Source organism: Ranitomeya imitator, chromosome 7, assembly GCF_032444005.1.
Source record: "Ranitomeya imitator isolate aRanImi1 chromosome 7, aRanImi1.pri, whole genome shotgun sequence".
NCBI classification, from domain to species: Eukaryota; Metazoa; Chordata; class Amphibia; order Anura; family Dendrobatidae; genus Ranitomeya; species Ranitomeya imitator.
Genome location: NC_091288.1, coordinates 224,205,995 through 224,277,586, shown reverse-complemented (window position 1 = coordinate 224,277,586; position 71,592 = coordinate 224,205,995). Strand labels below are relative to the sequence as shown.

Below are 71,592 nucleotides of genomic sequence, written 5' to 3'. Positions count from 1 at the left end.
TTCCCTCTACTCCTCTCTATTAGGACATTACTTCCCTTTACTCCTCTATCTATGGGGACATTACTTCCTTCTACTCCTCTATCTATGGGGACATTACTTCCTTCTACTCCTCTATCTATGGGGACATTACTTCCCTCTACGTCTCTATCTTTGTGGACATTACTTCCCTCTACTCCTCTATCTATGAGGACATTACTTCCCTCTACTTCTCTATCTATGAGGACATTACTTCCCTCTACTCCTCTATCTATGGGGACATTACTTCCCTCTACTCCTCTATCTATTAGGACATTACTTCCCTCTGCTCCTCTATCTATGTGGACATTACTTCCCTCTGCTCCTCTATCTATGAGGACATTACTTCCCTCTACTCCTCTATCTATTAGGACATTACTTCCCTCTACTCATCTATCTATGGGGACATTACTTCCCTCTACTCTTCTATCTAGGAGGACATTACTTCCCTCTACTCCTCTATCTATTAGGACATTACTTCCCTCTTCTCTATCTATGAGGACATTACTTCCCTCTACTCCTCTATCTATTAGGACATTACTTCCCTCTTCTCTATCTATGAGGACATTACTTCCCTCTACTCTTCTATCTATGAGGACATTACCTCCCTCTACTCTTCTATCTAGGAGGACATTACTTCCCTCTACTCTTCTATCTAGGAGGACATTACTTCCCTCTACTCCTCTATCTATTAGGACATTACTTCCCTTTACTCCTCTATCTATGAGGACATTACTTCCCTCTACTCCTCTATCTATTAGGACATTACTTCCCTCTACTCTATCTATGGGGACATTACTTCCCTCTGCTCCTCTATCTATGGGGACATTACTTCCCTCTATCTATGGGGATACTACTTCCCTCTACTGCTCTATCTATGGGGACATTACTTCCCTCTACTCCTCTATCAATGGGGATATTACTTCCCTCTACTCCTCTATGAGGACATTACTTCCCTCTACTCCTCTATCTATGGGGACACTACTTCCCTTTACTCCTCTATCTATGAGGACATTACTTCCCTCTACTCCTCTATCTATGGGGAGATTACGTCCCTCTACTCCTCTATCTATGAGGACATTACTTCCCTCTACTCTATCTATGATGACATGACTTCCCTCTATTCCTCCATCTATGAGGACATTACTTCCCTCTACTCCTCTATCTATTAGGACATTACTTCCCTCTACTCATCTATCTATGGGGACATTACTTCCCTCTACTCTTCTATCTAGGAGGACATTACTTCCCTCTACTCCTCTATCTATTAGGACATTACTTCCCTTTACTCCTCTATCTATGAGGACATTACTTCCCTCTACTCCTCTATCTATTAGGACATTACTTCCCTCTACTCATCTATCTATGGGGACATTACTTCCCTCTGCTCCTCTATCTATGGGGACATTACTTCCCTCTATCTATGGGGATACTACTTCCCTCTACTGCTCTATCTATGGGGACATTACTTCCCTCTACTCCTCTATCTATGGGGATATTACTTCCCTCTACTCCTCTATGAGGACATTACTTCCCTCTACTCCTCTATCTATGGGGACACTACTTCCCTTTACTCCTCTATCTATGAGGACATTACTTCCCTCTACTCCTCTATCTATGGGGAGATTACGTCCCTCTACTCCTCTATCTATGAGGACATTACTTCCCTCTACTCTTCTATCTATAAGGACATTACTTCCCTCTACTCTATCTATGATGACATGACTTCCCTCTATTCCTCCATCTATGAGGACATTACTTCCCTCTACTCCTCTCTATTAGGACATTACTTCCCTTTACTCCTCTATCTATGGGGACATTACTTCCTTCTACTCCTCTATCTATGGGGACATTACTTCCTTCTACTCCTCTATCTATGGGGACATTACTTCCCTCTACGTCTCTATCTTTGTGGACATTACTTCCCTCTACTCCTCTATCTATGAGGACATTACTTCCCTCTACTTCTCTATCTATGAGGACATTACTTCCCTCTACTCCTCTATCTATGGGGACATTACTTCCCTCTACTCCTCTATCTATTAGGACATTACTTCCCTCTGCTCCTCTATCTATGTGGACATTACTTCCCTCTGCTCCTCTATCTATGAGGACATTACTTCCCTCTACTCCTCTATCTATTAGGACATTACTTCCCTCTACTCATCTATCTATGGGGACATTACTTCCCTCTACTCTTCTATCTAGGAGGACATTACTTCCCTCTACTCCTCTATCTATTAGGACATTACTTCCCTCTTCTCTATCTATGAGGACATTACTTCCCTCTACTCCTCTATCTATTAGGACATTACTTCCCTCTTCTCTATCTATGAGGACATTACTTCCCTCTACTCTTCTATCTATGAGGACATTACCTCCCTCTACTCTTCTATCTAGGAGGACATTACTTCCCTCTACTCTTCTATCTAGGAGGACATTACTTCCCTCTACTCCTCTATCTATTAGGACATTACTTCCCTTTACTCCTCTATCTATGAGGACATTACTTCCCTCTACTCCTCTATCTATTAGGACATTACTTCCCTCTACTCTATCTATGGGGACATTACTTCCCTCTGCTCCTCTATCTATGGGGACATTACTTCCCTCTATCTATGGGGATACTACTTCCCTCTACTGCTCTATCTATGGGGACATTACTTCCCTCTACTCCTCTATCAATGGGGATATTACTTCCCTCTACTCCTCTATGAGGACATTACTTCCCTCTACTCCTCTATCTATGGGGACACTACTTCCCTTTACTCCTCTATCTATGAGGACATTACTTCCCTCTACTCCTCTATCTATGGGGAGATTACGTCCCTCTACTCCTCTATCTATGAGGACATTACTTCCCTCTACTCTATCTATGATGACATGACTTCCCTCTATTCCTCCATCTATGAGGACATTACTTCCCTCTACTCCTCTATCTATTAGGACATTACTTCCCTCTACTCATCTATCTATGGGGACATTACTTCCCTCTACTCTTCTATCTAGGAGGACATTACTTCCCTCTACTCCTCTATCTATTAGGACATTACTTCCCTTTACTCCTCTATCTATGAGGACATTACTTCCCTCTACTCCTCTATCTATTAGGACATTACTTCCCTCTACTCATCTATCTATGGGGACATTACTTCCCTCTGCTCCTCTATCTATGGGGACATTACTTCCCTCTATCTATGGGGATACTACTTCCCTCTACTGCTCTATCTATGGGGACATTACTTCCCTCTACTCCTCTATCTATGGGGACATTACTTCCCTCTACTCCTCTATCAATGGGGATATTACTTCCCTCTACTCCTCTATGAGGACATTACTTCCCTCTACTCCTCTATCTATGGGGACACTACTTCCCTTTACTCCTCTATCTATGAGGACATTACTTCCCTCTACTCCTCTATCTATGAGGACATTACTTCCCTCTACTTCTCTATCTATGAGGACATTACTTCCCTCTACTCCTCTATCTATGAGGACATTACTTCCCTCCACTTCTCTATCTATGGGGACATTACTTCCCTCTTCTCTATCTATGAGGACATTACTTCCCTCTACTCTTCTATCTATGAGGACATTACTTCCCTCTACTCCTCTATCTATGGGGACATTACTTCCCTCTACTCCTCTATCTATTAGGACATTACTTCCCTCTGCTCCTCTATCTATGTGGACATTACTTCCCTCTGCTCCTCTATCTATGAGGACATTACTTCCCTCTACTCCTCTATCTATTAGGACATTACTTCCCTCTACTCATCTATCTATGGGGACATTACTTCCCTCTACTCTTCTATCTAGGAGGACATTACTTCCCTCTACTCCTCTATCTATTAGGACATTACTTCCCTCTTCTCTATCTATGAGGACATTACTTCCCTCTACTCCTCTATCTATTAGGACATTACTTCCCTCTTCTCTATCTATGAGGACATTACTTCCCTCTACTCTTCTATCTATGAGGACATTACCTCCCTCTACTCTTCTATCTAGGAGGACATTACTTCCCTCTACTCTTCTATCTAGGAGGACATTACTTCCCTCTACTCCTCTATCTATTAGGACATTACTTCCCTTTACTCCTCTATCTATGAGGACATTACTTCCCTCTACTCCTCTATCTATTAGGACATTACTTCCCTCTACTCTATCTATGGGGACATTACTTCCCTCTGCTCCTCTATCTATGGGGACATTACTTCCCTCTATCTATGGGGATACTACTTCCCTCTACTGCTCTATCTATGGGGACATTACTTCCCTCTACTCCTCTATCAATGGGGATATTACTTCCCTCTACTCCTCTATGAGGACATTACTTCCCTCTACTCCTCTATCTATGGGGACACTACTTCCCTTTACTCCTCTATCTATGAGGACATTACTTCCCTCTACTCCTCTATCTATGGGGAGATTACGTCCCTCTACTCCTCTATCTATGAGGACATTACTTCCCTCTACTCTATCTATGATGACATGACTTCCCTCTATTCCTCCATCTATGAGGACATTACTTCCCTCTACTCCTCTATCTATTAGGACATTACTTCCCTCTACTCATCTATCTATGGGGACATTACTTCCCTCTACTCTTCTATCTAGGAGGACATTACTTCCCTCTACTCCTCTATCTATTAGGACATTACTTCCCTTTACTCCTCTATCTATGAGGACATTACTTCCCTCTACTCCTCTATCTATTAGGACATTACTTCCCTCTACTCATCTATCTATGGGGACATTACTTCCCTCTGCTCCTCTATCTATGGGGACATTACTTCCCTCTATCTATGGGGATACTACTTCCCTCTACTGCTCTATCTATGGGGACATTACTTCCCTCTACTCCTCTATCTATGGGGATATTACTTCCCTCTACTCCTCTATGAGGACATTACTTCCCTCTACTCCTCTATCTATGGGGACACTACTTCCCTTTACTCCTCTATCTATGAGGACATTACTTCCCTCTACTCCTCTATCTATGGGGAGATTACGTCCCTCTACTCCTCTATCTATGAGGACATTACTTCCCTCTACTCTTCTATCTATAAGGACATTACTTCCCTCTACTCTATCTATGATGACATGACTTCCCTCTATTCCTCCATCTATGAGGACATTACTTCCCTCTACTCCTCTCTATTAGGACATTACTTCCCTTTACTCCTCTATCTATGGGGACATTACTTCCTTCTACTCCTCTATCTATGGGGACATTACTTCCTTCTACTCCTCTATCTATGGGGACATTACTTCCCTCTACGTCTCTATCTTTGTGGACATTACTTCCCTCTACTCCTCTATCTATGAGGACATTACTTCCCTCTACTTCTCTATCTATGAGGACATTACTTCCCTCTACTCCTCTATCTATGGGGACATTACTTCCCTCTACTCCTCTATCTATTAGGACATTACTTCCCTCTGCTCCTCTATCTATGTGGACATTACTTCCCTCTGCTCCTCTATCTATGAGGACATTACTTCCCTCTACTCCTCTATCTATTAGGACATTACTTCCTTCTACTCATCTATCTATGGGGACATTACTTCCCTCTACTCTTCTATCTAGGAGGACATTACTTCCCTCTACTCCTCTATCTATTAGGACATTACTTCCCTCTTCTCTATCTATGAGGACATTACTTCCCTCTACTCCTCTATCTATTAGGACATTACTTCCCTCTTCTCTATCTATGAGGACATTACTTCCCTCTACTCTTCTATCTATGAGGACATTACCTCCCTCTACTCTTCTATCTAGGAGGACATTACTTCCCTCTACTCTTCTATCTAGGAGGACATTACTTCCCTCTACTCCTCTATCTATTAGGACATTACTTCCCTTTACTCCTCTATCTATGAGGACATTACTTCCCTCTACTCTATCTATGATGACATGACTTCCCTCTATTCCTCCATCTATGAGGACATTACTTCCCTCTACTCCTCTATCTATTAGGACATTACTTCCCTCTACTCATCTATCTATGGGGACATTACTTCCCTCTACTCTTCTATCTAGGAGGACATTACTTCCCTCTACTCCTCTATCTATTAGGACATTACTTCCCTTTACTCCTCTATCTATGAGGACATTACTTCCCTCTACTCCTCTATCTATTAGGACATTACTTCCCTCTACTCATCTATCTATGGGGACATTACTTCCCTCTGCTCCTCTATCTATGGGGACATTACTTCCCTCTATCTATGGGGATACTACTTCCCTCTACTGCTCTATCTATGGGGACATTACTTCCCTCTACTCCTCTATCTATGGGGATATTACTTCCCTCTACTCCTCTATGAGGACATTACTTCCCTCTACTCCTCTATCTATGGGGACACTACTTCCCTTTACTCCTCTATCTATGAGGACATTACTTCCCTCTACTCCTCTATCTATGGGGAGATTACGTCCCTCTACTCCTCTATCTATGAGGACATTACTTCCCTCTACTCTTCTATCTATAAGGACATTACTTCCCTCTACTCTATCTATGATGACATGACTTCCCTCTATTCCTCCATCTATGAGGACATTACTTCCCTCTACTCCTCTCTATTAGGACATTACTTCCCTTTACTCCTCTATCTATGGGGACATTACTTCCTTCTACTCCTCTATCTATGGGGACATTACTTCCTTCTACTCCTCTATCTATGGGGACATTACTTCCCTCTACGTCTCTATCTTTGTGGACATTACTTCCCTCTACTCCTCTATCTATGAGGACATTACTTCCCTCTACTTCTCTATCTATGAGGACATTACTTCCCTCTACTCCTCTATCTATGAGGACATTACTTCCCTCTACTTCTCTATCTATGAGGACATTACTTCCCTCTACTCCTCTATCTATGAGGACATTACTTCCCTCTACTCCTCTATCTATGGGGACATTACTTCCTTCTACTCCTCTATCTATGGGGACATTACTTCCTTCTACTCCTCTATCTATGGGGACATTACTTCCCTCTACGTCTCTATCTTTGTGGACATTACTTCCCTCTACTCCTCTATCTATGAGGACATTACCTCCCTCTACTTCTCTATTTATGGGGACACTACTTACCTCTACTCTTCTATGTATGTGGACATTACCTCCCTCTACTCCTCTATAAGGACATTACTTCCCTTTACTCTGTCTATGATGACATGACTGCCCTCTACTCCTCTATCTATGGGAACATTACTTCCCTCTACTTCTCCATCTATGTGGACATTACTTCCCTCTTTTCCTCTATCTATGAGGACATTACTTCCCTCTACTCCTCTATCTATGGGGATATTACTTCCTTCTACTCCTTTTTCTATGGGGAAATTACTTCCCTCTATTTCTCTATCTATGGGGACATTACTTCCCTTTACTCCTCTATCTATGAGGACATTACTTCCTTCTACTCCTCTATCTATGGGGACATTACTTCCTTCTACTCCTTTTTCTATGGGGAAATTACTTCCCTCTACGTCTCTATCTTTGTGGACATTACCTCCCTCTACTCTTCTATGTATGGGGACATTACTTCCCTCCACTCCTCTATCTATGGGGACATTACCTCCCTCTACTCCTCTATAAGGACATTACTTCCCTTTACTCTGTCTATGATGACATGACTTCCCTCTACTCCTCTATCTATGGGAACATTACTTCCCTCTATTTCTCTATCTATGTGGACATTACTTCCCTCTTTTCCTCTATCTATGAGGACATTAATTCCCTCTACTCCTCTATCTATGTGGACGTTACTTCCCTCTTCTCCTCTATCTATTAGAACATTACTTCCCTCTACTCCTCTATCTATGGGAACGTTACTTCCCTCTACTCATCTATCTATGAGGACATTACTTCCCTCTACTTCTCTATCTATGGGGACATTACTGCCCTCTACTCTTCTATCTATGGGGACATTACTTCCCTCTACTTCTCTATCTATGGGGACATTACTTCCCTCTACTCTTCTATCTATGGGGACATTACTTCCCTCTTCTCCTCTATCTATGAGGACATTACTTCCCTCTACTCTATCTATGGGGACATTACTTCCCTCTACTCCTCTGTCTATGGGGACACTACTTCCCTCTACTCTATCTATGGAGACATTACTTCCCTCTACTCCTCTATCTATGTGGACATTACTTCCCTCTACATCTCTATCTATGTGGACATTACTTCCCTCTACTCTTCTATCTATGGGGACATTACTCCCTCTTCTCCTCTGTCTATGGGGACATTACTTCCCTCTACTCCTCTATCTATGGCAACATTACTTCCCTCTACTCCTCTATCTATTAGGACATTACTTCCCTCTACTCCTCTGTCTATGGGGACACTACTTCCCTCTACTCCTCTATCTATGAGGACATTACTTCCCTCTACTCCTCTATCTATGAGGACATTACTTCCCTCTACTCTTCTATCTATGAGGACATTACTTCCCTCTACTCCTCTATCTATGAGGACGTTACTTCCCTCTGCTCCTCTATCTATGGGGACATTACTTCCCTCTACTCTTCTATCTATGTGTTGTGAATGCTGTTATCGAACTCCCTCCTGTGGTCATGAATGGTACTTCGGCGAGTTCTGTCCATGGACTCCCTCTGGTGGCTGTGAGTGGAGCTGCTGCTTCTGAGGTTCCTTCCACAGGTGACGTAAGTTTATTCTTTGGCTGGCTGCTCTATTTAACTCCACTCAGATCGTTACTCCATGCCAGCTGTCAATGTTCTTGTACTGGTTCAGTTCGCTCTTGGATCTTTCTGGTGACCTGTCTACTACAGCAGAAGCTAAGTCCCTGCTAGTTAATTATTTGTTCATTGTTTCCTTGTCAAGTTGGCTATCATGATTTTGCCTTGCTAGCTGGAAGCTCTGGGATGCAGAGTGGCACCTCCGCACCGTGAGTCGGTGCGGAGGTCTTTTTGCACACTCTGCGTGGTCTTTTGTAGTTTTTTGTGCTGACCGCAAAGATACCTTTCCTATCCTCAGTCTGTTTAGTAAGTCTGGCCTCCCTTTGCTGAAACCTGTTTCATTTCTGTGTTTGTGACTTTCATTTTTACTCACAGTCAATATATGTGGGGGGCTGCCTTTTCCTTTGGGGAATTTCTCTGAGGCAAGGTAGGCTTTATTTTCTATCTCTAGGGCTAGTTAGCTCTTAGGCTGTGAAGAGGCGTCTAGGTAGAGTTAGGTACGCTCCCCGGCTATTTCTAGTTGTGTGATAGGATTAGGGTTGCGTTCAGCAGAGCTCCCACTTCCCAGAGCTTGTCATGTGTGAGTTTAACCATCAGGTCGTTCCGGGTGCTCCTAACCACCAGGTCCATAACAGTACAGGTGGCCCAAAGTATTAATGCATCTCAATAGAGGGATAAGAGAAGTTCTGAGACCATTTTTTTTTCTCTGCAGTGTGTTTTGTCTTTCTTTTCCCCTTAACCTCTGGGTGGTTCAGGACACAGGTGTAGATATGGACATTCAAGGTCTGTCCTCTTGTGTGGATCATCTCACTGCAAGGGTACAAAACATTCAAGATTTTGTGGTTCAGAATCCGATGTTAGAGCCTAGAATTCCTATTCCTGACATTTTCTGGGGATAGATTTAAGTTCCTGAATTTCAAAAATAATTGTAAACTGTTTCTAGCTTTGAAACCCCGCTCCTCTGGTGACCCCATTCAACAAGTAAAAATCATTATTTCTTTGTTGCGTGGTGATCCTCAAGACTGGGCATTTTCCCTTGCGCCAGGAGATCCTGCATTGCATGATGTAGATGCGTTTTTTCTGGCGCTTGGATTGCTTTATGATGAACCAAATTCAGTGGATCAGGCAGAGAAAATCTTGCTGGCTTTGTGTCAGGGTCAGGATGAAGCGGAGGTATATTGTCAGAAGTTTAGAAAGTGGTCTGTGCTTACTCAGTGGAATGAGTGTGCCCTGGCGGCAATTTTCAGAAAGGGTCTTTCTGAAGCCCTTAAGGATGTCATGGTGGGATTTCCCACGCCTGCTGGTCTGAATGAGTCTATGTCCTTGGCCATTCAGATCGATCGGCGCTTGCGTGAGCGCAAAGCTGTGCACCATTTGGCGGTATTCTCTGAGCATAGGCCTGAGCCTATGCAATGTGATAGGACTTTGACCAGAGCTGAACGGCAAGAACACAGACGTCAGAATGGGCTGTGTTTTTACTGTGGTGACTCCACTCATGCTATCTCCGATTGTCCTAAGCGCACTAAGCGGTTCGCTAGGTCTGCCACCATTGGTACGGTACAGTCAAAATTTCTTCTGTCCGTTACCTTGATCTGCTCTTTGTCATCGTATTCTGTTATGGCATTTGTGGACTCAGGCGCTGCCCTGAATTTGATGGACTTGGAGTTTGCCAGGCGCTGTGGTTTTTTCTTGGAGCCCTTGCAGTATCCTATTCCATTGAGAGGAATTGATGCTACGCCTTTGGCCAAGAATAAGCCTCAGTACTGGACTCAATTGACAATGTGCATGGCTCCTGCACATCAGGAGGATATTCACTTTTTGGTGTTGCATAATCTGCATGATGTGGTCGTTTTGGGGTTGCCATGGCTACAGGTCCATAATCCAGTATTGGATTGGAAATCTATGTCTGTGTCCGGCTGGAGTTGTCAGGGGGTACATGGTGATGTTCCATTGCTGTCAATTTCGCCTTCCACTCCTTCTGAAGTCCCTGAGTTTTTGTCAGATTACCGGGATGTATTTGATGAGCCCAAATCCAGTGCCCTACCTCCTCATAGGGATTGCGATTGTGCTATTAATTTGATTCCTGGTAGTAAGTTTCCTAAGGGCCGTCTGTTTAATTTATCTGTGCCAGAACACGCCGCTATGCGGAGTTATGTAAAGGAATCCTTGGGGAAGGGTCTTATATGCCCGTCGTCGTCACCATTGGGAGCAGGGTTCTTTTTTGTGGCCAAGAAGGATGGTTCTTTGAGACCTTGTATTGATTACCGCCTTTTTAATAAGATCACAGTCAAATTTCAGTACCCTTTGCCGCTGCTGTCTGATTTGTTTGCTCGGATTAAGGGGGCTAGTTGTTTCACCAAGATAGATCTTCGAGGGGCGTATAATCTTGTGCGAATTAAACAGGGCGATGAATGGAAAACAGCATTTAATACGCCCGAGGGCCATTTTGAGTACCTGGTTATGCCATTCGGGCTTTCTAATGCTCCATCAGTATTTCAGTCCTTTATGCATGACATCTTCCGAGAGTACCTGGATAGATTCATGATTGTATATTTGGATGATATTTTGGTCTTTTCGGATGATTGGGAGTCTCATGTGAAGCAGGTCAGAATGGTGTTCCAGGTCCTTCGTGCGAATTCCTTGTTTGTGAAGGGGTCAAAATGTCTCTTTGGAGTTCAGAAGGTTTCATTTTTGGGTTTCATTTTTTCCCCTTCTACTATCGAGATGGACCCTGTTAAAGTTCAGGCCATTTATGATTGGACTCAGCCGACATCTGTGAAGAGCCTGCAGAAGTTCCTGGGCTTTGCTAATTTTTACCGTCGCTTCATCGCTAATTTTTCTAGTGTTGATAAACCGTTGACTGATTTGACCAAGAAGGGTGCTGATGTGGTCAATTGGTCCTCTGCGGCTGTAGAGGCTTTTCAGGAGTTGAAGCGTCGTTTTTCTTCTGCCTCTGTGTTGTGCCAGCCAGATGTTTTGCTCCCGTTTCAGGTCGAGGTTGATGCTTCTGAGATTGGAGCAGGGACTGTTTTGTCGCAAAGAAATTCTGATGGCTCGGTGATGAAACCATGTGCCTTCTTTTCTAGAAAATTCTCGCCTGCTGAGCGCAATTATGATGTTGGCAATCGAGAGTTGTTGGCCATGAAGTGGGCATTCGAGGAGTGGCAACATTGGCTTGAAGGAGCCAAACATCGCGTGGTGGTCTTGACGGATCACAAGAATTTGACTTATCTCGAGTCTGCCAAACGGTTGAATCCTAGACAGGCTCGTTGGTCGCTGTTTTTCTCCGGTTTTGATTTTGTGGTTTCGTACCTTCCGGGCTCTAAGAATGTGAAGGCTGATGCCCTGTCAAGGAGTTTTGTGCCTGACTCTCCGGGTGTTCTTGAGCCGGCGGGTATTCTCAAGGAGGGGGTAATTTTGTCTGCCATCTCCCCTGATTTGCGGCGGGTGCTGCAGAAGTTTCAGGCTGATAGACCTGACCGTTGTCCAGCGGAGAAACTGTTTGTCCCTGATAGATGGACTAGTAGAGTTATCTCTGAGGTTCATTGTTCGGTGTTGGCTGGTCATCCTGGAATCTTTGGTACCAGAGATTTGGTGGCTAGATCCTTTTGGTGGCCTTCTTTGTCACGGGATGTGCGTTCTTTTGTGCAGTCCTGTGGGACTTGTGCTCGGGCTAAGCCCTGCTGTTCTCGTGCCAGTGGGTTGCTTTTGCCCTTGCCGGTCCCGAAGAGGCCCTGGACGCATATTTCCATGGATTTTATTTCAGATCTCCCTGCCTCTCACAGGATGTCGGTCATTTGGGTGGTTTGTGATCACTTCTCTATGATGGTCCATTTGATACCCTTGTCTAAATTGCCTTCCTCCTCTGATTTGGTGCCATTGTTTTTCCAGCATGTGGTTCGTTTGCATGGCATTCCGGAGAACATCGTCTCGGACAGAGGTTCCCAGTTTGTTTTGAGGTTTTGGCGGTCCTTTTGTGCTAAGATGGGCATTGATTTGTCTTTTTCTTCGGCTTTCCACCCTCAGACAAATGGCCAAACCGAACGAACTAATCAGACTTTGGAAACATATCTGAGATGCTTTGTTTCTGCTGATCAGGATGATTGGGTGTCCTTCTTGCCTTTGGCTGAGTTCGCCCTTAATAATCGGGCCAGCTCGGCTACTTTGGTTTCGCCTTTTTTTTGTAATTCTGGTTTCCATTCTCGTTTCTCTTCGGGGCAGGTTGAGCCTTCGGACTGTCCTGGTGTGGATACTGTGGTGGACAGGTTGCAGCAGATTTGGACTCATGTGGTGGACAATTTGACATTGTCCCAGGAGAAGGCTCAACGTTTCGCTAACCGCCGGCGCTGTGTTGGTCCCCGACTTCGTGTTGGGGATTTGGTTTGGTTGTCGTCTCGTTATGTTCCTATGAAGGTTTCCTCTCCTAAGTTTAAGCCTCTTTTCATTGGTCCGTATAAGATTTCTGAGGTTCTCAATCCTGTGTCATTTCGTTTGGCCCTTCCAGCTTCTTTTGCCATCTATAATGTGTTCCATAGGTCGTTATTGCGGAGATACGTGGCGCCTATGGTTCCCTCTGTTGATCCTCCTGCCCCGGTGTTGGTCGAGGGGGAATTGGAGTATGTGGTGGAGAAGATTTTGGATTCTCGTATTTCGAGACGGAAACTCCAGTACCTGGTCAAGTGGAAGGGTTATGGTCAGGAAGATAATTCCTGGGTTTTTGCCTCTGATGTTCATGCTGCCGATCTAGTTCGTGCCTTTCATTTGGCTCGTCCTGATCGGCCTGGGGGCTCTGGTGAGGGTTCGGTGACCCCTCTTCAAGGGGGGGGTACTGTTGTGAATTCTGTTATCGAACTCCCTCCTGTGGTCATGAATGGTACTTCGGCGAGTTCTGTCCATGGACTCCCTCTGGTGGCTGTGAGTGGAGCTGCTGCTTCTGAGGTTCCTTCCACAGGTGACGTAAGTTTATTCTCTGGCTGGCTGCTCTATTTAACTCCACTCAGATCGTTACTCCATGCCAGCTGTCAATGTTCTTGTACTGGTTCAGTTCGCTCTTGGATTTTTCTGGTGACCTGTCTACTCCAGCAGAAGCTAAGTCCCTGCTAGTTATTTATTTGTTCATTGTTTCCTTATCCAGCTGGTTATCATGATTTTGCCTTGCTAGCTGGAAGCTCTGGGATGCAGAGTGGCACCTCCGCACTCTGCGTGGTCTTTTGTAGTTTTTTGTGCGGTCAGCAAAGATACCTTTCCTATCCTCAGTCTGTTTAGTAAGTCTGGCCTCCCTTTGCTGAAACCTGTTTCATTTCTGTGTTTGTGACTTTCATCTTTACTAACAGTCAATATATGTGGGGGGCTGCTTTTTCCCTTGGGGAATTTCTCTGAGGCAAGGTAGGCTTTATTTTCTATCTCTAGGGCTAGTTAGCTCTTAGGCGAGGAAGAGGCGTCTAGATAGAGTTAGGTACACTCCACGGCTATTTCTAGTTGTGTGATAGGATTAGGGTTGCGGTCAGCAGAGCTACCACTTCCCAGAGCTTGTCCTGTGTGAGTTTAACCATCAGGTCGCTCCGGGTGCTCCTAACCACCAGGTCCATAACATCTATGGCAACATTACTTCCCTCTACTCCTCTATCTATGAGGACATTACTTCACTCTACATCTCTATATTTGGACACATTACTTCCCTCTACTTCTCTATCTATGGGGACATTACTTCCCTCTACTCTTCTATCTATGGGGACATTACTTCCCTCTTCTCCTCTATCTATGAGGACATTACTTCCCTCTACTCCTCTATCTAGGAGGACATTACTTCCCTATACTCTTCTATCTATGAGGACATTACTTCCCTCTACTCTTCTATCTATGGGGACATTACTTCCCTCTACTCCTCTATCTATTAGGACATTACTTCCCTCTACTCATCTATCTATTAGGACATTACTTCCCTCTACTTCTCTATCTATGGGGACATTACTTCCCTCTACTCTTCTATCTATGGGGAAATTACTTCCCTCTACTCCTCTATCTATGGGGACATTACTTCCCTCTACTCCTCTATCTATGGGGACATTACTTCCCTCTACTCCTCTATCTATGGGGACATTACTTCCCTCTACTCCTCTATCTATGGATACATTACTTCTCTCATTTCTTTTATCTATTGGAACAGTACTTCCCTCTATTTCTCTGTCTATAAAGACATTTTGTCCCTCTACTCCTAATGCTCCATTTCTGGTACAGTTTTAGCTCTTCAAGTAGAGACTAAAGGGTTAATTGTGTTCCGTCATAGAATCATACAATGTTAGAGTTGGAATGGACCTCTAACGTCATCATGTCTATCCTCCTGCTCATTTCAGGATTCACTAAACCATCTCAGACAGATGTCTGTCCAGCTTGTGCTTGAAGACTTCCATTGAAGGAGAACTCACCACCTTTCGTGGGAGCCTGTTCCACTCTTTGATCACCATCACTGTCAAAAAAGTTTTATCTAATCTGTATCTTCTCCCTTTCATTTTCATCCCATTGCTTCTCGTGTTTCCATGTACAAATGAGAATAATGGTGATCCCTCTACACTGCGACAGCCCTTCAGATATTTGTAGACAGCTATTAAGTCTCCTCTCAGTCTTCTTTTTTGCAGCTAAACATTCCCAGATCCTGTAACCGTTCCTTGTAGGACATACTCTGCAGTCCGCTCACCATCCTGGTCGCTCTTCTCTGAAATTGCTCCAGTTTTTCAATGTCTTTTTTTGCAATGTGGTGCCCAGAACTGAACACAGTATCCAGATGAGGCCTGACCAAGGAGGAGTAGAGGGGGTAACTACTTCACTTGATCTAGACTCTCACTGGATCTATTCTTCTCTTAATATGTCCTAGAAATGTGGATTCTTTTATTCCTGCTATGGCACCGTGAAGATCAGTTGATGTTACATTTGCTTTCTTAGAGAATACAAATTTAAAATAGGAATTTAAAAGTTCATCCTTCTCAACATCATTTTTGTACACTTCACCCTTTTCTTCCTGTAAAAATTCTTTAATATCTTTGACTTTTCTCTTGGTTTTGACATACCCCCAAAATCCTTTCTAATTGCTTTTGCTCTCCTTGCAAGCCTCACTTCATTACTGGCTTTAGCTCCTCTAACTCTTTCCCTGCATTCCCAGCAGACAGCATTATATTCTTCTTCTTTAGATATGTCCCCTCAGTCCATTGAACCCCTTTCCGACGTTGGGCGTATTAGTATGGGTCACCGATGGGTCGGCATGACAACCAGAGTTCTGAAGCAGATCTCTGTGGTTGTCATTGCCAGACTGCTATGAGCACCGTCCGGTGGTCAGCACTCATAGCAAATGAGCATTTCTGCTTCACACGGGCGATCTGATCATTGCCTGTGTGTAGCAGAGGCGATCATAGTACTGCAGCTTCTAGTCTCCCATAGAAGCATGCAAAAAGTAAAAAAAAAATTTGTTTAAATATTGAAAAATAAAAAAAATAAAAGTTCAAATCACCCCCCCCCCCCATTTGCCCCATTCAAAATAAAACAATAAAAAAATCAAATATACACATATTTGGCTTCACCACGTTCAGAATAACCCGGTCTATCACTATAAAAAAATTAACCAGATCGCTAAACGGCATAATGGAAAAAAATTCAAAATGCCTGAATTACGTTTTTTTGTTCACTGCTACATTGCAATAAAATACAATATTGGGTGATAAAAAGCTCTTATCTACATCAAAATTGTATCAATAAAAACGTCAGCTCGGCGCGCAAAAATAAGCCCCCACCCGACCCCAGATCACAAAAAATGTAGATGCTACAGGTCTCGGAAAATGGCACACGTTAGGATTTCTTGCAGAAATTTCCTGACAAAAAACAGACATTTCTGCCAGAAATCCACATGCATTTTTTTCGCGTTTTTTATGTTTTTTGTGCATTTTTTGTGCGTTTTTTCCCAATTCATTAAATAGCGGGAAAAATGCGAAAATCCGCAAAATTAATGAACATGCTACTTTTTTTACCACAATGCCTTTTTTTCGCGGAAAAAAACGCATCATGTGCACAAAAATTGCAGAATGCATTCTAGATGATAGGATGCAAATGTATGCGTTTTTAATGCATTTTTAAAGCATTTTTATTGTGGAAAAAAAGCAAAAAAAAACGCAAAAAAACCTGAACGTGTGCACATACCTTTAGCATTAAGTGAACATGGTAAGAAAAAAAAAAAATAGTTGAATTGCACTTTTGTTTGCAATTTCACCACAATTGGATTTTTTTTTGCTGTTTTCTAGTACATGATATGTTAAAACCAATGGTGTCGTTCAAAATTACAACTCGTCCAGCAAGAAACAAGCCCTCACATGGCCAAATTGACTGAAAAATAAAAAAGTTAAGGCTCTGGGAAGAAGGGGAGCAAAAAAACAGAAAATCAAAAACTGAAATACTCCTGGTCGTTAAGGGGTTGATATATATTTCTTTTTTCCTTTTTAGCAAGTGATAAGTTCTGTGTTCATCCGCCCTGGTCCTCCTTTTAGGGTTTGCTACTGACTGTGAGGTGAGAATTTCTTTTAGTAAAATCTTTTGTCCTTTTTAGATGTTTCTGTCCTTTAGAACATCCGGCCATTGGACCTTTCCTACCCTCTTTCTGAGTCCATTACAATCTGCCTTTCTGAAGTACAACCTTAAAGTCTGAACACTCGCTAGCTTTCTTCGTCTTGTAATCCAAAATTAGAGAATAGCATGATCGCTGCCTCCTAAATTCCTAGCCACATTTATTTCCTCAACCATTTAATCCCTGTTGGTAAGAATTAGGTCCAAGATTGCAGATCCTCTTATTTGCTCTTCTAAATTTTGAAAGATTAAGTTGTCAGGAGGAGAAAATAAGAATTTTCAGAACCCAGGAATTTTGCCTGAGAGAGATTCCCAAAAAATATCTGGATAGATAAAATCTCCCATGATCACTATGTCGCACTTTTTTAGAACAAAGACATCTGATGTAAAAAGAGTTTATCCATATCTTCAGTCTGTCCAAGTGGCCTATAGTAAACGCCTACAATAGTGTCCTTTCTGTTCTGCTCTCCTTGAATTCTTACCCAAACAGCTTCTACAGAGCTACCAGTCTCTGATGCTTGGATCTCTATGGAGATATACATTTTCCTAACATATAATGCAACACCTCCACCCTTCTTCTTAATTTTGTTTCTAATAAATAAATTGTAGCCTTCAAGGTTTGTATTCCAATCATCTATATCATTCCACCAAGTTTCAGTGATGCCTATAACATCATATCTCTCTTCCTGTGTTAGCAGCTCCAATTCTCCTTGTTTCCCATGCTCTGTGCATTTGTATAAACATATTTTAGTTCGTAGTCAGTTTCTCTTGCTCCTCTATATTCATTCAGAGTTTGTTGTTTTTGTTATTTATTTCCACTTCAAATATTAGGTTCGCAAAAGAATTCATTAGCTGCATATTTCTTCCTGGCCGTATATTTCCCATCCCATATTGCTCATCATCAGGTAGAGGTCTCACAAGTTTATCATCCTGAAGAATATTTGGGATTACCATGAGCTGCAGAGAGGATCGGATTCTCAGGTACAAACTTCATACGCCAAAGTCCTCTTGAGGTGCAAGAGTGGTGAAGAATAGTCCCATCCTCCTATGGATAACAAAACGACCTGGTCACCGGAGTTGTCTTCCTTTTTCTAGGATCTTGATCGACTCTTCTATATCATTGAATACATCACTGATCAGCCTAAGATAGTTGCGGTGGAGGAGCCTGGGAAAGCTGAGAGATGAGGCTTGACGAAGGGTGATGGTTACACAGCATTGTCAGAAGCAAATTGTGAACATGGGCATTTATTGTGCACAGTCCAGCCTTGTAGACTGTCATTGTAGGTGTAAAGCAGATGACCGGATACAATACGCAGATGGACATGAAGCAGGAACAATCAGTAGTTATAGAAACAGAGTAATCACAAGTAAACTACACAGTATGGAACATATAATGAGTTTTAGAGTTCACTTTAAACATCAGGGATTATGCTTGTGTCCCTCTGACAGGGGTGATACGCCAGTCCCTGTTGGAGATACTGTGTTAGCTCCTCCTGAAGGAATGACCATAGCTGGGGTCGCCGGTTCTTCACGCTATGCCCCAAGTCCTCCTGATAAAGTTTACCAAAGCTCGTTGGCCCTCCTTCGTTCCAACCAACCCCCACACTATCTATTGTCCATGCTCAGGCCGACCCCTTCACCATACATCAATGCTGGAAGTGGTGGCCTGGCTCACTCATGTCTTCATTTCACCACCACATGATGTGTCCTCCACTGGATGAAGTCTCCTCACGGATCCTTGGTGCTTGACCAATGGCAGTTGTCTCTTGGGTCTCGAGGGAAGAGAGCTGGACTCCAGATCTTGAGTGATGAAGTCTGGGTTCTGGATCTTGACCGGCACAGGTCTGTGATTCGGGCCTTGACTGGCTCTGTCTGGGCTCTGGGTTTTGACCGGTGTAGATCGGATACTTGAGCCTTGACAAGTGTAGTCGGGGCTCTGGATCTGATTTGGTGTCGTCTGGGTCCTGTTTGCAAGAGGACAGCAGCCCGCTGGCACTCTCTCCCTGCTGAGGCCTGTCACTCCAGCTGCAGCATCTACTCCTGTGCACGTCTGGACCCCTCTCTCGGCGCAAAAACCCGCTCTGGTTTGGTGTGCAGACCTTTTATACTGACAAACTCTGTCATCAATGGCACCTGACTGCGTGTTACATTCAAACTCATCCTCCCCGCAACTCATCTTCTTTTGGTTAGTTCCGCACCATCCTATATGATCTGTAGGTGTCTGCCTACTTCCAACAACAATGCCAGCGTTTTTCAGGCTTTCTCCTCCTGCATAAGCTCTGCTGCACTATCTCAAGAGCTGTAGCCAGGCTCTGATGTACTTTTATGAATCCCTGTCTAAATAGTAAATGCTGTGACCAAGAACAGGTGTGCAGTTGATAAACTCTTGGTCTTTCCTTTCTTGACCCTAATGCGCAGTTTCTTCACTGCTCTCACCTACATAAATGAGCTAAACAATGTTAACATAAAAAATCATGATTGTCTGTCCCCACAAAAAGTCTGTGCTCGACAGTCTACAGCCTTGTGAACTCAAAAACATGTAAGAAAGCAAATTCATAAACTGAAAGGTGTCACAAGAAAGATTCTCATGAAACCTGAGGGCAACGTTTGCGGATCTGGAGAGTTTCCTCCACGCTCTAAACTTGGACAAAGGTCACTGGTTCTAATTCTTCCACCAGCTCTGAAAATGTCTCTGCACACCAAGTGCTATTCTCCTCCTTGTAGTTTTTTCTTTTAAGAGTCTTCCTCGTAAATAAATTTTATTACCGCTATATATAATAAAGAGTCTAATGACTGGGAGTCACTGGCTAACCATGAGAGCAACCAACTGTAATTTGCATGGAATAGCTGTAAAAATGTTCACTGTTATAGTAAAAGTCTATGGAACTGATGGAGTACTGCGCTGGGCTATTTCTACTAGTCCATTGAAAGAAAATGCTATCATGTATTCTGTACCTCTCCAACAACGGCAAACACTGGCCTTCTGATGAATATAGAACTGTGAATTCCTTATATGCTAACATCTTGAGATTGGTGAGGCACATTCTCTAAATGTAGGGCTCTAGAGTAGCCATGTAGACTCTCCTGACTCTCTCCAGACCCCTATGTCCTCTCCTGATTCCTCTGATCTCCTTTTTCGGTCCTCCTTCATCTCTAGAATACATTATCATTCTCTAGGACTCCACAGTCCCTTCCTGACTCCTCAGTCCCCTCCAAACTTCTCTGTTCTCCTCTAGATTCTGCTATCATCCTCTTCCCCTTTTAAGCTCCTTTGGGCACTATAAAACCCCTTTTATCCAATCCCCCAACCCTGCTAGACATCTCCGTCCTCTAGATTCCTTTGTCCTCCTCTACACCCTCTTCCCTCCAAACATTTCCCTCTTCTCTATATTATTCCTCTAGACTCAACTGTCCCCTCTGGACCCCTCTGTTCACCTTCAGACTTCTTTGTCCCCTCCCCGACAGTCCTCAGTCCTACTTCAGTCTCTTCTCTGCCTTTCAGACTCCTTTGTGTTCGGTCTTCCTCTAGACCCCATTCCCTCCGGACTCCTGGGTCATCCAGACTCTTCTATCCCCTCGAGGCTCCTCTGCTCCCACCAGAGTCCTTAGTCCTTTCCAGATTCCACCATTCCTTCTCGACTGCTATCTCCTCCTCTGGACTCATCTGTCCCCTCAACACTTCTCTATTATCTCCAGTCTCTTCCCTCCATTCCAAACTCCTCTGTTCTCCGCTAGATACATTTCTTCCTGACTTTTCCCTTCAGCTACACTTCTTTGTCCTCTCCATGCCCCTCTATCTTCTGTTTTCTTTCTTTCTGTTTCTTTCCAACACTTCTCAGCCCCTTCATACTTATTTGCCCCCTCCAAACTCCTTGGTTTCCTCCAGGCTCCTCTGTCTGGGTCTGCCTGGAGCTGTAAATCCTAGCAGAGCTTTCTAGATACTGTAACATCAAGGACAATAAACTGGGAACAAAGTAAACAGATAATATGTGGGAGGGTGACAGACGTGTGGTCCTCTTTGTGCCCTTGTGCTGCCTTCTTCATACTCAGGAACTTCTCAGCAGTCTCAGAGAGGTCATCACAGATGGTCATTTGCATCAAGAAACGTGAACACTCCTCTGATATGGATGTGTGAAGAGAGTGTAGAGAAAGTATGGTGGAGCGTGTGGATAGCGTGATCAGCAATATTAAGCAATAGGGGCTCTGGTTTCTGTCTTTATCAGGGCACCTCCTGAGTATTACTAACACATCCAGCCTAGAGGATACGATTAAAAATTAACTTTGAATTAAATCATAACTTAAAAATTCAGCAGAGCAGCAGGATCCCAAATCCAAACCTGACACCTACTATCAGGATCCTACAAACCACAGAATAGCATTCCCAGCCTTTCGTAAGAGCGCTAGCTAACGTACCTGACTAGTGATGCTAGGACTACATGAGTAAAGTGTCACCGTGCAATAAAGTGAATGAAAAAGGAAGAATTAAAGGTTAATTTTTAATGATGATGTGATCAGAACAATGGTTCTTTCCATACATGTTTATTAATATTGAGGTTCATGAAATAACAGTTTTGCAGTATGGTGGTCTACAAGTGGGGGTCGCCTCACAGACATTTCCATCATGGGCATCACACGGACAAATTGTCCATTGTCTATATGTCCAATAACCTAGAAAGAACGATGTGCACTAAGGATTAATGCAAGTGTGGAGTCGGCAGAGAAACCAGGTCTAGCAGATCTTGTGCATGAGCATGGCGAGGATCAAGAAGAGAAGGGTGAGCACCGAGGAGGGCATCACTGAACCGTTGGTGGGTTCTAGCACTGTGATGTCAGCGGGTGTCAGCTGGAATTGTGGCACATATTGCTGAATCCAGCCAGAATATGCAGTCACTCTTGTATATACACCAGGACGGTTTGGAATAGCACAACCGAAGCCCCAGCTGACCAGTCCAGCCAAGAGCCAAGACCCATCCCATCGACAAGCCAATGGACCACCGGAGTCGCCCTATGGGACAGAAGAACAGAATGACTGTGAAAATGATGGTGCTCATCGTAGAACTGGAGGTCTACAGATGTGGATCAGGAACCTATAATCCAAACAGTAATTTCAATATATATAAGAGTGCATTGTGATGTGTCGCCCTTCCCTCCTACTACAGTGGGGCAAAAAAGTATTTAGTCAGTCAGCAATAGTGCAAGTTCCACCACTTAAATAGATGAGAGGCGTCTGTAATTTACATCATAGGTAGACCTCAACTATGGGAGACAAACTGAGAAAAAAAAATCCAGAAAATCACATTGTCTGTTTTTTTAACAATTTATTTGCGTATTATGGTGGAAAATAAGTATTTGGTCAGAAACAAAATTTAATCTCAATACTTTGTAATATATCCTTTGTTGGCAATGACAGAGGTCAAACGTTTTCTGTAAGTCTTCACAAGGTTGCCACACACTGTTGTTGGTATGTTGGCCCATTCCTCCATGCAGATCTCCTCTAGAGCGGTGATGTTTTTGGCTTTTCGCTTGGCAACACGGACTTTCAACTCCCTCCAAAGGTTTTCTATAGGGTTGAGATCTGGAGACTGGCTAGGCCACTCCAGGACCTTGAAATGCTTCTTACGAAGCCACTCCTTCGTTGCCCTGGCGGTGTGCTTTGGATCATTGTCATGTTGAAAGACCCAGCCACGTTTCATCTTCAATGCCCTTGCTGATGGAAGGAGGTTTGCACTCAAAATCTCACGATACATGGCCCCATTCATTCTTTCATGTACCCGGATCAGTCGTCCTCGCCCCTTTGCAGAGAAACAGCTCCAAAGCATGATGTTTCCACCACCATGCTTTACAGTAGGTATGGTGTTTGATGGATGCAACTCGGTATTCTTTTTCCTCCAAACACGACAAGTTGTGTTTCTACCAAACAGTTCGAGTTTGGTTTCATCAGACCATAGGACATTCTCCCAAAACTCCTCTGGATCATCCAAATGCTCTCTAGCAAACTTCAGACGGGCCCGGACATGTACTGGCTTAAGCAGTGGGACACGTCTGGCACTGCAGGATCTGAGTCCATGGTGGCGTAGTGTGTTACTTATGGTAGGCCTTGTTACATTGGTCCCAGCTCTCTGCAGTTCATTCACTAGCTCCCCCCGCGTGGTTCTGGGATTTTTTCTCACCGTTCTTGTGATCATTTTGACCCCACGGGGTGGGATTTTGCGTGGAGCCCCAGATCGAGGGAGATTATCAGTGGTCTTGTATGTCTTCCATTTTCTAATTATTGCTCCCACTGTTGATTTCTTCACTCCAAGCTGGTTGGCTATTGCAGATTCAGTCTTCCCAGCCTGGTGCAGGGCTACAATTTTGTTTCTGGTGTCCTTTGACAGCTCTTTGGTCTTCACCATAGTGGAGTTTGGAGTCAGACTGTTTGAGGGTGTGCACAGGTGTCTTTTTATACTGATAACAAGTTTAAACAGGTGCCATTACTACAGGTAATGAGTGGAGGAAAGAGGAAACTCTTAAAGAAGAAGTTACAGGTCTGTGAGAGCCAGAAATCTTGATTGTTTGTTTCTGACCAAATACTTATTTTCCACCATAATATGCAAATAAAATGTTAAAAAAACAGACAATGTGATTTTCTGAATTTTTTTTTCTCAGTTTGTCTCCCATAGTTGAGGTCTACCTATGATGTAAATTACAGACGCCTCTCATCTTTTTAAGTGGTGGAACTTGCACTATTGCTGACTGACTAAATACTTTTTTGCCCCACTGTACATGGCCTGCCATTGTCTGAGACAACGTGTTTTTTCACAGTGAATCCCTTTTATTTTGTAATTGTCTGTACATACTATAATTTTCTCATCTTTTAATATCGTTTTTTATACTTTTTGTAAACACTGCCTAATCTTTTTGGAGTAAAAGCTATAATATTTACTAAGGTTGTTTTCCTTGCTCTAAACGTAACCTAAGTCCTCCGACCTTAGCCATTGCTACTAATCATAGTAATAGGAGCTGGTGGCAGTGGAGCATACTGAACTTGTTGGATGAAGCTGGCAGTGACGGAAAGGGGTTTATAAGTGTATTGTCTGGCTGTGGCTGGGAATAGTTATATCACGCTCATGGCAATGTGCCCAATAGCCAGAATCGGGGCAACCAAACACCCCCAATTCATGACAGTACCTTTCAGGTTATCCCTCATGTACCCTCACTTATCTTCCCTTCTTTTGAGGTCAATGCTGTCAGACTCTACATCCTCTTCTCCATGCAAGTAGTGGTGGTGTATCGTCCTCCAGGCTCCACCCATCAGTTCCTGGATCACTTTGCCACCTGGCTTCCACACTTTCTCTCATGTGACATCCCCACCCTCATCATGGGTGATTTCAACATCCACGTTGCTTTTCCCCTCTCCCCATCTGCTACTCACCTTTTATCTCTAATCTCCTCCTTCGGCCTCTCGCAGTATACTAACTCTCCTACACATGAAGACGGAAACTCCCTCGATCTGGTCTTCTCCCGGCTTTGCTCAGTGGATGATTTCCCAACTCCGCTCTCTGACCATAACCTTCTTTCATTCTCTATCAAGAACTGGCATCCCGCTCAGGTCACCCCCACTTTCCACACTTATAGAATAATACAGGCCATTAACACCCAGAAACTTACAGTTATTATTGGCCCCTATCTCCTTCCTCTCATGTCCTGATTCTGCACTGAAGCATTACAATGAAACCCTGCAAAGTGGCCTGGATGAAATGCACCTCCTATACATAAAACAACACGGCACAGACAGCGACAACCCTGGCACACGCTGCATACATGTTTCCTACACCGGTGTTCCAGGTGCGCCGAATATCTGTGTAGAAAATCCAATCTACCCGAAGATTTCATCCATTATAAGTTTATGCTTAAAACATACAACACTGCCCTTCACATCTCCAAACAAACCTTTTTCAACACCCTCGTCACCTCACTATCCAATAACCCAAAACGTCTCTTTGTCACTTTTCATTCCCTACTCAACCCAAGAGTGCAGGCCCCAACCACGGATCTCCGCACTGATGATATGGCCAATTTTTTAAAAGAAAAAATTGAGCATATCCGACAGGAAATTATCTCCCAATCCCCTCATACCATGTACTGTCCTCCCTCCTCCACTGCATCTAGCTCACTCTCTGACTTTGAGCCAGTCATGGAAGAAGTGATCAGGCTCCTTGAATCTTCTTGCCCAACGACTTGCACAAGTGACCCTATTCCCTCACATCTCCTCCAGTCCCTTTCCCCTGCTGTCACCACTCACCAAACAAAAATATTTATTTAACCTCTCTCTTCTGGTATCTTTCCCTCCTCACTTAAGCATGCCATCATACAACCATTACTGAAAAAAACATCCCTCGACCAAAACTGTGCTAACTATAGACCTGTCTCTAATCTTCCCTTCATCTCTAATCTCCTGGAACACCTGGTCCAGTCCCCTCTTATCCACTATCTCTCAGATAACTCACTTCTCGACCTTCTACAATCCGGTTTCTGCTCTTTACACGCTACTGAAACTGCCCTTACTAAAGTCTCTAATGACCTACTAACAGCTAAATCTAATGGTCACTACTCCATGCTAATTCTCTTGGATCTCTCCGCAGCATTCGATACTGTGGATCATCAGCTCCTCCTCACTATGCTCCGCTCCATCGGCCTCAAGGACACCGTTCTCTCCTGGTTCTCCTCCAATCTCTCTGACCGATCCTTCACTATATCTTTTGCTGGTTCCTCCTCCTCTCACCTTCCCCTTACTGTTGGGGTTCCTCAAGGATCAGTCCTAGGCCCCCTCCTCTTCTCTTTGTATTCTGCCCCTATTGGACAAACAATCAGTAGATTTGGTTTCCAGTACCATCTCTATGCTGACGACACCCAATTATACACTTCTGCTCCCGATATCACACCGACCTTTTTAGAAAACACCAGTGATTGTCTTACCGCTGTCTCTAACATCATGTCCTCCCTCTATCTGAAACTAAACCTGTCAAAAACTGAACTCCTCGTGTTCTCTCCCTCTACTAACCTACCTATGCCTGACATTGCCATCTCCGTGTGCGGTTCCACCATTACTGCAAAGCAACATGCCCGCTGCCTTGGGGTCATACTTGATTCTGAGCTTTCATTCACCCCCCTACATCCGATCACTGGCTCGCTCTTCTTATCTGCATCTCAAAAACATTTCTAGAAATCGAATTTTTCTTACTTTTGACTCTGCAAAAACTTTTACTGTTATTCATTCTCATCTGGACTATTGTAACTATTGTAACTCTCTACTAATTGGCCTCCCTCTTACCAAACTCTCCCCGCTCCAATCTGTCCTGAATGCTGCTGCCAGGATCATATTCCTCACCAACCGTTACACCGATGCCTCTACCTTGTGCCAGTCATTACACTGGTTACCCATCCACTCCAGAATCCAGTACAAAACTACTACCCTCATCCACAAAGCGCTCCATGGCTCAGCACCACCCTACATCTCCTCTCTGGTCTCAGTCTACCACCCTACCCATGCCCTCCATTCTGCTAATGACCTCAGGTTAGCATCCTCAATAATCAGAACCTCCCACTCCCATCTCCAAGACTTTTCACGTGCTTCGCCAATTCTTTGGAATGCACTACCCAGGTTAATACGATTAATCCCCAATCCCCACAGTTTTAAGTGTGCCCTAAAAACTCATTTGTTCAGATTGGCCTACCACTTCAACACATTAACCTAACTATCCCTGTGTGGCCCATTCAACATTTTTACCCTAATCAGGTTCCTCACATCATGTTCTCATTCACTTTATACAGTTAATAGCCTCTGTGTCTGTACTGCTACATACTTAGGCTGATAACCGGTTCATGCAGCTTTACATGAACCCCCGATCCTTACACTATGGCTGGTCCGAACAACGAAACCAATTGTTACCATCCACCTCTCGTGTCTCCCCTTTTCCTCATAGATTGTAGCTTGCGAGCAGGGCCCTCATTCATCTTGGTATCTTTGGATCTGTGTCTATTGTTATGCTGTAATGTCTATTGTATGTACAAGTCCCCTCTATAATGTAAAGCCCTGCGGAATATGTCAGTGCTATAGAAATAAAATCATTATTATTATTATTGTATTACAATTAAGAATGGATAGGTACGGACACTAAAGGCATTGCAGAGTAACACATAATTCAGGAGGGTCCGATTAATCGGCCATTTTGGAAATCCCTGTGCTCACAGCTGAGCTCGGTTAGCCACTCCTTTTCCCTTCATAATCTGGGCTCTGTTACTAATCCTTGTCAGAGCTAGCATTTGCTGCATGGCTATCGGTGGGAGAAAAGCCCATATGAGAAGGAGAGTTGAAGGAGTTACCATATTTTTCGGACTATAAGACGCACCAGACCATAAGACACACCTCAAATTTTGGGGTGGAAAATAGCAGAAAAAAGACTTTTATAAGATGAGGGTCTGACTTATTGTCCGAATTTAAGGTATCACAGATGAACTACCGTGTGGAATCAACAAGCTGCTTATTTTCTTATCGAAAATCCATTGGAATCTTTACATTGAATATGGAATAAAATCATGTTTTATTATGGAATAAATAAAAAATAATAAAACATGATTTTATTCCATATTCAATGTAAAGATTCCAATGGATTTTCGATAAGAATAAGCAGCTTGTTGATTCCACACGGTAGTTCATCTGTGAGGCATTTGCTTCTGAACTGGAATAACTCCTTTTCTTACAGGTTCTTGTCCATTTAAGCAGAGATCGTTTTTTTTTTTGCTTAAATGCTTCAAATTTGGAAATATTGTCTAGAAATATAAAAGAAGTCATTGCATTATTTTTTCATTGTATATACCTCCCTAATCTTTTGAACTGTTAATTGTGTGTCATCATTGAACTTTGACACTGAGTCATCTGACCTGTTGGTGCCCTTTTTTTTTTTTTTTGTAACCTAGCAAAACTATTTATACCTGTGATGCCTGTATATTCTGTGTGGTATTTCCTGATGAAGGGGGCATGAGACCCCTGAAACGCGTTGAATAAAACCGCTGTGAATCAACTCTACTCTCCTGAAATTCATCTTAGCGGCAGCGCAGAACTTTAACTACAAATCTCCCTTTGAAGACATTATTTTCTCTGGAAAACACTAGAATTCATTGAACTATATAAGTAAGTAAAATAAATAATTCAGAGTGTGTGTATAGCACACAGTGTGTGTCAAATACTGATGTGTGTATAGCATACAGTGTGTGCCTTATATACTGATGTGTGTAGCATACAGTGTGTGTCTTATATACTGATGTGTGTAGCATACAGTGTGTGTCATATACTGATGTGTGTATAGCATACAGTGTGTGTCTTATATACTGATGTGTGTAGCATACAGTGTGTGTCATACTGATGTGTGTATAGCATACAGTGTGTGTCTTATATACTGATGTGTGTAGCATACCGTGTGTGTCTTATATACTGATGTGTTTAGCATACAGTGTGTGTCATATACTGATGTGTGTATAGCATACAGTGTGTGTCTTATATACTGATGTGTGTAGCATACAGTGTGTGCTATATGTTAATGTGTGTAGCATACAGTGTGTGCTATATGTTGATGTGTGTAGCATACAGTGTGTGCTATATGTTGATGTGTGTAGCATACAGTGTGTGCTATATGTTGATGTGTGTAGCATACAGTGTGTGCTATACGTTGATGTGTGTAGCATACAGTGTGTGTCTTAAATACTGATGTGTGTAGCATACAGTGTGTGATATTTACTGATGTGTGTAGCATACAGTGTGTGCTATATGCTGATGTGTGTAGCATACAGTGTGTGCTATATGCTGATGTGTGTAGCATACAGTGTGTGCTATATGCTGATGTGTGTAGCATACAGTGTGTGCTATATGTTGATGTGTGTAGCATACAGTGTGTGCTATATGCTGATGTGTGTAGCATACAGTGTGTGCTATATGCTGATGTGTGTAGCATACAGTGTGTGCTATATGCTGATGTGTGTAGCATACAGTCTGTGCTATATGCTGATGTGTGTAGCATACAGTGTGTGCTATATGCTGATGTGTTAAGCATACAGTGTATGCTATATGCTGATGTGTGTAGCATACAGTGTGTGCTATATGCTGATGTGTGTAGCATACAGTGTGTGCTATATGCTGATGTGTGTAGCATACAGTGTGTGCTATATGCTGATGTGTGTAGCATACAGTGTGTGCTATATGCTGATGTGTGTAGCATACAGTGTGTGCTATATGCTGATGTGTGTAGCATACAGTGTGTGCTATATGCTGATGTGTGTAGCATACAGTGTGTGCTATATGCTGATGTGTGTAGCATACAGTGTGTGCTATATGCTGATGTGTGTAGCATACAGTGTGTGCTATATGCTGATGTGTGTAGCATACAGTGTGTGCTATATGCTGTGCTCGTCAATGTAAAAATGACACAATTCCCAGACGAACCAGCAAGATGCAGCTCATTCATCGGGTGATTGGATTGTTTATAGCAGAACAGATATTTTTGGGCCGATGTATTCAGGTGTTTCCTCCACAATCCTCATGTAAATCTCCATATTAAGTCCCACAATGATTGCGCTGCTCAGATGTTGTGGTCAAATATTGTGACTTTTGGCGTTTTCACACCAGTCCTAGGCAGAGCTTGGGCGGGAGCGACATGAGCGTAGCGCTACTTTCCTGGCAATTCTTACTACTGCAGCGTTCTCCGGTGCAAGACGGGCAGATCTCTGCCGCCGGCGCACGCCACAGGTAAGGTTCCTGATCCACTCAGTGATTTCCACCTTGTAATGAATTAGGTTCATCTTCTCCCTGATCATTTTCACTGGCCTGCACATCGCCAGTCCTAATGAACCAGGACCATTGTTCTCGGCTGCTGATATGACACGTGTGGGGACAGACTGATCCATTAGCGATCATTCTCCATCATTCTCCATCAGCCGGTGTGAGGAGGTGGCACACGAGCGCCAGATCACCTCAATATTGTCGGTGGCGCTCAATTAAAGGTCTGAAATCATTTCTGGTGAATGTGACCTAAATGTTTCCGTGTGGTGGTGCGATATGTTACCAGTGGGGGCCACACTTATCTTCTGCCTAAGACCTCACTGACTGTCATGGACCCTCCTGGTGGCCTTCCCGGCATGTCTACGTGTTATACACAGTGTTGACCTCTTTGTTACCTGGCAGGCGTCCTTCTCACCATCCTTGTATCCTGCACAGATCATGTCCCACTGGATTAAGGTGGTGTTGGCGGTTATAGTGGGGTTGTTGATGTGGTACATGGCGTCACACTCTGCACGGTCGATAATGGGGAGCTGGACCTTCTGTAGCGTCTGAGGTGACGGTAGACTCACTAGAAAAAAACAAAACAACACATTATTCTGCTTATTCTTCAGATTATCAGCAATACTGAGCCCCAGTAATTGTAGGACTGAAGGGCAAAAGATAAACGCCTGACCAGAGGACTTAGTGATAATAACGACTATGGACAATGACCATTCCGACCAATGACCATAATATTCCGAAGCAGAGATACTGCTGGACTGTGCGGACAACATGGGGGCCAGACCGAGATGTGCCGAGACCTTTGCTCTCTGGTTAGAGAATCCAGAAAATTGAAAGCAAAACATGTCTGGATTTTTGGTCAAATCGAGCAGAACCTTCCCATTGATAGGAGTGACCAGACCGAAGATCAATACTCTTCAAAACACAAAAAGACTCAGATCATTACTGAAGATGAGTGATGGGAAGACGGTAAAAGAGGAATGTAAAATGGAAGCTATTAACTGTAATCATCTGCCTCCCACATGTATTGGGTACGCTTCCTCTTCTCTTCTTATTCCTCCTCTTCTTCTTCTTCTTCTTCCCCCCTCTTCTACCTTTTCTTCTTTCTCAACTTCTTTACCTTCCCCTTTTTCTTCCTCCTCCTCTTTTATATCTTCTATGTTTTCCTCACCTTCCTTTTCCTTCTTCTTCACCATCTTTTCCCTCTTGCATCTCTCTTTCATTCTTATTTTCCTCCTTTCTCCTCTTCTTCCTCTTGCTCTTCATCGCCATCTTTCTCACTTTCCTATACTTCTTGCACTCTACTTCATCTTATTTTTCTTTTTTGTTCTCTTTCCTCATGCACTACTTCATCTTCCTTTTTCTTCTTGTTCTCCTTCCTCTTGCACTTCTTCTTTCTCATTTTCCATCTCATGTTCATCTTCCTTTTCTTTCATTTTCCTCTTATTCCTCTTTCTCATTTTTCTTCTCTACTTTCTACTCATTTTCCTCCTCTTGCTCTTCTTCTCCCTTTTACTTCTTTTTCTTCTTCTTCTTCCTTTCTCCTTCTCCTCTTTTTCCTCTTCTCATTCTTTCTCATTTTTCTTTTCTTCTCCCTTTTTCTCTTCTTCATCTTCCTTTTTGTTCTTTTTCCTCTTCCTCCTTTTGCCGTTCTCTTTCTTTTTCCTCCTCTTCTTCCTCTTCCTCATTTTCCTTCTCTTCTTAATCTTGCTCTTCATCATCTTCCTTTTCCTTCTTTTCCTCATGCTTTTCTTCTCTTTTTCCTCCTCGTCTTCCTTTTGTTCTTCATCATCTTCCATTTCCTTCTTTCTCTTCTTTTTTTTTCAATTGATCTTCTCTTTCTTTCCCTTACCTTCTGCACTTCTTCCTTTTGCTTCTCTTCACCGTCTTTCTCATTTTTCTCTTCTTCTTACTCTTCATCATCTTCCTTTTCCTTCTTTTCCTCTTCCGCTTGCTTTTCTTCTCTCATTTTCCTTCTCTTCGTCTCCTTTCTCATTCTCCTTCTCTTTCTCCTCTTGTTCTTCAACATCTTCCTTTTCCTTCTTTTTCCTCTTCTTCCTCTTTCTCATTTTTCTTCTCTTCTCACTCTTGCTCTTCATCATCTTCCTTCTTTTCCTCTTACTTTTCTTTTCTCATGTTCCTTCTCTTCTTCTCTTTTTCTCATTTCCCTCTTCTTCCTCTGGTTCTTCATCATCTTCCCTTTCCTTCTTTCTCTTCTTTTTCTGATTGCTCTTCTCTATTGTTCCCCTACTTTCTGCACTTCTTCCTTTTGCTTCTCTTCACCGTCTTTCTCATTTTCCTCCACTTCTTCCTCTTGCTCTTTTTTTCCTTCTTTCTCATGTTCCACCTCTTCTTTTTCTTTTATTTCTCCCATCTTTTGTCTTCACAAGATATAAAGTTCATATTTGTTGCTAGAAATAGGCCATGTGGCTGAAGCGACATATCTTAAAGAAGGTTTTCACTGAAGTGCGGTCTAGGTTTCCTGAATCTAGAGTTCACTCTCGTTCCTTCATTCTTGTCTCGGTTCCTTGGTGTCCAGCTGTTATAAGAGGAGCTCAGAGCCCCAAACAGAATCACTCATGAACTTCTTCATATGAAGATCCAGGCACCAGAATCGGAAGCAGATTGCCCAAATCTAACCCCTCTGATACTTGTGGACTCCATTACTCATTGTTACCTCCAGATTTGATGGATCCCCAGCCAGTCACAAAGCAGTTCAGGTTACTGGGAAACTGGACATCTTGGGCGGGGATACAGATGGGCATCACATAGTCTGTGTATGACACCGGATTCATGAGCTTTATCAGGGCGATGTCCCCACTGGAGCCCGCACGCTGGTATATTGGATGGATATAAATGGCGCTGACTTCCGACATGACGCCGGTGGGTATAGACAGCTGGTATGCTCCGAGATTCACCTTGTAATCTGAGGGTGTGAAGGGCCTGGTATGGAAAGAGGAAGAACGCGGAGTGAGTGTGAAGCATCATCATTACGCAGATACAGATATCACTCTACGCTGCCATTATGGCGGCCTCTTACCGGACGAAGCAGTGAGCCGCACTCAGCACCCACTGGGAGTCAATCATGACTCCGCCACAGATGTGGATACCGTTCTTTCTCAGACTTATCTGCCAGGGCCACTCCCCATAGAAGGCGTCCTGTCCACCCACGATGCGATCCGACGTCATTGGCTTTCCACAACCTGCAGATAACCATCCACCTGTCACCTAATACCGGGGTCACGTAATATTGAGGCCGAGAAGAGGAAAAGAGGGGGCACTTACCTGCGTAACTCAGCGCAGACTGGAAATCTGCAAAAGAAAGAACAGGTGTAACATCAGTTATCAGAAATAACGACCTTCCTACGGGCCGGAGCGGATGAGATCATTGAGGCCCGCGCACGCCTATGGCCACAGTAATCCCACTGAATGTTGTGTCTGTCGGGACTGACATTACCAGTTACTAAAGCTTCAGTGTCAGTGAGTCACTGCTCAGTCACCCCGGGGTGCCGACACCCCACCCTGCGCCGCTGAGACACCGAGCTGACAAGCACGGGGGCCACATTAGGACTAATCCGCAGGAAGACGCTCCTTACTTTTAGTTCAAATCAATTTTAGTCACTACAAACGTTTCTAGAAAAGTGGCTGAGAATTTGGCGAGAAGACAAGTGGATCGGATTCACCATTAATATTAACGCTCCCAACTATGGCCGCCAGTTAAGGATCAGCAGTCATTTTTGGCGAATTTTACTACTGTAGAATATCGGAGATTTATCAGTTTTAATGGAGACATCATTATATGTGACAAAAATATCAAGATATCTCATGGGAGAATACAACTGTCAGATCTTTAATCAAGCGATCATTCCTCAGTTTTACACCTGCCGAGCGATCAGAGTGAGATTGCATCAATAATTGTGCAAAATTTTACAATTGTAATGAATGGAATTTAATTCCTGGGCAATCACGAAGTCTCACATCGCACGCCTTGAGGAGGAGCGTGAGGTGCAGGAGGAGGCTGCGTATAAAGGAGGAGCGTGAGGTGCAGGAGGAGGCTGCGTATAAAGGAGGAGCGTGAGGTGCAGGAGGAGGCTGCGTATAAAGGAGGAGCGTGAGGTGCAGGAGGAGGCTGCGTATAAAGGAGGAGCGTGAGGTGCAGGAGGAGGCTGCGTATAAAGGAGGAGCGTGAGGTGCAGGAGGAGGCTGCGTATAAAGAAGGAGCGTGAGGTGCAGGAGGAGGCTGCGTATAAAGGAGGAGCGTGAGGTGCAGGAGGAGGCTGCGTATAAAGAAGGAGCGTGAGGTGCAGGAGGAGGCTGCGTATAAAGGAGGAGCGTGAGGTGCAGGAGGAGGCTGCGTATAAAGGAGGAGCGTGAGGTGCAGGAGGAGGCTGCGTATAAAGGAGGAGCGTGAGGTGCAGGAGGAGGCTGCGTATAAAGGAGGAGCGTGAGGTGCAGGAGGAGGCTGCGTATAAAGGAGGAGCGTGAGGTGCAGGAGGAGGCTGCGTATAAAGGAGGAGCGTGAGGTGCAGGAGGAGGCTGCGTATAAAGGAGGAGCGTGAGGTGCAGGAGGAGGCTGCGTATAAAGGAGGAGCGTGAGGTGCAGGAGGAGGCTGCGTATAAAGAAGGAGCGTGAGGTGCAGGAGGAGGCTGCGTATAAAGGAGGAGCGTGAGGTGCAGGAGGAGGCTGCGTATAAAGAAGGAGCGTGAGGTGCAGGAGGAGGCTGCGTATAAAGGAGGAGCGTGAGGTGCAGGAGGAGGCTGCGTATAAAGGAGGAGCGTGAGGTGCAGGAGGAGGCTGCGTATAAAGGAGGAGCGTGAGGTGCAGGAGGAGGCTGCGTATAAAGGAGGAGCGTGAGGTGCAGGAGGAGGCTGCGTATAAAGGAGGAGCGTGAGGTGCAGGAGGAGGCTGCGTATAAAGGAGGAGCGTGAGGTGCAGGAGGAGGCTGCGTATAAAGGAGGAGCGTGAGGTGCAGGAGGAGGCTGCGTATAAAGGAGGAGCGTGAGTTGCAGGAGGAGGCTGCGTATAAAGGAGGAGCGTGAGGTGCAGGAGGAGGCTGCGTATAAAGGAGGAGCGTGAGGTGCAGGAGGAGGCTGCGTATAAAGGAGGAGCGTGAGGTGCAGGAGGAGGCTGCGTATAAAGGAGGAGCGTGAGGTGCAGGAGGAGGCTGCGTATAAAGGAGGAGAATGAGGTGCAGGAGGAGGCTGCGTATAAAGGAGGAGAGTGAGGTGCAGGAGGAGGCTGCGTATAAAGAAGGAGCGTGAGGTGCAGGAGGAGGCTGCGTATAAAGGAGGAGCGTGAGGTGCAGGAGGAGGCTGCGTATAAAGGAGGAGCGTGAGGTGCAGGAGGAGGCTGCGTATAAAGGAGGAGCGTGAGGTGCAGGAGGAGGCTGCGTATAAAGGAGGAGCGTGAGGTGCAGGAGGAGGCTGCGTATAAAGGAGGAGCGTGAGGTGCAGGAGGAGGCTGCGTATAAAGGAGGAGCGTGAGGTGCAGGAGGAGGCTGCGTATAAAGGAGGAGCGTGAGTTGCAGGAGGAGGCTGCGTATAAAGGAGGAGCGTGAGGTGCAGGAGGAGGCTGCGTATAAAGGAGGAACGTGAGGTGCAGGAGGAGGCTGCGTATAAAGGAGGAGCGTGAGGTGCAGGAGGAGGCTGCGTATAAAGGAGGAGGGTGAGGTGCAGGAGGAGGCTGCGTATAAAGGAGGAGCGTGAGGTGCAGGAGGAGGCTGCGTATAAAGGAGGAGCGTGAGGTGCAGGAGGAGGCTGCGTATAAAGGAGGAGAGTGAGGTGCAGGAGGAGGCTGCGTATAAAGAAGGAGCGTGAGGTGCAGGAGGAGGCTGCGTATAAAGGAGGAGCGTGAGGTGCAGGAGGAGGCTGCGTATAAAGGAGGAGCGTGAGGTGCAGGAGGAGGCTGCGTATAAAGGAGGAGCGTGAGGTGCAGGAGGAGGCTGCGTATAAAGAAGGAGAGTGAGGTGCAGGAGGAGGCTGCGTATAAAGAAGGAGAGTGAGGTGCAGGAGGAGGCTGCGTATAAAGGAGGAGCGTGAGGTGCAGGAGGAGGCTGCGTATAAAGGAGGAGCGTGAGGTGCAGGAGGAGGCTGCGTATAAAGAAGGAGAGTGAGGTGCAGGAGGAGGCTGCGTATAAAGAAGGAGCGTGAGGTGCAGGAGGAGGCTGCGTATAAAGGAGGAGCGTGAGGTGCAGGAGGAGGCTGCGTATAAAGGAGGAGCGTGAGGTGCAGGAGGAGGCTGCGTATAAAGGAGGAGAGTGAGGTGCAGGAGGAGGCTGCGTATAAAGGAGGAGCGTGAGGTGCAGGAGGAGGCTGCGTATAAAGGAGGAGCGTGAGGTGCAGGAGGAGGCTGCGTATAAAGGAGGAGCGTGAGGTGCAGGAGGAGGCTGCGTATAAAGGAGGAGCGTGAGGTGCAGGAGGAGGCTGCGTATAAAGGAGGAACGTGAGGTGCAGGAGGAGGCTGCGTATAAAGGAGGAGCGTGAGGTGCAGGAGGAGGCTGCGTATAAAGGAGGAGCGTGAGGTGCAGGAGGAGGCTGCGTATAAAGGAGGAGCGTGAGGTGCAGGAGGAGGCTGCGTATAAAGGAGGAGCGTGAGGTGCAGGAGGAGGCTGCGTATAAAGGAGGAGCGTGAGGTGCAGGAGGAGGCTGCGTATAAAGGAGGAACGTGAGGTGCAGGAGGAGGCTGCGTATAAAGGAGGAGCGTGAGGTGCAGGAGGAGGCTGCGTATAAAGGAGGAGCGTGAGGTGCAGGAGGAGGCTGCGTATAAAGGAGGAGCGTGAGGTGCAGGAGGAGGCTGCGTATAAAGGAGGAGCGTGAGGTGCAGGAGGAGGCTGCGTATAAAGGAAGAGCGTGAGGTGCAGGAGGAGGCTGCGTATAAAGGAGGAGCGTGAGGTGCAGGAGGAGGCTGCGTATAAAGGAGGAGCGTGAGGTGCAGGAGGAGGCTGCGTATAAAGGAGGAGCGTGAGGTGCAGGAGGAGGCTGCGTATAAAGGAGGAGCGTGAGGTGCAGGAGGAGGCTGCGTATAAAGGAGGAGAGTGAGGTGCAGGAGGAGGCTGCGTATAAAGGAGGAGCGTGAGGTGCAGGAGGAGGCTGCGTATAAAGGAGGAGCGTGAGGTGCAGGAGGAGGCTGCGTATAAAGGAGGAGCGTGAGGTGCAGGAGGAGGCTGCGTATAAAGGAGGAGCGTGAGGTGCAGGAGGAGGCTGCGTATAAAGGAGGAGCGTGAGGTGCAGGAGGAGGCTGCGTATAAAGGAGGAGCGTGAGGTGCAGGAGGAGGCTGCGTATAAAGGAGGAGCGTGAGGTGCAGGAGGAGGCTGCGTATAAAGGAGGAGCGTGAGGTGCAGGAGGAGGCTGCGTATAAAGGAGGAACGTGAGGTGCAGGAGGAGGCTGCGTATAAAGGAGGAACATGAGGTGCAGGAGGAGGCTGCGTATAAAGAAGGAGAGTGAGGTGCAGGAAGAGGCTGCGTATAAAGGAGGAGCGTGAGGTGCAGGAGGAGGCTGCGTATAAAGGAGGAGCGTGAGGTGCAGGAGGAGGCTGCGTATAAAGAAGGAGAGTGAGGTGCAGGAGGAGGCTGCGTATAAAGAAGGAGAGTGAGGTGCAGGAAGAGGCTGCGTATAAAGGAGGAGCGTGAGGTGCAGGAGGAGGCTGCGTATAAAGGAGGAGTGTGAGGTGCAGGAGGAGGCTGCGTATAAAGGAGGAGCGTGAGGTGCAGGAGGAGGCTGCGTATAAAGGAGGAGCGTGAGGTGCAGGAGGAGGCTGCGTATAATGGAGGAACGTGAGGTGCAGGAGGAGGCTGCGTATAAAGAAGGAGAGTGAGGTGCAGGAAGAGGCTGCGTATAAAGGAGGAGCGTGAGGTGCAGGAGGAGGCTGCGTATAAAGGAGGAGCGTGAGGTGCAGGAGGAGGCTGCGTATAAAGGAGGAGCGTTAGGTGCAGGAGGAGGCTGCGTATAAAGGAGGAGCGTGAGGTGCAGGAGGAGGCTGCGTATAAAGGAGGAGCGTGAGGTGCAGGAGGAGGCTGCGTATAAAGGAGGAGCGTGAGGTGCAGGAGGAGGCTGCGTATAAAGGAGGAGAGTGAGGTGCAGGAGGAGGCTGCGTATAAAGGAGGAGCGTGAGGTGCAGGAGGAGGCTGCGTATAAAGGAGGAGCGTGAGGTGCAGGAGGAGGCTGCGTATAAAGGAGGAGAGTGAGGTGCAGGAGGAGGCTGCGTATAAAGGAGGAGCGTGAGGTGCAGGAGGAGGCTGCGTATAAAGGAGGAGCGTGAGGTGCAGGAGGAGGCTGCGTATAAAGGAGGAGCGTGAGGTGCAGGAGGAGGCTGCGTATAAAGGAGGAGCGTGAGGTGCAGGAGGAGGCTGCGTATAAAGAAGGAGCGTGAGGTGCAGGAGGAGGCTGCGTATAAAGGAGGAGCGTGAGGTGCAGGAGGAGGCTGCGTATAAAGGAGGAGCGTGAGGTGCAGGAGGAGGCTGCGTATAAAGGAGGAGCGTGAGGTGCAGGAGGAGGCTGCGTATAAAGGAGGAGCGTGAGGTGCAGGAGGAGGCTGCGTATAAAGGAGGAGAGTGAGGTGCAGGAGGAGGCTGCGTATAAAGGAGGAGCGTGAGGTGCAGGAGGAGGCTGCGTATAAAGGAGGAGCGTGAGGTGCAGGAGGAGGCTGCGTATAAAGGAGGAGCGTGAGGTGCAGGAGGAGGCTGCGTATAAAGGAGGAGCGTGAGGTGCAGGAGGAGGCTGCGTATAAAGGAGGAGCGTGAGGTGCAGGAGGAGGCTGCGTATAAAGGAGGAGAGTGAGGTGCAGGAGGAGGCTGCGTATAAAGGAGGAGCGTGAGGTGCAGGAGGAGGCTGCGTATAAAGGAGGAGCGTGAGGTGCAGGAGGAGGCTGCGTATAAAGGAGGAGCGTGAGGTGCAGGAGGAGGCTGCGTATAAAGGAGGAGCGTGAGGTGCAGGAGGAGGCTGCGTATAAAGGAGGAGCGTGAGGTGCAGGAGGAGGCTGCGTATAAAGAAGGAGCGTGAGGTGCAGGAGGAGGCTGCGTATAAAGGAGGAGCGTGAGGTGCAGGAGGAGGCTGCGTATAAAGGAGGAGCGTGAGGTGCAGGAGGAGGCTGCGTATAAAGGAGGAGCGTGAGGTGCAGGAGGAGGCTGCGTATAAAGGAGGAGCGTGAGGTGCAGGAGGAGGCTGCGTATAAAGGAGGAGCGTGAGGTGCAGGAGGAGGCTGCGTATAAAGGAGGAGCGTGAGGTGCAGGAGGAGGCTGCGTATAAAGGAGGAGCGTGAGGTGCAGGAGGAGGCTGCGTATAAAGAAGGAGAGTGAGGTGCAGGAGGAGGCTGCGTATAAAGGAGGAGCGTGAGGTGCAGGAGGAGGCTGCGTATAAAGGAGGAACGTGAGGTGCAGGAGGAGGCTGCGTATAAAGGAGGAGCGTGAGGTGCAGGAGGAGGCTGCGTATAAAGGAGGAACGTGAGGTGCAGGAGGAGGCTGCGTATAAAGGAGGAGCGTGAGGTGCAGGAGGAGGCTGCGTATAAAGGAGGAGCGTGAGGTGCAGGAGGAGGCTGCGTATAAAGGAGGAGCGTGAGGTGCAGGAGGAGGCTGCGTATAAAGGAGGAGCGTGAGGTGCAGGAGGAGGCTGCGTATAAAGGAGGAGCGTGAGGTGCAGGAGGAGGCTGCGTATAAAGAAGGAGAGTGAGGTGCAGGAAGAGGCTGCGTATAAAGGAGGAGCGTGAGGTGCAGGAGGAGGCTGCGTATAAAGGAGGAGCGTGAGGTGCAGGAGGAGGCTGCGTATAAAGAAGGAGAGTGAGGTGCAGGAAGAGGCTGCGTATAAAGGAGGAGCGTGAGGTGCAGGAGGAGGCTGCGTATAAAGGAGGAGCGTGAGGTGCAGGAGGAGGCTGCGTATAAAGGAGGAGCGTGAGGTGCAGGAGGAGGCTGCGTATAAAGGAGGAGAGTGAGGTGCAGGAGGAGGCTGCGTATAAAGGAGGAGCGTGAGGTGCAGGAGGAGGCTGCGTATAAAGGAGGAGCGTGAGGTGCAGGAGGAGGCTGCGTATAAAGGAGGAGCGTGAGGTGCAGGAGGAGGCTGCGTATAAAGGAGGAGCGTGAGGTGCAGGAGGAGGCTGCGTATAAAGGAGGAGCGTGAGGTGCAGGAGGAGGCTGCGTATAAAGGAGGAGCGTGAGGTGCAGGAGGAGGCTGCGTATAAAGAAGGAGAGTGAGGTGCAGGAGGAGGCTGCGTATAAAGGAGGAGCGTGAGGTGCAGGAGGAGGCTGCGTATAAAGGAGGAGCGTGAGGTGCAGGAGCAGGCTGCGTATAAAGGAGGAGAGTGAGGTGCAGGAGGAGGCTGCGTATAAAGAAGGAGCGTGAGGTGCAGGAGGAGGCTGCGTATAAAGGAGGAGCGTGAGGTGCAGGAGGAGGCTGCGTATAAAGGAGGAGCGTGAGGTGCAGGAGGAGGCTGCGTATAAAGGAGGAGCGTGAGGTGCAGGAGGAGGCTGCGTATAAAGGAGGAGCGTGAGGTGCAGGAGGAGGCTGCGTATAAAGAAGGAGCGTGAGGTGCAGGAGGAGGCTGCGTATAAAGGAGGAGCGTGAGGTGCAGGAGGAGGCTGCGTATAAAGGAGGAGCGTGAGGTGCAGGAGGAGGCTGCGTATAAAGGAGGAGCGTGAGGTGCAGGAGGAGGCTGCGTATAAAGGAGGAGCGTGAGGTGCAGGAGGAGGCTGCGTATAAAGGAGGAGCGTGAGGTGCAGGAGGAGGCTGCGTATAAAGGAGGAGCGTGAGGTGCAGGAGGAGGCTGCGTATAAAGGAGGAACGTGAGGTGCAGGAGGAGGCTGCGTATAAAGGAGGAGAATGAGGTGCAGGAGGTGGCTGCGTATAAAGAAGGAGCGTGAGGTGCAGGAGGAGGCTGCGTATAAAGGAGGAGCGTGAGGTGCAGGAGGAGGCTGCGTATAAAGGAGGAGAGTGAGGTGCAGGAGGAGGCTGCGTATAAAGGAGGAGCGTGAGGTGCAGGAGGAGGCTGCGTATAAAGGAGGAGCGTGAGGTGCAGGAGGAGGCTGCGTATAAAGGAGGAGCGTGAGGTGCAGGAGGAGGCTGCGTATAAAGAAGGAGCGTGAGGTGCAGGAGGAGGCTGCGTATAAAGAAGGAGAGTGAGGTGCAGGAAGAGGCTGCGTATAAAGGAGGAGCGTGAGGTGCAGGAGGAGGCTGCGTATAAAGAAGGAGCGTGAGGTGCAGGAGGAGGCTGCGTATAAAGGAGGAGCGTGAGGTGCAGGAAGAGGCTGCGTATAAAGGAGGAGCGTGAGGTGCAGGAGGAGGCTGCGTATAAAGGAGGAGCGTGAGGTGCAGGAGGAGGCTGCGTATAAAGGAGGAGAATGAGGTGCAGGAGGAGGCTGCGTATAAAGAAGGAGCGTGAGGTGCAGGAGGAGGCTGCGTATAAAGGAGGAGCGTGAGGTGCAGGAGGAGGCTGCGTATAAAGGAGGAGAATGAGGTGCAGGAGGAGGCTGCGTATAAAGAAGGAGCGTGAGGTGCAGGAGGAGGCTGCGTATAAAGGAGGAGCGTGAGGTGCAGGAGGAGGCTGCGTATAAAGGAGGAGCGTGAGGTGCAGGAGGAGGCTGCGTATAAAGGAGGAGCGTGAGGTGCAGGAGGAGGCTGCGTATAAAGGAGGAGCGTGAGGTGCAGGAGGAGGCTGCGTATAAAGGTGGAGCGTGAGGTGCAGGAGGAGGCTGCGTATAAAGGAGGAGAATGAGGTGCAGGAGGAGGCTGCGTATAAAGGAGGAGCGTGAGGTGCAGGAGGAGGCTGCGTATAAAGGAGGAGCGTGAGGTGCAGGAGGAGGCTGCGTATAAAGGAGGAGCGTGAGGTGCAGGAGGAGGCTGCGTATAAAGGAGGAGAATGAGGTGCAGGAGGAGGCTGCGTATAAAGGAGGAGCGTGAGGTGCAGGAGGAGGCTGCGTATAAAGGAGGAGCGTGAGGTGCAGGAGGAGGCTGCGTATAAAGAAGGAGAGAGGTGCAGGAGGAGGCTGCGTATAAAGAAGGAGAGTGAGGTGCAGGAGGAGGCTGCGTATAAAGGAGGAGCGTGAGGTGCAGGAGGAGGCTGCGTATAAAGGAGGAGCGTGAGGTGCAGGAGGAGGCTGCGTATAAAGAAGGAGAGTGAGGTGCAGGAGGAGGCTGCGTATAAAGGAGGAGCGTGAGGTGCAGGAGGAGGCTGCGTATAAAGGAGGAGCGTGAGGTGCAGGAGGAGGCTGCGTATAAAGGAGGAGCGTGAGGTGCAGGAGGAGGCTGCGTATAAAGGAGGAACGTGAGGTGCAGGAGGAGGCTGCGTATAAAGGAGGAGCGTGAGGTGCAGGAGGAGGCTGCGTATAAAGGAGGAGCGTGAGGTGCAGGAGGAGGCTGCGTATAAAGGAGGAGCGTGAGGTGCAGGAGGAGGCTGCGTATAAAGGAGGAGCGTGAGGTGCAGGAGGAGGCTGCGTATAAAGGAGGAGAGTGAGGTGCAGGAGGAGGCTGCGTATAAAGGAGGAGCGTGAGGTGCAGGAGGAGGCTGCGTATAAAGGAGGAGCGTGAGGTGCAGGAGGAGGCTGCGTATAAAGGAGGAGCGTGAGGTGCAGGAGGAGGCTGCGTATAAAGGAGGAACGTGAGGTGTAGGAGGAGGCTGCGTATAAAGGAGGAGCGTGAGGTGCAGGAGGAGGCTGCGTATAAAGGAGGAACGTGAGGTGCAGGAGGAGGCTGCGTATAAAGGAGGAGCGTGAGGTGCAGGAGGAGGCTGCGTATAAAGGAGGAGCGTGAGGTGCAGGAGGAGGCTGCGTATAAAGGAGGAGCGTGAGGTGCAGGAGGAGGCTGCGTATAAAGGAGGAGCGTGAGGTGCAGGAGGAGGCTGCGTATAAAGGAGGAGCGTGAGGTGCAGGAGGAGGCTGCGTATAAAGGAGGAGCGTGAGGTGCAGGAGGAGGCTGCGTATAAAGGAGGAGCGTGAGGTGCAGGAGGAGGCTGCGTATAAAGGAGGAGCGTGAGGTGCAGGAGGAGGCTGCGTATAAAGGAGGAGCGTGAGGTGCAGGAGGAGGCTGCGTATAAAGGAGGAGCGTGAGGTGCAGGAGGAGGCTGCGTATAAAGGAGGAGCGTGAGGTGCAGGAGGAGGCTGCGTATAAAGGAGGAGCGTGAGGTGCAGGAGGAGGCTGCGTATAAAGGAGGAGCGTGAGGTGCAGGAGGAGGCTGCGTATAAAGGAGGAGCGTGAGGTGCAGGAGGAGGCTGCGTATAAAGGAGGAGCGTGAGGTGCAGGAGGAGGCTGCGTATAAAGGAGGAGCGTGAGGTGCAGGAGGAGGCTGCGTATAAAGGAGGAGCGTGAGGTGCAGGAGGAGGCTGCGTATAAAGGAGGAGCGTGAGGTGCAGGAGGAGGCTGCGTATAAAGGAGGAGCGTGAGGTGCAGGAGGAGGCTGCGTATAAAGGAGGAGCGTGAGGTGCAGGAGGAGGCTGCGTATAAAGGAGGAGCGTGAGGTGCAGGAGGAGGCTGCGTATAAAGGAGGAGCGTGAGGTGCAGGAGGAGGCTGCGTATAAAGGAGGAGCGTGAGGTGCAGGAGGAGGCTGCGTATAAAGGAGGAGAGTGAGGTGCAGGAGGAGGCTGCGTATAAAGGAGGAACGTGAGGTGCAGGAGGAGGCTGCGTATAAAGGAGGAACGTGAGGTGCAGGAGGAGGCTGCGTATAAAGGAGGAGCGTGAGGTGCAGGAGGAGGCTGCGTATAAAGGAGGAGCGTGAGGTGCAGGAGGAGGCTGCGTATAAAGGAGGAACGTGAGGTGCAGGAGGAGGCTGCGTATAAAGGAGGAGCGTGAGGTGCAGGAGGAGGCTGCGTATAAAGGAGGAGCGTGAGGTGCAGGAGGAGGCTGCGTATAAAGGAGGAGAGTGAGGTGCAGGAGGAGGCTGCGTATAAAGAAGGAGCGTGAGGTGCAGGAAGAGGCTGCGTATAAAGAAGGAGCGTGAGGTGCAGGAGGAGGCTGCGTATAAAGGAGGAGCGTGAGGTGCAGGAGGAGGCTGCGTATAAAGGAGGAGCGTGAGGTGCAGGAGGAGGCTGCGTATAAAGGAGGAGCGTGAGGTGCAGGAGGAGGCTGCGTATAAAGAAGGAGTGTGAGGTGCAGGAGGAGGCTGCGTATAAAGAAGGAGTGTGAGGTGCAGGAGGAGGCTGCGTATAAAGGAGGAGCGTGAGGTGCAGGAGGAGGCTGCGTATAAAGGAGGAGCGTGAGGTGCAGGAGGAGGCTGCGTATAAAGGAAGAGCGTGAGGTGCAGGAGGAGACAAATGGAGCATCGATGCTATCAGCCACACATGGAGCACTATTACTGCCAATCATGGAGGAGCATCGATGCTATCAGCCACAGATGGAGCATTATTACTGCCAATCATGGAGGAGCATCGATACTGTCAGCCACACATGGAGCACTATTACTGCCAATCATGGAGGAGCATCGATGCTATCAGCCACAGATGGAGCATTATTACTGCCAATCATGGAGGAGCCTCAATACTATCAGCCACAGATGGAGCATTATTACTGCCAATCATGGAGGAACATCGATACCATCAGCCACAGACGGAGCATTATTACTGCCAATTATGGAGGAACATCGATACCATCAGCCACAGACGGAGCATTATTACTGCCAATTATGGAGGAGCATCGATACTGTCAGCCACAGATGGAGCATTATTACTGCCAATCATGGGGGAGCATCGATACTATCTGCCATAGATGGAGCATTATTACTGCCAATCTTGGAGGAGCATCGATACTGTCAGCCAGACATGGAGCACTATTACTGCCAATTATGGGGGAGCATAGATACTATCAGCCACAGATGGAGCATTATTACTGCCAATCATGGAGGAGCATCGATACTATCAGCCACAGATGAGGCATTATTGCTGCCAATCATGGAGGAGAGTGACGATAATGTAAAAGTGACGAATGGTTTTCCTTATTACTTTACATGCCTTTGTAGAACATTCTGCTACCTTTGAAGCTGCACTTAGGCTTCCCTTCCCCTGCCAGCAGGCTGTTCTCCCTAGCTTCTTCACACACAGCCTCTACACTCATTCCTCTTCCTGTCTCCTCCTTCAGGAATTTTAAATAGCCAAGAGCAGGCTTTGTCCCCAAAAACATGTGCTTTTCCTTTGTATATATGGGAGATTGTAAAAAAGGGCATACCTCGGGCCCAATCAATGATAGAAATATGACAGATACATATTCGGAACGTGCTTTGATAGAGCTTCGCTACAGTGCCTTTTGCTAAACTCTAGCTCCAAAAGAACCAGAGAAATGGAACCATGTGGAATAGCTAGTCCGATGTGGTATCATTAGAAAGCTAATTTCAATATAAGATGAATGATGTGTGTGCTGTTACTCTGCTAGGTTCTCCAGGCAAGTTAGGATAAGGATCAGTGTTGCTAACAAATATGTAACTCTGAGAAAAGGGGACGGCGATGGTAACTCAACCCCCTTTAGTGATGTCACAACCTACAAGTATAAGTTACTGTCAGTCAGCCCAGCCTTCAGAGTTTAATCTGAGAAGCTGTTGCACCAAGACCCTCTAATGCATTGTGATGTCTGGCTCCTCCCACCAGCATGGTTAGCCTGGAATAATCTAAGCGAACTGTGAGTGTTCATTTTCTGTTTTAATACCTGTTTTCTTTGTAATTGCTTTGTACATACTTTCTCATATTGTAAAATCTTTATATACCTTTTGTAAACACTGCCTAATTATTTTTTATGGAGTAAAATATATAATTTACTAGCTGTCTCTCTCTGCTCTACACGACTGTGCGTTCTCTGAAGTTAATTACGCTACTAATTTGGGTTGGCTTCGGACCCCTCTATTGAGGAATCGGAACTGGTGGCGGCAAAGTGTGTTCTGGGCTAGGTGGGTAAAGCTGGCAGCGACGGAACAGGGTTTTATAAGGTATTGTCTGGCTGCAGCCTGAGCATTTATAATTCCCTCACTGCAGCGTGCCTGCTAGCCTGTCTACAGTGAAGCGGCCCATCCGGTGACTAATTATCCTAGGTGTGGTTCCCTGACTGACCTGATTGTAAGGGGGGCGCCGGAGAGCTGCAAGTTCCGAAGAGGAACTGGAAAGCAGGATATACATAAATCCCTGCAGTTTGTGACATATTGTAGCAGCAGTGGGATAACTAAAATAAGCCCCTGTGGTAAATTAATAGGTCAATAGCCTTGGTTGTGTTTTCTTCACATGTTAGCAGTGGTGGGATAACTAAGATAAGCCCCCTGCACATGTGATAGCCGTGTGCTGGCTAAAGGTCACCCCCCTTTTTGTGACAGGGAGAATCGGTAATACCAGCCGTAAATGGAGCATTATTACTGCCAATAATGGGGACGCATTGATATTATCAGCAACAGATGGAGAATTATTACTGATCATCATGGGGGAGCATCAATACTTTCAGCCACAGATGGAGCATTATTACTGCCAATCACGGGATAGCATCAATAATATCAGTTGCCGATGAAACAATATTACTTCTAGTTATGAGGGAGCATCGGTAACATCAGCCCTAGATGGGATATTATTACTGTCAATCATCAGTGGAGCATTAATACTATCAGCCACAGATGGAGTATTTTTACTGTCATGGGGGAGCATCAGTGTGGTGAAATATGTGTATATATATATTATATATATATCTCTATATGTGTGTAGGGACATCTGTCTAGGGTTATATGTGTGACTAGTGATAATGTAGCATCTGTCCTGAAGGCAAGTCGCACCTAGTTGTTAATAGGTACTTCCTTGGGATGAGTAAGACCTCTGTCTCCAGATCTCACCAGGAGGCCTAGCTAGAGCCAAGAACAAAGGAACACTTAACACCTCTGAGTGCTTGGAGGGGAGATGCTAATTGCGGCTTGAGTGTTAGCTATTCCTGGGAACCATCTCACAAGTCTCCAGAGGAAAATATTATATATTCATTAGTAGCGTGGCCGTGCCCAATCAAACAGGCAGCAGTTATGATATTGGCCTGAGGGGCCGGTCTAGAAACCTGACCTCAGACCAAAGTTATAAATTTAGGCTGCAGACTGAGAATTGTGTTCACATGATGAGGGCAGCCTGAGAAGCTGATGTGTTACACAATTCCATTCACGCCCCCTCAGGGAGCAGAAAGCAGACTACCAGTTAGATGATTTCTGTAAGTTTATCCTGTTTATTTTAACATAGTAACATAGTAACATAGTTAGTAAGGCCGAAAAAAGACATTTGTCCATCCAGTTCAGCCTATATTCCATCATAATAAATCCCCAGATCTACGTCCTTCTACAGAACCTAATAATTGTATGATACAATATTGTTCTGCTCCAGGAAGACATCCAGGCCTCTCTTGAACCCCTCGACTGAGTTCGCCATCACCACCTCCTCAGGCAAGCAATTCCAGATTCTCACTGCCCTAACAGTAAAGAATCCTCTTCTATGTTGGTGGAAAAACCTTCTCTCCTCCAGACGCAAAGAATGCCCCCTTGTGCCCGTCACCTTCCTTGGTATAAACAGATCCTCAGCGAGATATTTGTATTGTCCCCTTATATACTTATACATGGTTATTAGATCGCCCCTCAGTCGTCTTTTTTCTAGACTAAATAATCCTAATTTCGCTAATCTATCTGGGTATTGTAGTTCTCCCATCCCCTTTATTAATTTTGTTGCCCTCCTTTGTACTCTCTCTAGTTCCATTATATCCTTCCTGAGCACCGGTGCCCAAAACTGGACACAGTACTCCATGTGCGGTCTAACTAGGGATTTGTACAGAGGCAGTATAATGCTCTCGTCATGTGTATCCAGACCTCTTTTAATGCACCCCATGATCCTGTTTGCCTTGGCAGCTGCTGCCTGGCACTGGCTGCTCCAGGTAAGTTTATCATTAACTAGGATCCCCAAGTCCTTCTCCCTGTCAGATTTACCCAGTGGTTTCCCGTTCAGTGTGTAATGGTGATATTGATTCCCTCTTCCCATGTGTATAACCTTACATTTATCATTGTTAAACCTCATCTGCCACCTTTCAGCCCAAGTTTCCAACTTATCCAGATCCATCTGTAGCAGAATACTATCTTCTCTTGTATTAACTGCTTTACATAGTTTTGTATCATCTGCAAATATCGATATTTTACTGTGTAAACCTTCTACCAGATCATTAATGAATATGTTGAAGAGAACAGGTCCCAATACTGACCCCTGCGGTACCCCACTGGTCACAGCGACCCAGTTAGAGACTATACCATTTATAACCACCCTCTGCTTTCTATCACTAAGCCAGTTACTAACCCATTTACACACATTTTCCCCCAGACCAAGCATTCTCATTTTGTGTACCGACCTCTTGTGCGGCACGGTATCAAACGCTTTGGAAAAATCGAGATATACCACGTCCAATGACTCACCGTGGTCCAGTCTATAGCTTACCTCTTCATAAAAACTGATTAGATTGGTTTGACAGGAGCGATTTCTCATAAACCCATGCTGATATGGAGTTAAACAGTTATTCTCATTGAGATAATCCAGAATAACATCCCTCAGAAACCCTTCAAATATTTTACCAACAATAGAGGTTAGACTTACTGGCCTATAATTTCCAGGTTCACTTTTAGAGCCCTTTTTGAATATTGGCACCACATTTGCTATGCGCCAGTCCTGCGGAACAGACCCTGTCGCTATAGAGTCACTAAAAATAAGAAATAATGGTTTATCTATTACATTACTTAGTTCTCTTAGTACTCGTGGGTGTATACCATCCGGACCCGGAGATTTATCTATTTTAATCTTATTTAGCCGGTTTCGCACCTCTTCTTGGGTTAGATTGGTGACTCTTAATATAGGGTTTTCATTGTTTCTTGGGATTTCACCTAGCATTTCATTTTCCACCGTGAATACCGTGGAGAAGAAGGTGTTTAATATGTTAGCTTTTTCCTCGTCATCTACAACCATTCTTTCCTCACTATTTTTTAAGGGGCCTACATTTTCAGTTTTTATTCTTTTACTATTGATATAGTTGAAGAACAGTTTGGGATTAGTTTTACTCTCCTTAGCAATGTGCTTCTCTGTTTCCTTTTTGGCAGCTTTAATTAGTTTTTTAGATAAAGTATTTTTCTCCCTATAGTTTTTTAGAGCTTCAATGGTGCCATCCTGCTTTAGTAGTGCAAATGCTTTCTTTTTACTGTTAATTGCCTGTCTTACTTCTTTGTTTAGCCACATTGGGTTTTTCCTATTTCTAGTCCTTTTATTCCCACAAGGTATAAACCGCTTACACTGCCTATTTAGGATGTTCTTAAACATTTCCCATTTATTATCTGTATTCTCATTTCTGAGGATATTGTCCCAGTCTACCAGATTAAGGGCATCTCTAAGCTGTTCAAACTTTGCCTTCCTAAAGTTCAATGTTTTTGTGACTCCCTGACAAGTCCCCCTAGTGAAAGACAGGTGAAACTGTACAATATTGTGGTCGCTATTTCCTAAATGCCCGACCACCTGCAGATTTGTTATTCTGTCAGGTCTATTAGATAGTATTAGGTCTAAAAGTGCTGCTCCTCTGGTTGGATTCTGCACCAATTGTGAAAGATAATTTTTCTTGGTTATTAGCAGAAACCTGTTGCCTTTATGGGTTTCACAGGTTTCTGTTTCCCAGTTAATATCCGGGTAGTTAAAGTCCCCCATAACCAGGACCTCATTATGGGTTGCAGCTTCATCTATCTGCTTTAGAAGTAGACTTTCCATGCTTTCTGTTATATTTGGGGGTTTGTAACAGACCCCAATGAGAATTTTGTTACCATTTTTCCCTCCATGAATTTCAACCCATATGGACTCGACATTCTCATTCCCTTCGCTAATATCCTCCCTTAAAGTGGACTTTAGACAAGACTTTACATAGAGACAAACCCCTCCTCCTCTCCGATTTTTACGATCCTTTCTAAACAGACTGTAACCCTGTAAGTTAACTGCCCAGTCATAGCTTTCATCTAACCATGTCTCGGTTATTCCCACTATGTCAAAGTTACCTGTAGATATTTCTGCTTCTAGTTCTTCCATCTTGTTTGTCAGGCTTCTGGCGTTTGCGAGCATGCAGTTTAGAGGATTTTGTTTTGTTCCAATCTCCTCACTGTGGATTGTTTTAGAAATGTTCTTACCTCCCTTCTGAGTATGTTTTCCTGGGTCGTCTTTGTTCGAGTCTAATGTTTTTCTTCCCGTCCCCTCTTCTTCTAGTTTAACGCCCTCCTGATGAGTGTAGCGAGTCTTCTGGCGAATGTGTGTTTCCCAGGTTTGTTGAGGTGTAGTCCGTCTCTGGCGAGGAGTCCATCATACCAGTAATTCACACCGTGGTCCAGGAATCCAAATCCTTGTTGTCTGCACCATCGTCTTAGCCAGTTGTTTGCATCAAGGATCCTGTTCCATCTCCTGGTGCCATGCCCATCTACTGGAAGGATAGAAGAAAAAACTACCTGTGCATCCAGTTCCTTTACTTTCTTCCCCAACTCTTCAAAGTCCTTGCAGATTGTCGGTAGGTCCTTCCTTGCCGTGTCATTGGTGCCAACATGTATCAGAAGAAATGGGTGGACGTCCTTGGAGCTGAAGAGCTTTGGTATCCTATCGGTCACATCCTTGATCATCGCACCTGGAAGGCAGCATACTTCTCTTGCAGTTATGTCCGGTCTGCAGATGGCTGCTTCTGTGCCTCTCAGTAGTGAGTCTCCCACCACCACCACTCTTCGTTGCTTCTTGGCTGTACTTTTTGCTGTCACTTGTTGCTGTGTGCCCTTTTCTTTTTTGCTTGCTGGTATTGCTTCATTCTTAGGTGTGCCATCTTCATCCTCTACAAAGATTTGATATCGGTTCTTCAGTTGTGTGGTTGGTGATTTCTCCATGGTCTTCTTGCTTCTTTTGGTCACATGCTTCCACTCATCTGCTTTTGGAGGTTCTCTGACACTTTTTGCACCTTCTGTGACCAGTAGAGATGCTTCTGTTCTGCATAAGCTGTATGTCTTTTTATTATCATATTTTGATACCTTTTTCTTATTGTAAGCATTGAACCTTTTGCTATTAAAGTATAAACTTCAATAAGTTGAACCTTGAATGTTCTAAAGAATCCATAGCCTAGAGGTGTGTGAGCCTTATGAGTGATAAACATATTTTTATTAATTATTTCTGGGACTCATCGCCCATGTATTCGATGAGTGGTGGCAGCGTGTATGAGCGGGTGTGTGGCCTGGGTCGGTGTGTGATTTATGCTCCCATTACAGCATAGGACAGAGGTTAAATGCTGGACAGAGAGTGGGGAGATAGATTAACCCTTGCAGGCACAACCCCAAGTCATGTGTGAGAGCAGGCACGTGACAAATAAGTGACACCACGGAGAAGGGATCCGTGACAATCAGTAATATTAGACACAGATGGAGCATTATCAATGCCATTCATGGGGGAGTATCGATACTGACAGCCACAGATGGAGCATTATTACTGACAATCATGGGGAAGCATCGATACTATCAGCCACAGATGGAGCATTATTACTGCCAATCATGGGGGAGCATCGAAACTATTAGCCACAGATGGAGCATTATTACTGCCAATCATGGGGGAGCATCGATACCATCAGCCACAGATGGATCATTATTACAGACAATCATGGAGGAGCATCGATGCTATTAGCCACAGATGGAGTATTATTACTGACAATCATGGAGGAGCATCAATGCTATTAGCCACAGATGGAGCATTATTACTGACAATCATGGAGGAGCATCAATGCTATTAGCCACAGATGGAGCATTATTACTGACAATCATGGGGGAGAATCGATACTATCAGCCACAGATGGAGCATTACTACTGACAATCATGGGGAAGCATCGATACTATCAGCCACAGATGGAGCATTACTACTGACAATCATGGGGAAGCATCGATACTATCAGCCACAGATGAAGCATTATTACTGCCAATCATGGGGAAGCATCGATGCTATTAGCCACAGATGGAGCATTATTACTGACAATCATGGGGGAGAATCGATACTATCAGCCACAGATGGAGCATTACTACTGACAATCATGGGGAAGCATCGATACTATCAGCCACAGATGGAGCATTACTACTGACAATCATGGGGAAGCATCGATACTATCAGCCACAGATGGAGCATTACTACTGACAATCATGGGGAAGCATCGATACTATCAGCCACAGATGGAGCATTACTACTGACAATCATGGGGAAGCATCGATACTATCAGCCACAGATGAAGCATTATTTCTGCCAATCATGGGGAAGCATCGATGCTATTAGCCACAGATGGAGCATTATTACTGACAATCATGGAGGAGCATCGATGCTATTAGCCACAGATGGAGCATTATTACTGACAATCATGGAGGAGCATCAGTACTATCAGCCACAGACAGAGAGTTATTACTGACAATCATAGGGGTGCATCAGTACTATCAGCCACACATGGAGCATTATTACTGCCAATCATGGGGAAGCATCGATGCTATTAGCCACAGATGGAGCATTATTACTGACAATCATGGAGGAGCATCGATACTATCAGCCACAGACAGAGCATTGTTACTACCAATCATGGGGAAGCATCGATACTATCAGCCACAGATGGAGCATTGTTACTGCCAAAAATGGAGGATCATTGATACTATCAGCCACAGATGGAGCATTATTACTGCCAATCATGGAGGATCATTGATACTATCAGCCGCAGATGGAGCATTATTACTGCCAATCATGGAGGATCATTGATACTATCAGCCGCAGATGGAGCATTATTACTGCCAAACATGGGGGAGCATCAGTACTATCAGCCACAGACGGAGAATTATTACTGCCAATCATGGAAGATCATTGATACTATCAGCCGCAGACAGAACATTGTTACTGCCAATCACAGAGGAGCATCGATACTATTAGCCACAGAAGGAGCATTATTACTGCCAATCATGGGGGAGCATCAGTACTGTCAGCCACAGACGGAGCATTATTACTGCCAATCATGCCAATTTAAGGCCTAGAAGACTTGATGCCTCCTTACACATCATGGAGGTCACACACAATACTAGATGGAGGAGTTATTCATGGGGGTGTACTCATTTCTCCTTCAACCAATTTAAGTAAAACTGAACAGTTATTGTCTCTGCTGTGTTGTTTGGTGTACCGCGACTAGGGGCTCTTTCCCTGTCTCTAACGCTAGGGGTGCCCTAGCTCACCCTGTTGCCTGGATTACTTGTGATGGTGAAGACGCTGGGGCCACGTACCTTGTCAGAGCTCCTGAATCTGCCCTCAGTCTGTACCCTTCCCTCACCCAGGGAAGAGGGGAGTAGTAGTGTACCATAGTACACCAACCAGACTAACAAGGTAATACAAACAGGGATATCAAAAAGTACCAAACATACAAATATACTCACACATATAACAGAGGACTGCATCGAGGAGAGGAGGATGGGGTTAAATCAAAGTAGGAGAAGAAAGGGAATTCGCACACACTCAAAACCTATGAACAGCCACAAATAAATCCACCAAACACCTTCCCCAATAATAACCAACAACCTCCAACCATGCAGAATGAAGCTAACTCTGACAATGAGTGCTATACAGGACCCAGATAATATAGGAGATAGGAATGGCTAACCGTGCACAGCTGAGAGCCTTAATGCAGGAAAGCTTCCAGGAGCTCTCAACTGAGCAGATTAACCCCTGCACTACTAAAAGATACTTACACCATTTAATAAGAAGGTGAAGTGCTTCTAACCAGTGCAGGAGTAGGAGAAATCAGACGCTGCGGTCTTCTGGCTCCTCTCTGTCTAGGTAAACCCATGACAGTTATATTATAACCTCACTGTCAAGTTATGGAGAAAATGATCTGTGAAGCCAAGAATTGTCAAAAAGTGGAAATTGTTCTTGTGTCCAGTGAGATATTGGATTAATCTTACTTTTCACAAGGGGTGTACTCATTTATGCAGAGAGCCATATAGATACATTGTTATGAAGGTGATTTACAAACAGAATCCACCAAGTTTAGCCCCACGACGTTCATATCATCTGGTCGGCTGTCTTCCTTCAGCCACAATAAATCTCTTCTCCTCGGAAAGTCGGACCGCCAGCGTCTGTCTCTCCACTTACAACTTTTCATTTTAATTTTGTGCCAAATTCAGCAAAATCCATACTGTGTAAAATAATTGTGCAAAATTTGTTGGATAGAAAAAGCTCACTCCAAATCAAATTGATCCTGCAGGCTGCTCCGATCACCTGCCCATAATGGGCCGCCGTCAGTTTTGGTTTTGCAGGAGCGACGCTTAGAGCCGGATTTCTTATTTGCTATTTTTTCGTATGGGTTAGATAATGGGAGTAAAAAGCTGTCACCAAATCATCTCCTGGTGCTGAATCTGCATATTAGACAAGATTAGATCTGCCCCGTGTGTGACGCTGACTGACGCCATTTAAAACGTGCACATCACCGTGAGACGACGCAGCGGATTCACCACAGATTCATGACCCCAAGATATCATAAATGTGATGAGAAGCAAAATAAAAACACTCCAAGTGTCACAGAATACAGAAGATGTTAGATCACCCCAAAGTGCTCAGCCGGTGTATAGCTGCCCCATAAAGTGGTGTTTTTGTTCAGCTCACGACAAGACATTTTATTACCATGGCCTCCATATCCGGGGCCAAGAAAGGAGAAGTCACGTGGGGGTGAGGGTCTGTGTTACAGCATCTTTTAGAGGAATCTGCCTCAGATTCCATCATTTTACATATCGTGCAGCATTTTGCCCTATTGATTTGGTAAAATGGCCGATGCAATGATGGAAACCTGACAAATCGCTGGTGTCCATCATGTGACAGAACTGTCCGGAGCAACAATTCTCGTCTCCGGTCCCTAACAAAATAATGGAATTAATGATGATGTGAACCTAGTCGAAGGAAGAAGACGAAGGGAGAAGACGAAGGGAGAAGATGAAGAGAGAAGATGAAGAGAGAAGGCGAAGGAAGAAGACAAAGGGAGAAGACTAAGGGAGAAGACTAAGGGAGAAGACTAAGAGAGAAGACTAAGGGAGAAGATGAAGAGAGAAGATGAAGAGAGAAGGCGAAGGAAGAAGACAAAGGGAGAAGACAAAGGGAGAAGACTAAGGGAGAAGACTAAGGGAGAAGACTAAGGGAGAAGACTAAGGGAGAAGACTAAGGGAGAAGACTAAGAGAGAATACTAAGAGAGAAGACTAAGAGAGAAGACTAAGGGAGAAGATGAAGAGAGAAGATGAAGAGAGAAGGCGAAGGAAGAAGACAAAGGGAGAAGACAAAGGGAGAAGACTAAGGGAGAAGACTAAGGGAGAAGACTAAGGGAGAAGACTAAGGGAGAAGACTAAGGGAGAAGACTAAGGGAGAAGACTAAGAGAGAAGACTAAGAGAAGACTAAGAGAGAAGACTAAGAGAAGACTAAGGGAGAAGACTAAGGGAGAAGATCAAGGGAGAAGACAAAGGGAGAAGACAAAGGGAGAAGACAAAGGGAGAAGACGAAGGGAGAAGACGAAGGGAGAAGACGAAGGGGGAAGACGAAGGGGGAAGACGAAGGGAGAAGATGAAGGGGGAAGACGAAGGGGGAAGACGAAGGGAGAAGACGAAGGGAGATGGCAAAGGAAGAAGACGAAGGAAGAAGACGAAGGGAAAAGACTAAGGAAGAAGACTAAGGGAGAAGACGAAGGAAGAAGAGGAAAGAAGAAGACAAAGGATGAAAATGAAGGAAGAAGACGAAAGAAGGAGACGAAGGAAGAAGACGAAGGAAGAAGACGAAGAATTAAATGAACAGGTGAAAGAAGGAAAACAGCAAGCCGAAGAGTAAAAAGAGGTGTAATAAGAAGAAGAGGAAAATGAAGAGTAAGCATAAAAACAGAAAAAAAGAAGCGTGGTGAGGAGGAGAATAATAGTAAGAAGAGCTGTAATAAAAAAAGAAAAGAAAAAAAATTAGATGTGTAAGAAAAAGAGTTTGGATAAAATTAGGCTGGGAGACAAAGCACAAGCAGGGTCTTATCTGGTGTAAAAGAGGGAAAACAGAAAACTCTTTATTCTCCCCATACAAGGTTGTGACAACTCCGGCTTTAGCTTGCAAGAGCAGAAGGCTACTGTGGATCCATCAAGGCAGAAAAAATGTAGCCAAATCAAAAACGGATGTAAACTTGTGCTGCTAGCTCCGAGCAGACGATGAAGGAGCAGTGAAGGCTATTTGGACTCCGTTTTTATTTGTCAAAGTGTTTTGGAGCACATAGGTGTTGTGTGCTTCAAAACACATTGGCAAATAAAAAACAAGTCCAAATAGCCTTCACTGTTCCTTCATGGTCTGGTTGGAGCTAGCAGCACAATTTTAGATCTGGCTTTCCATTTGTTTATAAGAAAAAGAGTAAGAAGTTGTGTAAAAAAAAAAGCTGAAGTTGTGTAAGAAGAAGAAGAAAAAGAAGAAGAGAAATAACAGCAAGAAGACGAAAAAAAGAGCGAGAAGAAAATAAATAAGAGATGAAAGAAGGAGAGGAGTAAGAAAATCTGTAAAAAGAAAAGAATTGAAGAAGAGTTAGAAGAGGTGTAAGAAAAAGCAGTGAAAGAAAAAGATGTAAGAACCAGAGAAGTAAAAAAGAGGATTAAGAAGAGGAGTAAGGAGAATAAAAAGAGGTGTAAGAAGATGAGAAGGAAGAAAAGGAATCAAAAGGAGAAGAAAGAAAAAAATAAGATTATGAAAAATTTGAAACAGAATAACAGGAAGGTGAAGAACAAAACAAGGAAGAAGATAGTAGGCATGAAGTAAAAGAAGGGAAAGAAAATACAAAATAATAAAAAGGAGAAGACAACAGAAAATATTATGTTTAGTTAAATAATAATAAGATGGAGAAGAAAAAAATATGAAAGAAAAGATGAAGGGTATGCACAAGAAAGAAAAGGTAAAAAAGAAAAGTTTACGAACAACTAATAAGAAGGGTAAAAAAAGTAAATAAGAAGAAAATTAACAAGGGGAAGATGAGTAAGAAAGAAAAGAGTAAGACGGAGAAATAAAATAGGGGCCCTGATTCATCAACTTTTAATAGAATTCTGGTGTAAAATTGTTTGAAAGGTGACAAAATTCTTCAGCCACTCCTGTGATTTTTGGCATCTTCATGGCCGTCTTGGGCACCTTCACCAATTATTTAGGAATTGGGAGGTCCATTGCAGTTGGGGGCCATGACTGAATTGAGTTGGAAAATTCATCATAATGTACATCGCAAAAGTGCCAAAAAGTAAAGCAGAAATGTACTCAAGTCTCTGCAGTGTCTCTCGGGGCGCGGCGCAGCAGCTCAGGCATCTACCCCTCCATGAATCTGGCACTGTTCATCGAGACACATCCACGATGCTAGCATTGACGAATCAGGGTCTAAGAGAAGGAATCAGCAGAGTAGAAAAGAAGAGGAAAAAGCAGAAGGGGAAAAAAGAAACAGAAAAAAAGAAAAACGTAATGCAAAACAATATTAAAATACAAGAAGAGAAAAAAAAAATTAAGGAGAAAAACAAAAAGGGAGAATAGCAGAAACAGGAATAAAACGAAAAGTAAGAAGAAGGAGAAAACTTAGAAGGAGAAAAGTAAGAAAGAAAAATGTATCAAAATATCTGAACACTGAAAAAAGAAGACGGAAAATACAAAGAAGGTAATTAAAAAGATGGAGAAGATGGAGATAAGGAAGAAGATGATGATAAAGATGAAGAAATAGATGAAGAGTAGGAAGAAAGAGAAGAAAAAGGATGCAGAACAAACGATAGAACAGATAATGAACAGTAAAAAGTGTACGTCCAAGGAGAGTGAGAAGGAGAAGAAGGACATCCTTTGCCCTTCGGCAGGTGTGTGTCTTTTTGGACCCATGAGTTTATGGAAATAGTCGTCATTCCACCACCACTGGAGGTTTATGAGATGACCATGCTCGTTATTTCAGAACTTATCTAGAAGATCATTCTCACTGCTATGTTGTCTACTCACCTGTAGAGACAAGAAGCAAAAGTGTCCACATATGATGATGCCTCATGGTCACTGTAGACTTGCAGGCTGAGTGTCTTGTCCGGAAAGTCTACGTCCAGGTGAATGACCCCTCCACAGCCCAGAGAGAGCAGTGGAGAGGAAAGATGATGAACAATGAGGCACCAGGTGGAAAAGACAGGGGAAGCACAAAAACCAGCTCAGCCTCCGTGGAAGTGTGTGAGATATCTACAGACAGGTTTACAGCCCTCAAGTGCTGATGAGATCACTCACCTGATGGAGGGCTGATACAACCTGCTCCAAGGCTTCCCTCCTATACATGTCCCTTATAACCTCCTCCCCTCATAAAGTCCCACTGTATCTCCTCCCTGACTGATTCACCTGTCTGGAGAAGACCTCTCCCAGACAAAGGTCTCCTGATGGGCTTCACAAGTACGGGACCTGACATCCGTAATGGCAGACAGCGGAGTCAATGGACTGACGTAGTCGGGGCGGACATTGGGCTCAAACTCCTAGAAAGTTGTTATTTTCTAGAAGAGTTTCTACATTTTGTACTTTAGTCAATTTATGGCTTTACTTTGTTTTGCGTCCTTTTCCTTCTTGATATAATTACAGATCAGTAGAAGTCAAGAAGGAGATGATTATGTCACGATAACGTGCGATAGAATTATGTGCATTTTATAGAGAAAGTAGTCAACCATTATTGAGTAAAAGTGACACCAGGAATCAAAAACCCCAAAAGGAGAAATAGTAGAATTCTAATGAGAAAACAGAAAAGAGTTCATTTCCTCCGGCAACTTCTGAGCAAGAAAAAAACGACAGGAGAGAAAGAATAAAAGGTTCTCTGTATAACATCCTCCTGTATATACACACTGCACAGTACCACTCCTCCTGTATATACACACTGCACAGCACCGCTCCTCCTGTATATACACACTGCACAGTACCACTCCTCCTGTATATATACACTGCACAGTACCACTCCTCCTGTATATATACACTGCACAGTACCACTCCTCCTGTATATATACACTGCACAGCACCGCTCCTCCTGTATATATACACTGCACAGCACCGCTCCTCCTGTATATATACACTGCACAGTACCACTCCTCGTGTATATATACACTGCACAGTACCGCTCCTCCTGTCCTGTATATATACACTGCACAGCACCGCTCCTCCTGTCCTGTATATATACACTGCACAGCACCACTCCTCCTGTATATATACACTGCACAGTACCACTCCTCCTGTATATACACACTGCACAGCACCGCTCCTCCTGTATATATACACTGCACAGCACCGCTCCTCCTGTATATATACACTGCACAGTACCACTCCTCCTGTATATACACACTGCACAGTACCACTCCTCGTGTATATATACACTGCACAGTACCGCTCCTCCTGTCCTGTATATATACACTGCACAGTACCACTCCTCCTGTATATACACACTGCACAGTACCACTCCTCCTGTATATACACACTGCACAGCACCGCTCCTCCTGTATATATACACTGCACAGCACCGCTCCTCCTGTATATACACACTGCACAGTACCACTCCTCCTGTATATACACACTGCACAGCACCGCTCCTCCTGTATATATACACTGCACAGCACCGCTCCTCCTGTATATATACACTGCACAGCACCGCTCCTCCTGTATATATACACTGCACAGTACCACTCCTCGTGTATATATACACTGCACAGTACCGCTCCTCCTGTCCTGTATATATACACTGCACAGCACCGCTCCTCCTGTCCTGTATATATACACTGCACAGTACCGCTCCTCCTGTCCTGTATATATACACTGCACAGTACCACTCCTCCTGTATATATACACTGCACAGTACCGCTCCTCCTGTCCTGTATATATACACTGCACAGTACCACTCCTCCTGTATATATACACTGCACAGTACCGCTCCTCCTGTATATACACACTGCACAGTACCACTCCTCCTGTATATACACACTGCACAGTACCACTCCTCCTGTATATACACACTGCACATCACCGCTCCTCCTGTATATATACACTGCACAGCACCGCTCCTCCTGTATATATACACTGCACAGTACCGCTCCTCCTGTCCTGTATATATACACTGCACAGTACCGCTCCTCCTGTATATATACACTGCACAGTACCACTCCTCCTGTCCTGTATATATACACTGCACAGTACCACTCCTCCTGTATATATATACACTGTACAGTACCGCTCCTCCTGTCCTGTATATATACACTGCACAGTACCACTCCTCCTGTATATATACACTGCACAGTACCACTCCTCCTGTATATATACACTGCACAGTACCACTCCTCCTGTATATACATACTGCACAGTACCACTCCTCCTGTCCTGTATATATACACTGCACAGTACCACTCCTCCTGTATATATATACACTGCACAGTACCGCTCCTCCTGTCCTGTATATATACACTGCACAGTACCACTCCTCCTGTCCTGAATATATACACTGCACAGTACTGTAATGAACCGGGTTGTTTGGCCGGCCCTGGTTCTTTTCTGAAGGGGATTTATCTATATCCCACTTCCGGTTTGGAACTTGCAGTTCTCTGACGCCCCCCCTACCCTCTGGTCAGTCAGGGAACTGCACCTAGGATAATTTGTCACTAGAAAGGCTGCCTGCTATGTATTGGCTGTGGTGCACACAATGCAGCGAGGGTGGTATAATTATTCCCAGCCGCAGCCGAGGAATACACTTATAAACCCTGTTCCATCGCTACCAGCTTTACCCAACAAGCTCGGTATGGTCTGCTGCCACCAGCTCTTGTTCCATAATCAATAACAGGTCAGGAGCCAACCCAATTAGTAGTGTAATTTACTTCAGAGGACGTACGTTATAGAGCAAGGAGAAATGAAGCTTGTTATTTTATATATTTTACTCCAAAAGGTAGGCAGCGTTTACAAAACTATAAAAGATATGATAAAATGAGACAATGATGTATATACAGACGATTACAAAATAAAAAGGGATTAACGGAAGAAAATAGACTTACAGGTCTTTCATATCATGGCTGACCATGCGGCTGGGAGGGGAGGGGAGCATATGTCCCAGTGCATCACAGATGTGTCTCTCAGCTATCTTCCTGGGCAAAGACTAGTGAAAAATGAGCTCCCACTCACTTATACCCCCTGGTCATGACATCACTGAGTGGGTGCAGCTATGGACTCCACTCGCCTTTCCAGAGACACTCAGAACTTTATTAAAACTCATATTCATCCTAGCGTATGCTGGGAACCTTGTAGAGTTTTCATGAATGTATTGCATATCTTCTCACTAGGTAGCTTCCACTTAAGTCTACAAATGGGGTAGCTGAGTGACCCGGTTAAGTAGTAAGGCCTCAAGAGAGGCCTGGATGTCTTCCTGGAGCAGAACAATATTGTATCATACAATTATTAGGTTCTGTAGAAGGACGTAGATCTGGGGATTTATTATGATGGAATATAGGCTGAACTGGATGGACAAATGTCTTTTTTCGGCCTTACTAACTATGTTACTATGTTACTATGTAATCTGTTTCTGCTAGGTGCTGTGCTTAGAAAACACAATTGTGTGTAGCCCTATTGTTGCACATAATAATAATAATAATCTTTATTTTTATATAGCGCTAACATATTCCGCAGCGCTTTACAGTTTGCACACATTATCATCACTGTCCCCGATTGGGCTCACAATCTAGAATTCCTATCAGTATGTCTTTGGAATGTGGGAGGAAACCGGAGTGCCCGGAGGAAACCCACGCAAACACGGAGAGAACATACAAACTCTTTGCAGATGTTGTCCTGGGTGGGATTAGAACCCAGGACCCCAGCGCTGCAAGGGGTCCCAGCGCACATCCCAAATATGTAGCTTTCACATCTCTGTCACTAATTGGAATCAAGTCATGCCCTACTATTAAGTTTGTACATGAACAAAAGAGCATGTTACCACAGCTGCCTTTAGCCAGCTTAAAGCCATAAACTTCTCAGTGGGGCTGCTACACGCTGGTATCAAGTTGCACAGTGTGCAGTGTGTAGTGAGAAGAAGAGTTTCCTATGCAGCTGGAGAGGGGGGGTTAGAGAGCCCACAGGATGTGTCTGGAAAGCCATGGAACCTTCTGGAAGAAACTCAGAATATAGCATATTTATATTATAGTGACACCTCACCCTTTTGGACTGAGCTACGGAGGCAAGACCTCTCGGTAGTCCTCCATGCACACCTCAGCAGGTTCGCCCCAGCAGGGCAACCCATCTGCATTGCCATGCTCGCTGCCCATTTTGTGTTTGACTGTAAAATCATACTGCTGGAGGGCGAAGCTCCAGCGCAGCAACCTTTTGTTGGTTCCAGACACAGATTATAGCCAGCGCAGAGGGTTGTGGTTAGTCACCACAGTGAAGGCGGGACCGTACAGGTAGGGCTGCAAACGTTGCAGGGCCCAGACCATGGCCAGGCACTCCTTCTCGATGGTGGAATAGACTACTTCCCTCGGCAGAAGCTTCCGGCTCGGGTACAACACTAGGTGCTCTTGGTTCCCCAAGTCGACCTTGCTGAGCACAGCACCGAGGCCAAACTCGCTGGCGTCGGTCTGTACCAGGAACGGTCGACTGCTTTTAACACGGGAGAGTTGCACGTGGCTGTTTTCATAGCCTGGAAAGCCACCTCACAGCTGTCTGTTAATTTGACAGTTTGGGGTAGCCTTTTCCTGGTGAGGTCCGTCAAGGGTTTTGCCAGGCTACTATAGCTTTGTACGAAGCGCCTATAGTACCCTGCAGTGCCCAAGAAGGACATCACCTGTTTCTTCATCCTGGGGGGTGGGCCAGGACAAAATCATGTCCACTTTCCCAGGCTCTGGCCTCATGAAGCCCCTGCCTACCCCGTGCCCCAGGTAGTGGACCTCTCTCATGCCGGCTTCATGGTCAGGCCTGCTTGGTGAATTCACCTGAGCACCTCCTGTAGATGCTGCAAGTGTTCCTCCCAGGAGGACCTGAAGACGGCAATGTCATCCAAGTACACCACTGCATACTTCTCCAGTCCCTGAAGCAGGTGGCTGACCATCAGTTGGAAAGTTGCAGGGGAATTCTTCATGCTGAATGGCATGACCATGGACTCGTACAGTCTGAAGAGGGTGATAAAGGCAGACTTCTCCTGCGCCTTGGGGCTCAGGGGAATCTGCCAGTATCCCAAACTCAAATCCATAATGGACAGATAATTTGCACTAGCTAACCGCTCAAGCAGCTCTTCGATGCGTGGCATTGGGTGCGCATCAGAGGCTGTGATGGCATTGAGCCCCCTTTAGTCCACACAGAATGGGGTGGTCCAATTCTTTTTTGGGCATGAGGACCACGCACTTTTGGACCGTTGAAACACCCCCAGCTGTAACATCTCATCGATCTCCTGGGTGTTTGCCGTAGTGGGGCATGATTCCCGGTGTCAAGCATGTCCAGGATGGGGTCTTCCTCCCCGTCTTCGGGCAGGTTGCAGATTGGTAGGATGTAGGCTTCACGTTCATGATGAGCGTTAATCATATTGATGTCAAAGGCCTTTCGCCTTCCTCGAGCGTGGTCAAGCGTAACCACGTACGTGACTGGGTTGAGCTGTTGATGGACGACGTACGGGCCTTCCCAGGCTGCCTGAAGCTTATCCTTTGGTACGGGGACCAGCACCCGCACCTTTTGACCCACCTGGTTGGTCCGCTCCCGGGCATTCTGGTCATACCAGTGCTTCTGATCTGCCTGAGCCTGCGTCAGGTTGTCATGCACCAACGGCGTCAAGGTCTTCATCTTTTCACGGAAGCGCATGACATACTCCATGATGGACACTTCAGAAGGGTTCAGCTCTTCTTCCCAGGATTCCCTTACCAACACACGAGGTCCCCGGACTTGCCTGCCATACAGGAGCTTGAAGGGGGAAAACCCTGTTGAGGCGTGCAGAACTTATCGGTAAGCGAATAGCAGGTGTGGGAGGTACCACTCCCTGTCACGCCCTTGGGTCTCAACCAGCATGCGTAGCATCTGTTTGAGGGTACTGTTGAAGTGCTCACACAAACCATTGGTCGGGGGGTGATACGCACTCGATACCAGATGCTTCCCCTTCATTTTCTTACAGAGAGCCTCCATTAGGCGAAAAATGAATTGGGTCTCTAGGTCGGTAAGCATCTCTTTGGGAAATCCTACCCGTTAAAAGATGGCCAACAGTGCATGCGCCACCTTATCCACCCTAGTTGAGGACAGAGCCACTGCATCTAGGTACCAGGTAGAGTAGTCTACCACAGTAAGGATGCATTGCTTTCCAGAGCTGCTGGGGACGGCCAACGGGCCCACAATGTCCACCGCGATCCTCTGGAAAGGCTCCTCTATCACTGGCAAAGGGATCAGGTGAGCCTTAAGAGCAGGCCCCACCTTCCCCACTCTTTGGCAGGTGAAACAGGAGCGGCAGTAGTTTGTCACATCTGTCCCCATCTTGGGCCAATAGAAGTGTTGAGACAGCCGGGCCTTAGTTTTGCTTACCCCCAAGTGTCCAACGAGTGAGACCTCATGGGCAATCCGCAACAACTCACCCCTGAATTGGTACGGGACGACCAGCTGTCTTTCCCTCAACCACTCCTTTTGGGATTGACCAGGAACTGTCTCCCATTATAACCTCCCTCGTTACTAGAACACCCTCTCCTTATCAGTCACGGAGGTGGACATCTCGGTGAGGTGTTTCAAATTCTCAGGCTCGAATCTGAGTGCAGAGCAGCCTGGAACTCGTGGCTGGAGGCAGCCAGAATCGACATCAGGATCCCTTCCCCACAGGAACTCTCTGGGACCTGACCTGGATTCAGGGTTGAGGAGGATCCAGAAGGCAGACCGTTATCTGCTTTCCGGGCACTCTGCCTGCGGGTGACAGCAGCTATGTAGACTGTCTCCCCGGGGATTTCCACAGAACTATCACTCGGCGCTGCTATGGGTACTACCTCCCCATCCACCCCATCACCTCAGGAGCAGTGCTACCTATGGGGCAGATCCCTTCCTCTGTGGCACTGGTCAGTTGCACGGCATCACCTTCTTCATGGTTCCCATGCATATCCCCATTTCCCTTAGCACCATCGCTTGCTTCTTTTAGTGGTTCCTCAGCCATTTCACCCTGCAGAGTGACGTGGCTGAGCACTCCTGCACCTGTAGACACATCATTGTCAGGAAATAAATGGTTAGCAGGTAAAACATGCAAATTTTCATCCTCATCATCATCAATATGAGATAAAGCATTATCTGGTATATCACTCTCAGGGTATGCATGTAAATTCCCGTCATTATTATTCGCATTGCATCACCCTTAGCATCAGATTGGGTAGGGAAATCAGGGACATAATATGCAAGCATTCTCCCCAAATCAGTCCCCAACAAAACATCAGTGGGCAAGTTATTGGACAACCCCACATCCTTTACCATGCTCCCAGCACGCCAATCTATAAACACCCGGGCCACTGGCAGGGGACAACGGATACCCCTAATCCCGGTGACAGTCAGGGTTTTCCCCAGAATAATCTCTTCAGGGGCCACCAGTTCAGGTCGGATGAGGGTTCATTCAGCCCGTGTCCTTGAGGCCTTTAGCGACATGGCCCCCCCACGGTGATGTGCTGTATGTTGTCATAGACCCTCCCAACCTCCCCACCCACCAAAAAACCGGCTCATTAGGCCCATTTATCATCCTCACTGCTGACACCAATATGTTATGAACCGGGGTTGTTTGGCTGCCTCCGGTTCTTTTCTGAAAGGGATTTATTTATATCCCACTTACCAGTTCCGGTTTTGAACTTGCTGCTCTCTGGCGCCTCCTTTACCCGTAGGTCAGTCAGGGAACTGAACCTAGGAAAATTAGTCACCAGAAAAGCTGCCTGCTATGTACTGGCTGTGGGGCACACACTGCAGCGAGGGTGATATAAATTATTCCCAGCCACAGCCATGCAATACACTTATAAACCCCGTTCAGTCACTGACAGCTTTACCCAACAAGCTCAGTACGGTCGGCTGCCACCAGCTCCTATTCCTTTTTCAATAACTGGTCAGGAGCCAACCCAATTAGTAGCGTAATTTACTTCAGAGGACGTGAAAGTACATTATAGCGCAAGGAGAAACGAAGATAGTAATTTTATATATTTTACTCCAAAAGGTAGGCAGTGTTTACAAAAGTGTAAAAAGATATTATTAAATTAGACAATTGTGTATATACAGAACGATTACAAATAAAAAGAGATTAAAGTTGAAAAAAAAATATTTACAGTTCCCTCATATAATTTCAGATCATGGCAAACCATGTCGTATGGGAGGGGCGACATCAAAATGCATCAGAGCAGCTTGCAGAGCTGCTGTTAGCTCTTTTCCTGGGCAAAGACTGACTCATAACTCAGCAGGTTTAAGATATATCCTCTGGTCGTGACATCACTGAGTGGGCTGAGTTATGAAATACACTCCTCTTTTCTCAGAGGGTCTGAAGCATACTGAAAACTCCTACCCATTGTAGCTCGGGGATGGCACACTGTATAGCAATGATGGAACTACCATTCTTGGCATGAGCTAGGCGCTGCGCTTAGAATATGCACTGGTGTGTAGCCCTATTGTCGCTCATCCCAAATATATAAAACTTTCATATCTCTGTCACCACCTGAGGTTGAATTATTCATCATGAATAATTCTCACACAACGCAGCGGATGCATGGCTGCAAACAAAAGCATTCCTGAGGGAGGGGGGAAGGAGTATAGGATTACACAAAGCTGACAGGCAGTGTGGCATAGCTGCTTGGTGCTGCTGTGGGGGAAAAAAGGAGGGGGTCAAATCTGCAGCGTGTGTGTGTGTGTCATGGAACCTTCTAGAACTACACTCAGAACATGGCATATTTTCATTATCGTGACAACCGCCGTCGACCGTTCCTTGTACAGACCGACGACAGCGAGTGTGGCCTCGGTGCTGTGCTCAGCCAGGTTGACTTGGGGAACCAAGAACACCCTGTGCTGTACCTGAGCCAGAAGCTTCTGCTGAGGGAAGTGGCCTATTCCACCATCAAGCAGGAGTGCCTGGGCCCTGCAACATTTGCAGCCCTACCTGTACGGTCACACCTTCAATGTGGTGACCGACCACAACCCTCTGTGGTGGCTACAATCCATGTCTGGTACCAACAGAAGGTTGCTGCGCTGGAGCCTTGCCCTGCAGCAGTACGACTTTACAGTCAAACACAAAACAGGCAGCAAGCATGGCAATGCTGACGGGTTGTCCCACTGGGGCAAACCTGCTGAGGTGCGCATGGAGGAGTACCAAGAGGTCTTGCCTCCGTAGCACAGTCCAAAAGGGGGAGGTGTCAGGAATATTATGTATTTGATTCTTTATTATCACGCACACTGAGCTCCGCTACATCGATTAGGTCTGTGTACAGATACATGCTGTGGGCTTTCTGACCACCCCTCTCTTCCCCCCAGCTGCCTGTGGGTCAATACACTTCTATGCCTGTCAACTTTGTGTAATTCTAAACCATTTCTCCCCTCCCCCTGCACTCAGCTGTGAATCTGAAAGTAAAGAGTAGCAACACATGGCAATCCCTTTTTTTCTAGCTACAGTGGTCCTTTAAGACCAAATATATCCACACAGGATATTCACAGAAAGAAGCAGCTCATCTTTCTGGAAACCACAGGGACAGTGCTCCCATCTGGTGGGTTTTGGAAGCTCAGCGCTTAGCAGAAATTGAGACATGCATTACTGCTTAACCGAGGCTCATAGCCAAGTTGTGTGTGGACTTAAATGCACGCGGAGCATAATAATAATGTTCTTTCTTCTACGAGGTTCACCCCAAGATAAATGGGTAATAGCATGATTTCAAATCTTTCAGAAAGGGGAGTATTCAGCCCACTCTGTGAGGTCAGCACAGGGGAAGTGCCTTGGTTTTGGGCACATGTATAAGTTAGTGGGAAGTCATTTTGCACTAGTCTTTGTCCAGGAAGATAGCTGAGAGACGCTCTGTGATGCATTTTGATGTCACCCTTCCCCCCTGCCGCATGGTCAGCCAAGATATGAGAGAACTGTAAGTTTCTTTTCTTCTTTTAATCCCTTTAATTTTGTAATTGTCTGTAGATACGATAATGGTCTCCTTTTATAATATCTTTTTTATACTTTTGCAAACTGCCTACTTTTGGAGTAAAATATATAAAATTACTAGCTTCGTTTCTCCTTGCTCTATAACCTACTTTTACGTCCTCTGAAGTAAATTACGCTACTAATTGGGTTGGCTCCTGACCCGTTATTAATTAGGAAATAGGAGCTGGTGGCAGCGGAAGTGTCCTGAACCTTTGGGAAAACTGGCAGCGACGGACAGCGTTGATAATTATAGTTCTCTCCTGAGTGGGAGTAGTTACAGTATATTGCCCTCGCTGCAGTGTGCCCAATAGCCAGTACATAGCAGGCAGCCTTTCTAGCGACAAATTATCCTAGGTGCAGTTCCCTGGCTGACCTGAGGGTAAGGGGGCACCAGAGAGCTGCAGGTTCCAAACCGGAACTGGGAAGTGGGATATAAATAAATCCTTGAAGAAAGAACTGGGGGCAACCAGACAACCCTGCTTCATGACAGAGACAACTGATGGTGCAATAGGAAGAAAATGGAAGAAATACAAAATGACTGTAAATCGACATCGATCTGGGGCACCATGCAAAATCTCACCTTTTGCTTGATCATGAGGAAGGTGAGAAATCAGCCTAAAACTAAACGGGGGGAACTTGTTAATGATCTCAAGGCAGCTTGGACCACAGTCATTAAGAAAACCATTGGTAACACATTACACCGTAAAGGTTTACAATCCTGCAGTGTCCGCAAGGTTCATCTGCTCAAGAAGGCACATGTGCAGGCCCGTCTGAAGTCTGACAATGAACATATGGATGATTCTGTGAGTGACTGGGAGAAGGTGCTGTGGTCAGATGAGACTCAACTCGCCGTGTTTGCAGGAAGAGAAATGCTGCTTATGACCCAAAGACACCATTCCCACTGTGAAGCATGGAGGAGGAAACATTATGTTCTGGGGATTTTTCTCTGCTAAGGGCACAGGACTACTTCACCACATAAATGGGAGAATTGATGGAGCCATGCACTGTAAAATCCTGAGTTACAACCTCCTTCCCTCCGCCAGGACATTAAAAATGGGTCGTGACTGAGTCTTCCAGCAAGACAATTACCCAAAACATACAGCCACAGCAACAAAGGAGTGGCTCAAAAAGAAGCATATTAAGGTCATGGAGTGGCCTAGTGTCATGATCCCAATGGCAGGGGATCACAAAAGGACAAGCACAAAAAACAAAACAAGCTCTAGGGTGATGGAAACTGAGCTGACCGCGATCCTGAACCTAACACACAACTAGCTGTAGCCAGGGAACGTGCCTACGATGATTCCTAGACGTCTCGCGCCAGCCGAAGGACTAACTTCCCCTATTAGAAGAAACACAGACCTCTCTTGCCTCCAGAGAAACACCCCACAGAAATAGCAGCCCCCCACATGTAATGACGGTGAAATGAGAGGAAAGCACATACGTAGTTATGAAAACAGATTCAGCAAAATGAGGCCCGCTAAAGCTAGATAGCAGAGGATACAAAAGTGAACTGCGCGGTCAGCGAAAAACCCTACAAAAAAACCATCCTGAAATTACTTGAACTCATGTGCCAACTCATGGAACATGAGGAGTAATATCAGCCCACTAGAGCAACCAGCAAAAAGGAATCACATATCTGCAAGCTGGACTAAGACAAAAATTAAGCAAAACGTGGAACAGGAAAATCAAAAACTTAGCTTGTCCTGAAGATTACAGAAGCGGGAAGCAGAGGTAACAAGACACACTGATTACATTGATAGCCGGCGAGGAAATGACAAGAAAGCCAGGTTAAATAGGAAACTCCCATATCCTGATAGAACAGGTGGACACCAGAGACCGCAGAAAACACAAGTCACCCAGTACCATCAGTAACCACCAGAGGGAGCCCAAAAACAGAATCCACAACAGCCTAGCCAGTCTACAGACCTTCATGCCATAGAAAACTTATGGAGGGAGATGAAGCTCCGAGTTGCCAAGCGACAGCCTCCAAACCTTAATGATTTAGAGATGATCTGCAAAGAGGAGTGGATCAAAATTCCTCCTGACATGTGCGCAAACCTCATCATCAACTACAAAAAACGTCTGACTGCTGTGCTTGCCAACAAGGGTTTTACCACCAATTATTAAGTCTTGGTTTCCAGAGGGATCAAATACTTATTTCTCATTGCAAAATACAAATAAATGTATATAATTTATAGAATGTGATTTTTCTGGATTTTTTTTTAGGTTTTCTATCTCTCAATGTTAAAATTAACCTACCTTATAGACTGTTCATATCTGTCAGTGGGCAAACATACAAAATCAGCAAGGGATCAAATACTTATTTCCTCCACTGTATATACACTGTATAGTACCACTCCTCCTGTATACATACATTGCACAGTTCCATCTCTCCTGTCCTCTGCAGATCACTCCTATTTCCTTCTCTTCCACCTGCCGTTGTATCCGGGTGTGATCTCTTCCATGTGAGTGAGGGGAATGTTATGTGCCTGGACGAGCTCGGGTGGGGCAGAGATTAGCGGGTCAGACACCCCTCACGCACCCTGCACCCTGGAGCTTGCCCGGACCTGTCGCTCTTAGGACACAACAACAGCTGCATCAGCAGCAGATCACACAGAGCACAGTGTGGACGGCGCAGTCATCCATCCCATCATCCGATCAATCAAATCAGCTGCAGAGTCATATGATATTTATTATTACTCTTAGGAAGGCATAAGATTTAAAGGAGACAACAGAGAAGAGGAAAGGAAGTAACAGAGCAAAGGGCAGAGGAATGACCACAGAAGAGAGCAGGAGAGAGAAAAGAGAGCAAAGGGCAGAGGAATGACCACAGAAGAGAGCAGGAGAGAGAAAAGAGAGCAAAGGGCAGAGGAATGACCACAGAAGAGAGAACAGAGAGCAAAGGGCAGCACGGTGGCTCAGTGGTTAGCACTGCAGCCTTGCAGCACTGGGGTCCTGGGTTCAAATCCCACCAAGGACAGCATCTGCAAGGAGTTTGTATGTTCTCCCCGTGTTTGCATGGGTTTCCTCCGGGTACTCCGGTTCCCTCCCACATTCCAAAGACATAACGATAGGGAATTTAGATTGTGGGCCCCATCGGAGACAGTGATGATAATGTGTGCAAAACTGTAAAGAGCTGAGGAATACGTTGGCACTATAAAAATAAAGATTATTATTATTATGATATTATGAGAGATTAAAGGGAAGACTAATGACCACAGAAGACAACAGGAGAGAAAAAAGAGAGCAAAGGGCAGAGGAATGACCACAGAAGACCGCAGGAGGGAGAAAAGAGAGCAAAGGGCAGAGGAATGACCACAGAAGACCGCAGGAGG

At 46.1% G+C, this 71,592-nt stretch overlaps 1 protein-coding gene across 2 annotated transcripts; it reads right to left on the bottom strand.

The window, feature by feature from the left end:
- Window positions 1–21,852: 21,852 nt before the first annotated feature.
- On the bottom strand, window positions 21,853–70,921 carry LOC138645704 (serine protease 27-like). 2 transcript variants are annotated; one of them, XM_069735181.1, is made up of 6 exons: window positions 70,632–70,921; window positions 33,429–33,455; window positions 33,184–33,346; window positions 32,821–33,086; window positions 30,539–30,711; window positions 21,853–22,334 (listed from the first exon to the last, which is right to left on the bottom strand). In XM_069735181.1, exons 3-6 carry the CDS (start codon window positions 33,330–33,332, stop codon window positions 22,059–22,061), a joined length of 864 nt encoding a protein of 287 aa, XP_069591282.1. In that variant the 5' UTR covers window positions 33,333–33,346; window positions 33,429–33,455; window positions 70,632–70,921; the 3' UTR covers window positions 21,853–22,058. The 2 variants fall into 2 exon arrangements, with proteins under 2 accessions (XP_069591282.1, XP_069591281.1); XM_069735180.1 differs by lacking the exon at window positions 70,632–70,921 and adding an exon at window positions 58,120–58,283.
- Between the last annotated feature and the right edge of the window lie 671 nt (window positions 70,922–71,592).

Bases quoted from the DNA above. Each gene is read 5' to 3' on its own strand.
- LOC138645704 (XM_069735180.1), bottom strand. From the start codon at position 58,165: ATGAGGCATCATCATATGTGGACACTTTTGCTTCTTGTCTCTACAG. The intron at 33,087-33,183 runs GTAAGAGGCCGC...TTTCCATACCAG, and splicing joins GCGGCTCACTGCTTCGTCCG to GCCCTTCACACCCTCAGATT. The intron at 22,335-30,538 runs GTAACAAAGAGG...TCTGTCCCATAG, and splicing joins GTGAGAAGGACGCCTGCCAG to GGCGACTCCGGTGGTCCATT.